The sequence below is a fragment of the Sprattus sprattus genome, assembly GCF_963457725.1.
Source record: "Sprattus sprattus genome assembly, chromosome: 1".
NCBI classification, from domain to species: Eukaryota; Metazoa; Chordata; class Actinopteri; order Clupeiformes; family Clupeidae; genus Sprattus; species Sprattus sprattus.
Genome location: NC_137920.1, coordinates 35,143,303 through 35,203,046, shown reverse-complemented (window position 1 = coordinate 35,203,046; position 59,744 = coordinate 35,143,303). Strand labels below are relative to the sequence as shown.

At 43.6% G+C, this 59,744-nt stretch overlaps 5 protein-coding genes across 5 annotated transcripts; all 5 read left to right on the top strand.

Moving 5' to 3' along the window:
• Nucleotides 1-3,007: 3,007 nt before the first annotated feature.
• LOC308374938 (heat shock 70 kDa protein-like) lies at nucleotides 3,008-4,951 on the top strand (the record flags this gene model as incomplete). The annotated part of the gene is made up of 1 exon (XM_080850930.1): nucleotides 3,008-4,951. One exon carries the CDS (start codon nucleotides 3,008-3,010, stop codon nucleotides 4,949-4,951), a length of 1,944 nt encoding a protein of 647 aa, XP_080707056.1.
• Nucleotides 4,952-8,807: 3,856 nt separating this feature from the next.
• On the top strand, nucleotides 8,808-10,751 carry LOC308373646 (heat shock 70 kDa protein-like; the record flags this gene model as incomplete). The annotated part of the gene is made up of 1 exon (XM_080849230.1): nucleotides 8,808-10,751. The coding sequence occupies one exon, from the start codon at nucleotides 8,808-8,810 to the stop codon at nucleotides 10,749-10,751; it is 1,944 nt and encodes a 647-aa protein (XP_080705356.1).
• Nucleotides 10,752-14,606: 3,855 nt separating this feature from the next.
• LOC308382889 (heat shock 70 kDa protein-like) lies at nucleotides 14,607-16,550 on the top strand (the record flags this gene model as incomplete). The annotated part of the gene is made up of 1 exon (XM_080860419.1): nucleotides 14,607-16,550. The coding sequence occupies one exon, from the start codon at nucleotides 14,607-14,609 to the stop codon at nucleotides 16,548-16,550; it is 1,944 nt and encodes a 647-aa protein (XP_080716545.1).
• A 3,855-nt stretch (nucleotides 16,551-20,405) lies between these two features.
• On the top strand, nucleotides 20,406-22,349 carry LOC308373156 (heat shock 70 kDa protein-like; the record flags this gene model as incomplete). The annotated part of the gene is made up of 1 exon (XM_080848571.1): nucleotides 20,406-22,349. The coding sequence occupies one exon, from the start codon at nucleotides 20,406-20,408 to the stop codon at nucleotides 22,347-22,349; it is 1,944 nt and encodes a 647-aa protein (XP_080704697.1).
• Nucleotides 22,350-22,962: 613 nt separating this feature from the next.
• On the top strand, nucleotides 22,963-32,060 carry dnaja3b (DnaJ heat shock protein family (Hsp40) member A3b; the record flags this gene model as incomplete). Its single annotated transcript, XM_080832031.1, has 12 exons — nucleotides 22,963-23,164; nucleotides 23,990-24,126; nucleotides 24,439-24,522; nucleotides 24,896-25,093; nucleotides 25,624-25,776; nucleotides 26,128-26,275; nucleotides 26,572-26,636; nucleotides 27,896-28,024; nucleotides 28,605-28,720; nucleotides 30,025-30,116; nucleotides 30,877-30,992; nucleotides 31,409-32,060. 11 exons carry the CDS (start codon nucleotides 22,963-22,965, stop codon nucleotides 30,981-30,983), a joined length of 1,431 nt encoding a protein of 476 aa, XP_080688157.1. The 3' UTR covers nucleotides 30,984-30,992; nucleotides 31,409-32,060.
• Between the last annotated feature and the right edge of the window lie 27,684 nt (nucleotides 32,061-59,744).

The following is a 59,744-nucleotide window of genomic DNA, read 5'->3' as shown; positions in this document are numbered from 1 at the left end:
TGGTAAGTTAACACATTAGTCAAGGTGGCCGTATAATAATGTTGCTACTCAGACTTTTATTCATAAACTTGTTAACATTAAATGGCCATATTTTAACTTTTGGGCAGCGGGGAGAAGCCAGTGGCAACCACATGAACCAAAAAGAAAATCAAACTAATATGGGCAGTAATATATGTGTTTCAGTGATCGCATATTGGCGCAGTGAGGTTTTTTCTGCACGGTTAGCTGTGAGTTTATGTGTGTGTTTGCCTGTGCAGGCTGATGACAAATTTAACCTCTCGGCAGAGATCACACCAAACATCACGAAGAGCCATAAAACGGGCGCAATCAGTCTGACACCCAGATCAATAGGGGCTGCCCAACAGGCCTCAGAGTTGCACTCATTCCACATAAAGGCATGTACTACACATGAATACATTCTCACAGAGAGGGTCTAGTAAAGAGGCATACAAACAAAAGCCGTTGGCTCAATACAAAGTCTTCTGATTTATAAATCCTGGCTTTCCCCTCACTATTTCACATCAAGCTTTGTAGTGATTCAAAGTGGAAAGTAAGACTATGATATTACATCTAAGATTAGGCTGCTGTCACGTCATAGGGAAATTATTACCCTATTCTTTGACTTTCATTAAAAAAATATTCGTCAGATTTATGGTACAGATTTTTTACATCCGCTGTAGCTCAGTTTAGAGGTTTTTCATAAAATTAAATCTCTTTGGCCTATCCGACAATGGAGGGCGATGTGTGTTCACTTTAGTGAAGCTTATCCAATACAACCGGTGAAAGCATGTTTTCACCTGGACTCCTGTCAGAATACTGACTTCTAACAAATGTGTACGATGTCATGTTAATGTAGCTGACTTAACACATATGTTTTGGTCATGCCATACACTTGCAGGATACTGGTCAACTATATTTGATGTATTGTCTGAAGTTCTTGGGACGACTTTAGAACCATGCCCTATGATTGCCATATTTGGTGTACCAGATGAAGAAACACACTTCACACGAAAACAACTCAACATCATAGCATTTGTATCTTTACTGGCTCGTAGGCTAATTTTACTTCTTTGGAAATCAAACCTCCCACCCACTGCAGCACAATGGCTTAAAGACGTAATGATGTTTTTACATTTAGAGAAGATAAAATTTACAATAAGAGGTTCTAACAAATTCCTCTCAGTGTGGGGCTCTCTATTGACATATTTTAGTAACCTCCAAGCCCTACCGGGGTAGTATGTGGACATCCTGGTTGACTCCAGAGGAGTGACTGCCCCCCTCTATATTCAAGTAACTTTAGATAGAGCCTAAACATCTGGCTATAGTTTCCACTATGGTGTTTCATGATACAGTTTTGAGAGCGTGCCATCCTTCACGGAAATCGTATGTGTGTATTCCTGTTGCAATTCCGAATATACTTTTCCTTTACAATTGTCTGTATTGTTACATTTTATTTTCTTATTTAGTCCAGTCGGGGTGGGATGGGGTGGGCTGGGAGGGGGGGTGTTTTATGTGTAAGAAAAAGAAAAAACTCATGTAACTGTACTGATGTGTATCTGTTTATAATCTATATTTCTCAATAAAAAGAGGTTTAAAAAAAAAAAAGAATACTGACTTCTGGTTACAGAGCCATCCGTATAAGAACGGGAAATATTTCAGAATATCTAACCATAATGAATGACTGAGAACTTTATGAGCTCAAGACATGGGTCATGGAGTCTACAATCAACCCTTACAAAGTCTGAGAATGAAAAGAATGAAAACAAAATGTCTGGGCAACACACTAAAGATAGGTGTAGCCCACTTGGCCTAAATAAGAGCAGATAGAAACAATAAAAGATAGCCCTTCCTATTTTCGGTTGTCCTCAAAAACTTGACATATATCTTCCCACCTTATAGCATACAGAACAAAAGAAACAGCGAATACAACTGACAAGAGTCCAGTGAAGACATACTACACTAAGATCCTGAGCGACATCTTTTTTTGAAGGATCATTACTTGGTAAACGAGAAATAGTAATATTTGAAAAATGGCATGTTTTCAGTTGTCCTCGTAGTTTTTTTTGTGTGGTAAAGCAAAAACCTAAAACTCTACCAACTACTAGGTCTACCCTACACTTAGCCTAAACTAAAATGATTCCGAGGACGTAACGAAGTTTCATAAATGGTCCGTTGCTACTATTCAAAACGTTTAGCCTAAACTTCTGATTTGTTTAATTTCAACACGATCTATTTGGGCATGTTGTGTCACTTGAACGCATTCAAGAATGTGGTAAAGAATGTTCTCACAACTTCTGGAAGTCTCAGCTGGTGTATGAGTGGGTTTTCCTATCGGTACTACATATTGTAATCTTATTGGTCAGTGCAGACTGAGCCAAGATTGTATTGGTTGGAGTTGGCTGAGCGTTCCAGAAACTGCTGGAGTGCGCTGCGCTGAGGTATATAGAGGAACTGCTGGGAAATGTCCACTCAGAGTCGAAAGTGAACAAGAAGGCAGCGGCTAATTCAGAGCTGAAGAAGGAGAGGAGAGATAATTACAAGCAAATTTGACATCAAGACGCCAGACAAGATCAAATCAACACCTGTGAGTAAAGATTATACTACTTTATAGTTTTTTTTACTGCAGGCTTACGAGTGGATGGTTTTGTAGTCTTGGCCTATTTATAGCGGTGATTTGTGTATAAAATATTACTTGTCTAATTAAGAATAATAAAAAAAATGCTATATGGGCTACAACATTGAACATTACCTCCAGTATTTGTAGGTTAATAGCCAACATAAAATAACTTGAATTGTATGTAGGCTTATAAATTACTGATGCCGTAATACAGAAAACCCATTTATGGAGGGCAACAGTTTATGACCAGTGTATTGTATTTTTAACTAATATATCTGGACAATTTCTAGGCAGGGGGACAAATACTGTTGATAGTATATCAGTAATATCAATGCAAATATCAATACAAACTCTGATTTTGCATTTGTTTGTGTGTATTCAGAAATCAGAATGTCATCAGCAAAAGGTATTTCCATCGGTATTGACCTGGGTACCACTTACTCCTGCGTTGGGGTGTTCCAGCATGGAAAGGTGGAGATCATTGCCAACGACCAGGGCAACAGAACCACCCCGAGTTATGTGGCCTTCACAGACACAGAAAGGCTGATTGGTGATGCTGCAAAAAATCAGGTGGCCATGAACCCCAACAACACCGTCTTTGATGCCAAGCGTCTGATTGGACGAAAGTTTGATGATTCCGTTGTTCAGTCTGACATGGAGCACTGGCCCTTCACAGTCATCAGTGATGGAGGAAAGCCCAAAGTTCAAGTGGAGTACAAAGGTGAGAACAAAACATTTAACCCAGAAGAAATCTCCTCCATGGTCCTGGTGAAGATGAAGGAGATTGCTGAGGCCTACCTGGGACAGAAAGTAACCAATGCAGTCATCACCGTTCCTGCCTACTTCAATGACTCCCAGCGCCAGGCCACCAAGGATGCTGGGGTGATCGCTGGACTGAATGTGCTGAGGATCATCAACGAGCCCACGGCAGCAGCCATTGCTTATGGACTGGACAAAGGCACGACCGGTGAGCGTAATGTCCTCATCTTTGACCTAGGTGGTGGTACTTTTGATGTTTCTATCCTAACCATTGAAGATGGCATCTTTGAGGTCAAAGCCACTGCTGGAGACACTCACCTGGGTGGGGAAGACTTTGATAATCGCATGGTGAATCACTTTGTGGAGGAGTTCAAGAGGAAATTTAAGAAAGACATTAGCCAGAACAAGAGGGCACTGAGGAGGCTGCGCACAGCATGTGAGAGGGCCAAGAGGACACTGTCCTCCAGCACCCAGGCCAGCATTGAAATCGACTCTCTTTATGAGGGCATTGATTTCTACACCTCCATCACCAGAGCTCGCTTTGAGGAGATGAACTCTGACCTCTTCAGGGGAACCCTTGAGCCTGTGGAGAAAGCCCTAAGAGATGCCAAGTTCGACAAGGCACAGATCCATGACATCGTCTTGGTGGGAGGTTCCACCAGAATCCCTAAAATCCAGAAACAGCTGCAGGACTTCTTTAATGGAAGGGACCTGAACAAGGGCATCAACCCTGACGAGGCAGTGGCCTATGGTGCTGCAGTTCAGGCTGCCATTCTCATGGGTGACAAGTCTGACAACGTCCAGGACCTACTGCTGCTGGATGTGGCCCCCCTGTCTCTGGGCATTGAGACGGCTGGAGGTGTCATGACAGCCCTCATCAAGCGCAACACCACCATCCCCACCAAACAGACCCAGACATTCACCACCTACTCAGACAACCAGCCTGGGGTCCTGATCCAGGTCTATGAGGGAGAAAGAGCCATGACCAAGGACAACAACCTGTTGGGCAAGTTTGAGCTGACAGGGATCCCACCGGCCCCACGCAGTGTCCCTCAGATTGAGGTGACCTTTGACATTGATGCCAATGGAATCCTCAATGTGTCAGCTGTAGACAAAAGCACTGGCAAAGAGAACAAAATAACCATCACAAATGACAAAGGCAGGTTGAGCAAGGAGGATATTGAGAAAATGGTACAGGATGCAGAGAAGTACAGAGCAGAAGATGACACTCAGAGAGAGAAGATTGCTGCCAAGAACTCCCTGGAGTCCTACGCATTCAACATGAAGAGCAGTGTTGAGGATGAGAACATGAAGGGCAAAATCAGTGAGGACGACAAGAAGACAGTTGTTGAGAAGTGCAACCAGGCCATCTCCTGGCTGGAGAGCAACCAGCTGGCCGACAAAGACGAGTATGAGCACCAGCTAAAGGACCTGGAGAAGGTGTGCAACCCCATCATCTCCAAACTGTACCAGGGAGGAATGCCCGGAGGAATGCCAGCAGGAGGCTGTGGTGCCCAGGCACGCAGCGGCGCAGGTGCCAGTTCACAGGGGCCCACCATTGAGGAGGTGGACTAAAGTGGAATCTGGAATACACATGTCGAAATGCACATGAGATTCATTACAGAGACAGTCGTTCAACTGTTAAATATGGTATATTGCTTTTGATACAGTGTTCATATTTGTACATTTTGTTAAATGAATGTTAAAGTAATATTTGTATATGTTGTACATTTCTGACCTCTTTTTCATCAATTCTTCATCTGTATGATTTTTGTCTGTTTGCACTTTACATATTAATAAAATGTCCAAACAAAAATTTATTATTATCTTGACTTTTGAATAACATGATTTTTAGCACATGATCAGGAATACTGTGGTACATTCTTCAATACAATTGTGAGGACATTTTAGCGATGTGTATTATAAATGAAAAGATTCCTTACCAGTGTTAAATGTGCAGAGTTTAAGATAAGAAGGAGTGTGCAGTGGGGTAAGGAAGCGCCCTCAGCCGGCATGCGGAGAGTTCCTCAGCCATTAAGTGGACAGCTCCCTCAGTCGTCATGGGGATTGTTCCCCTAAGACTCTTCACACTCCATCACTATGCCCAGACTTGATACATATTTAAACAAAGAGTGCGCATAATGTAATTCATATCAATAGTGTAAATCATTTTGTAGTAGTATAGGAGTTTTAAAAGCTTGTTATCATTAATATCCTGGTTATACTGATTGTTTATATTCTATCCACAATGGTAATTATAGTGATTGTTAATAGTTGACACACAGATTGTTGGGTTTTCATTCACATATTTTTGACCACATTACATTTAAAAATATATATTTTATCATGTGGGTAGCCTGATTATAAGGGGTAGTTTGGTGAAGCAGCAATATGTAAAATTGCTCAATAATTATATTACTGTATGGTAAGTTAACACATTAGTCAAGGTGGCCGTATAATAATGTTGCTACTCAGACTTTTATTCATAAACTTGTTAACATTAAATGGCCATATTTTAACTTTTGGGCAGCGGGGAGAAGCCAGTGGCAACCACATGAACCAAAAAGAAAATCAAACTAATATGGGCAGTAATATATGTGTTTCAGTGATCGCATATTGGCGCAGTGAGGTTTTTTCTGCACGGTTAGCTGTGAGTTTATGTGTGTGTTTGCCTGTGCAGGCTGATGACAAATTTAACCTCTCGGCAGAGATCACACCAAACATCACGAAGAGCCATAAAACGGGCGCAATCAGTCTGACACCCAGATCAATAGGGGCTGCCCAACAGGCCTCAGAGTTGCACTCATTCCACATAAAGGCATGTACTACACATGAATACATTCTCACAGAGAGGGTCTAGTAAAGAGGCATACAAACAAAAGCCGTTGGCTCAATACAAAGTCTTCTGATTTATAAATCCTGGCTTTCCCCTCACTATTTCACATCAAGCTTTGTAGTGATTCAAAGTGGAAAGTAAGACTATGATATTACATCTAAGATTAGGCTGCTGTCACGTCATAGGGAAATTATTACCCTATTCTTTGACTTTCATTAAAAAAATATTCGTCAGATTTATGGTACAGATTTTTTACATCCGCTGTAGCTCAGTTTAGAGGTTTTTCATAAAATTAAATCTCTTTGGCCTATCCGACAATGGAGGGCGATGTGTGTTCACTTTAGTGAAGCTTATCCAATACAACCGGTGAAAGCATGTTTTCACCTGGACTCCTGTCAGAATACTGACTTCTAACAAATGTGTACGATGTCATGTTAATGTAGCTGACTTAACACATATGTTTTGGTCATGCCATACACTTGCAGGATACTGGTCAACTATATTTGATGTATTGTCTGAAGTTCTTGGGACGACTTTAGAACCATGCCCTATGATTGCCATATTTGGTGTACCAGATGAAGAAACACACTTCACACGAAAACAACTCAACATCATAGCATTTGTATCTTTACTGGCTCGTAGGCTAATTTTACTTCTTTGGAAATCAAACCTCCCACCCACTGCAGCACAATGGCTTAAAGACGTAATGATGTTTTTACATTTAGAGAAGATAAAATTTACAATAAGAGGTTCTAACAAATTCCTCTCAGTGTGGGGCTCTCTATTGACATATTTTAGTAACCTCCAAGCCCTACCGGGGTAGTATGTGGACATCCTGGTTGACTCCAGAGGAGTGACTGCCCCCCTCTATATTCAAGTAACTTTAGATAGAGCCTAAACATCTGGCTATAGTTTCCACTATGGTGTTTCATGATACAGTTTTGAGAGCGTGCCATCCTTCACGGAAATCGTATGTGTGTATTCCTGTTGCAATTCCGAATATACTTTTCCTTTACAATTGTCTGTATTGTTACATTTTATTTTCTTATTTAGTCCAGTCGGGGTGGGATGGGGTGGGCTGGGAGGGGGGTGTTTTATGTGTAAGAAAAAGAAAAAACTCATGTAACTGTACTGATGTGTATCTGTTTATAATCTATATTTCTCAATAAAAAGAGGTTTAAAAAAAAAAAAAGAATACTGACTTCTGGTTACAGAGCCATCCGTATAAGAACGGGAAATATTTCAGAATATCTAACCATAATGAATGACTGAGAACTTTATGAGCTCAAGACATGGGTCATGGAGTCTACAATCAACCCTTACAAAGTCTGAGAATGAAAAGAATGAAAACAAAATGTCTGGGCAACACACTAAAGATAGGTGTAGCCCACTTGGCCTAAATAAGAGCAGATAGAAACAATAAAAGATAGCCCTTCCTATTTTCGGTTGTCCTCAAAAACTTGACATATATCTTCCCACCTTATAGCATACAGAACAAAAGAAACAGCGAATACAACTGACAAGAGTCCAGTGAAGACATACTACACTAAGATCCTGAGCGACATCTTTTTTTGAAGGATCATTACTTGGTAAACGAGAAATAGTAATATTTGAAAAATGGCATGTTTTCAGTTGTCCTCGTAGTTTTTTTTGTGTGGTAAAGCAAAAACCTAAAACTCTACCAACTACTAGGTCTACCCTACACTTAGCCTAAACTAAAATGATTCCGAGGACGTAACGAAGTTTCATAAATGGTCCGTTGCTACTATTCAAAACGTTTAGCCTAAACTTCTGATTTGTTTAATTTCAACACGATCTATTTGGGCATGTTGTGTCACTTGAACGCATTCAAGAATGTGGTAAAGAATGTTCTCACAACTTCTGGAAGTCTCAGCTGGTGTATGAGTGGGTTTTCCTATCGGTACTACATATTGTAATCTTATTGGTCAGTGCAGACTGAGCCAAGATTTTATTGGTTGGAGTTGGCTGAGCGTTCCAGAAACTGCTGGAGTGCGCTGCGCTGAGGTATATAGAGGAACTGCTGGGAAATGTCCACTCAGAGTCGAAAGTGAACAAGAAGGCAGCGGCTAATTCAGAGCTGAAGAAGGAGAGGAGAGATAATTACAAGCAAATTTGACATCAAGACGCCAGACAAGATCAAATCAACACCTGTGAGTAAAGATTATACTACTTTATAGTTTTTTTTTACTGCAGGCTTACGAGTGGATGGTTTTGTAGTCTTGGCCTATTTATAGCGGTGATTTGTGTATAAAATATTACTTGTCTAATTAAGAATAATAAAAAAAATGCTATATGGGCTACAACATTGAACATTACCTCCAGTATTTGTAGGTTAATAGCCAACATAAAATAACTTGAATTGTATGTAGGCTTATAAATTACTGATGCCGTAATACAGAAAACCCATTTATGGAGGGCAACAGTTTATGACCAGTGTATTGTATTTTTAACTAATATATCTGGACAATTTCTAGGCAGGGGGACAAATACTGTTGATAGTATATCAGTAATATCAATGCAAATATCAATACAAACTCTGATTTTGCATTTGTTTGTGTGTATTCAGAAATCAGAATGTCATCAGCAAAAGGTATTTCCATCGGTATTGACCTGGGTACCACTTACTCCTGCGTTGGGGTGTTCCAGCATGGAAAGGTGGAGATCATTGCCAACGACCAGGGCAACAGAACCACCCCGAGTTATGTGGCCTTCACAGACACAGAAAGGCTGATTGGTGATGCTGCAAAAAATCAGGTGGCCATGAACCCCAACAACACCGTCTTTGATGCCAAGCGTCTGATTGGACGAAAGTTTGATGATTCCGTTGTTCAGTCTGACATGGAGCACTGGCCCTTCACAGTCATCAGTGATGGAGGAAAGCCCAAAGTTCAAGTGGAGTACAAAGGTGAGAACAAAACATTTAACCCAGAAGAAATCTCCTCCATGGTCCTGGTGAAGATGAAGGAGATTGCTGAGGCCTACCTGGGACAGAAAGTAACCAATGCAGTCATCACCGTTCCTGCCTACTTCAATGACTCCCAGCGCCAGGCCACCAAGGATGCTGGGGTGATCGCTGGACTGAATGTGCTGAGGATCATCAACGAGCCCACGGCAGCAGCCATTGCTTATGGACTGGACAAAGGCACGACCGGTGAGCGTAATGTCCTCATCTTTGACCTAGGTGGTGGTACTTTTGATGTTTCTATCCTAACCATTGAAGATGGCATCTTTGAGGTCAAAGCCACTGCTGGAGACACTCACCTGGGTGGGGAAGACTTTGATAATCGCATGGTGAATCACTTTGTGGAGGAGTTCAAGAGGAAATTTAAGAAAGACATTAGCCAGAACAAGAGGGCACTGAGGAGGCTGCGCACAGCATGTGAGAGGGCCAAGAGGACACTGTCCTCCAGCACCCAGGCCAGCATTGAAATCGACTCTCTTTATGAGGGCATTGATTTCTACACCTCCATCACCAGAGCTCGCTTTGAGGAGATGAACTCTGACCTCTTCAGGGGAACCCTTGAGCCTGTGGAGAAAGCCCTAAGAGATGCCAAGTTCGACAAGGCACAGATCCATGACATCGTCTTGGTGGGAGGTTCCACCAGAATCCCTAAAATCCAGAAACAGCTGCAGGACTTCTTTAATGGAAGGGACCTGAACAAGGGCATCAACCCTGACGAGGCAGTGGCCTATGGTGCTGCAGTTCAGGCTGCCATTCTCATGGGTGACAAGTCTGACAACGTCCAGGACCTACTGCTGCTGGATGTGGCCCCCCTGTCTCTGGGCATTGAGACGGCTGGAGGTGTCATGACAGCCCTCATCAAGCGCAACACCACCATCCCCACCAAACAGACCCAGACATTCACCACCTACTCAGACAACCAGCCCGGGGTCCTGATCCAGGTCTATGAGGGAGAAAGAGCCATGACCAAGGACAACAACCTGTTGGGCAAGTTTGAGCTGACAGGGATCCCACCGGCCCCACGCAGTGTCCCTCAGATTGAGGTGACCTTTGACATTGATGCCAATGGAATCCTCAATGTGTCAGCTGTAGACAAAAGCACTGGCAAAGAGAACAAAATAACCATCACAAATGACAAAGGCAGGTTGAGCAAGGAGGATATTGAGAAAATGGTACAGGATGCAGAGAAGTACAGAGCAGAAGATGACACTCAGAGAGAGAAGATTGCTGCCAAGAACTCCCTGGAGTCCTACGCATTCAACATGAAGAGCAGTGTTGAGGATGAGAACATGAAGGGCAAAATCAGTGAGGACGACAAGAAGACAGTTGTTGAGAAGTGCAACCAGGCCATCTCCTGGCTGGAGAGCAACCAGCTGGCCGACAAAGACGAGTATGAGCACCAGCTAAAGGACCTGGAGAAGGTGTGCAACCCCATCATCTCCAAACTGTACCAGGGAGGAATGCCCGGAGGAATGCCAGCAGGAGGCTGTGGTGCCCAGGCACGCAGCGGCGCAGGTGCCAGTTCACAGGGGCCCACCATTGAGGAGGTGGACTAAAGTGGAATCTGGAATACACATGTCGAAATGCACATGAGATTCATTACAGAGACAGTCGTTCAACTGTTAAAAATGGTATATTGCTTTTGATACAGTGTTCATATTTGTACATTTTGTTAAATGAATGTTAAAGTAATATTTGTATATGTTGTACATTTCTGACCTCTTTTTCATCAATTCTTCATCTGTATGATTTTTGTCTGTTTGCACTTTACATATTAATAAAATGTCCAAACAAAAATGTATTATTATCTTGACTTTTGAATAACATGATTTTTAGCACATGATCAGGAATACTGTGGTACATTCTTCAATACAATTGTGAGGACATTTTAGCGATGTGTATTATAAATGAAAAGATTCCTTACCAGTGTTAAATGTGCAGAGTTTAAGATAAGAAGGAGTGTGCAGTGGGGTAAGGAAGCGCCCTCAGCCGGCATGCGGAGAGTTCCTCAGCCATTAAGTGGACAGCTCCCTCAGTCGTCATGGGGATTGTTCCCCTAAGACTCTTCACACTCCATCACTATGCCCAGACTTGATACATATTTAAACAAAGAGTGCGCATAATGTAATTCATATCAATAGTGTAAATCATTTTGTAGTAGTATAGGAGTTTTAAAAGCTTGTTATCATTAATATCCTGGTTATACTGATTGTTTATATTCTATCCACAATGGTAATTATAGTGATTGTTAATAGTTGACACACAGATTGTTGGGTTTTCATTCACATATTTTTGACCACATTACATTTAAAAATATATATTTTATCATGTGGGTAGCCTGATTATAAGGGGTAGTTTGGTGAAGCAGCAATATGTAAAATTGCTCAATAATTATATTACTGTATGGTAAGTTAACACATTAGTCAAGGTGGCCGTATAATAATGTTGCTACTCAGACTTTTATTCATAAACTTGTTAACATTAAATGGCCATATTTTAACTTTTGGGCAGCGGGGAGAAGCCAGTGGCAACCACATGAACCAAAAAGAAAATCAAACTAATATGGGCAGTAATATATGTGTTTCAGTGATCGCATATTGGCGCAGTGAGGTTTTTTCTGCACGGTTAGCTGTGAGTTTATGTGTGTGTTTGCCTGTGCAGGCTGATGACAAATTTAACCTCTCGGCAGAGATCACACCAAACATCACGAAGAGCCATAAAACGGGCGCAATCAGTCTGACACCCAGATCAATAGGGGCTGCCCAACAGGCCTCAGAGTTGCACTCATTCCACATAAAGGCATGTACTACACATGAATACATTCTCACAGAGAGGGTCTAGTAAAGAGGCATACAAACAAAAGCCGTTGGCTCAATACAAAGTCTTCTGATTTATAAATCCTGGCTTTCCCCTCACTATTTCACATCAAGCTTTGTAGTGATTCAAAGTGGAAAGTAAGACTATGATATTACATCTAAGATTAGGCTGCTGTCACGTCATAGGGAAATTATTACCCTATTCTTTGACTTTCATTAAAAAAATATTCGTCAGATTTATGGTACAGATTTTTTACATCCGCTGTAGCTCAGTTTAGAGGTTTTTCATAAAATTAAATCTCTTTGGCCTATCCGACAATGGAGGGCGATGTGTGTTCACTTTAGTGAAGCTTATCCAATACAACCGGTGAAAGCATGTTTTCACCTGGACTCCTGTCAGAATACTGACTTCTAACAAATGTGTACGATGTCATGTTAATGTAGCTGACTTAACACATATGTTTTGGTCATGCCATACACTTGCAGGATACTGGTCAACTATATTTGATGTATTGTCTGAAGTTCTTGGGACGACTTTAGAACCATGCCCTATGATTGCCATATTTGGTGTACCAGATGAAGAAACACACTTCACACGAAAACAACTCAACATCATAGCATTTGTATCTTTACTGGCTCGTAGGCTAATTTTACTTCTTTGGAAATCAAACCTCCCACCCACTGCAGCACAATGGCTTAAAGACGTAATGATGTTTTTACATTTAGAGAAGATAAAATTTACAATAAGAGGTTCTAACAAATTCCTCTCAGTGTGGGGCTCTCTATTGACATATTTTAGTAACCTCCAAGCCCTACCGGGGTAGTATGTGGACATCCTGGTTGACTCCAGAGGAGTGACTGCCCCCCTCTATATTCAAGTAACTTTAGATAGAGCCTAAACATCTGGCTATAGTTTCCACTATGGTGTTTCATGATACAGTTTTGAGAGCGTGCCATCCTTCACGGAAATCGTATGTGTGTATTCCTGTTGCAATTCCGAATATACTTTTCCTTTACAATTGTCTGTATTGTTACATTTTATTTTCTTATTTAGTCCAGTCGGGGTGGGATGGGGTGGGCTGGGAGGGGGGGTGTTTTATGTGTAAGAAAAAGAAAAAACTCATGTAACTGTACTGATGTGTATCTGTTTATAATCTATATTTCTCAATAAAAAGAGGTTTAAAAAAAAAAAAGAATACTGACTTCTGGTTACAGAGCCATCCGTATAAGAACGGGAAATATTTCAGAATATCTAACCATAATGAATGACTGAGAACTTTATGAGCTCAAGACATGGGTCATGGAGTCTACAATCAACCCTTACAAAGTCTGAGAATGAAAAGAATGAAAACAAAATGTCTGGGCAACACACTAAAGATAGGTGTAGCCCACTTGGCCTAAATAAGAGCAGATAGAAACAATAAAAGATAGCCCTTCCTATTTTCGGTTGTCCTCAAAAACTTGACATATATCTTCCCACCTTATAGCATACAGAACAAAAGAAACAGCGAATACAACTGACAAGAGTCCAGTGAAGACATACTACACTAAGATCCTGAGCGACATCTTTTTTTGAAGGATCATTACTTGGTAAACGAGAAATAGTAATATTTGAAAAATGGCATGTTTTCAGTTGTCCTCGTAGTTTTTTTTGTGTGGTAAAGCAAAAACCTAAAACTCTACCAACTACTAGGTCTACCCTACACTTAGCCTAAACTAAAATGATTCCGAGGACGTAACGAAGTTTCATAAATGGTCCGTTGCTACTATTCAAAACGTTTAGCCTAAACTTCTGATTTGTTTAATTTCAACACGATCTATTTGGGCATGTTGTGTCACTTGAACGCATTCAAGAATGTGGTAAAGAATGTTCTCACAACTTCTGGAAGTCTCAGCTGGTGTATGAGTGGGTTTTCCTATCGGTACTACATATTGTAATCTTATTGGTCAGTGCAGACTGAGCCAAGATTGTATTGGTTGGAGTTGGCTGAGCGTTCCAGAAACTGCTGGAGTGCGCTGCGCTGAGGTATATAGAGGAACTGCTGGGAAATGTCCACTCAGAGTCGAAAGTGAACAAGAAGGCAGCGGCTAATTCAGAGCTGAAGAAGGAGAGGAGAGATAATTACAAGCAAATTTGACATCAAGACGCCAGACAAGATCAAATCAACACCTGTGAGTAAAGATTATACTACTTTATAGTTTTTTTTACTGCAGGCTTACGAGTGGATGGTTTTGTAGTCTTGGCCTATTTATAGCGGTGATTTGTGTATAAAATATTACTTGTCTAATTAAGAATAATAAAAAAAATGCTATATGGGCTACAACATTGAACATTACCTCCAGTATTTGTAGGTTAATAGCCAACATAAAATAACTTGAATTGTATGTAGGCTTATAAATTACTGATGCCGTAATACAGAAAACCCATTTATGGAGGGCAACAGTTTATGACCAGTGTATTGTATTTTTAACTAATATATCTGGACAATTTCTAGGCAGGGGGACAAATACTGTTGATAGTATATCAGTAATATCAATGCAAATATCAATACAAACTCTGATTTTGCATTTGTTTGTGTGTATTCAGAAATCAGAATGTCATCAGCAAAAGGTATTTCCATCGGTATTGACCTGGGTACCACTTACTCCTGCGTTGGGGTGTTCCAGCATGGAAAGGTGGAGATCATTGCCAACGACCAGGGCAACAGAACCACCCCGAGTTATGTGGCCTTCACAGACACAGAAAGGCTGATTGGTGATGCTGCAAAAAATCAGGTGGCCATGAACCCCAACAACACCGTCTTTGATGCCAAGCGTCTGATTGGACGAAAGTTTGATGATTCCGTTGTTCAGTCTGACATGGAGCACTGGCCCTTCACAGTCATCAGTGATGGAGGAAAGCCCAAAGTTCAAGTGGAGTACAAAGGTGAGAACAAAACATTTAACCCAGAAGAAATCTCCTCCATGGTCCTGGTGAAGATGAAGGAGATTGCTGAGGCCTACCTGGGACAGAAAGTAACCAATGCAGTCATCACCGTTCCTGCCTACTTCAATGACTCCCAGCGCCAGGCCACCAAGGACGCTGGGGTGATCGCTGGACTGAATGTGCTGAGGATCATCAACGAGCCCACGGCAGCAGCCATTGCTTATGGACTGGACAAAGGCACGACCGGTGAGCGTAATGTCCTCATCTTTGACCTAGGTGGTGGTACTTTTGATGTTTCTATCCTAACCATTGAAGATGGCATCTTTGAGGTCAAAGCCACTGCTGGAGACACTCACCTGGGTGGGGAAGACTTTGATAATCGCATGGTGAATCACTTTGTGGAGGAGTTCAAGAGGAAATTTAAGAAAGACATTAGCCAGAACAAGAGGGCACTGAGGAGGCTGCGCACAGCATGTGAGAGGGCCAAGAGGACACTGTCCACCAGCACCCAGGCCAGCATTGAAATCGACTCTCTTTATGAGGGCATTGATTTCTACACCTCCATCACCAGAGCTCGCTTTGAGGAGATGAACTCTGACCTCTTCAGGGGAACCCTTGAGCCTGTGGAGAAAGCCCTAAGAGATGCCAAGTTCGACAAGGCACAGATCCATGACATCGTCTTGGTGGGAGGTTCCACCAGAATCCCTAAAATCCAGAAACAGCTGCAGGACTTCTTTAATGGAAGGGACCTGAACAAGGGCATCAACCCTGACGAGGCAGTGGCCTATGGTGCTGCAGTTCAGGCTGCCATTCTCATGGGTGACAAGTCTGACAACGTCCAGGACCTACTGCTGCTGGATGTTGCCCCCCTGTCTCTGGGCATTGAGACGGCTGGAGGTGTCATGACAGCCCTCATCAAGCGCAACACCACCATCCCCACCAAACAGACCCAGACATTCACCACCTACTCAGACAACCAGCCCGGGGTCCTGATCCAGGTCTATGAGGGAGAAAGAGCCATGACCAAGGACAACAACCTGTTGGGCAAGTTTGAGCTGACAGGGATCCCACCGGCCCCACGCAGTGTCCCTCAGATTGAGGTGACCTTTGACATTGATGCCAATGGAATCCTCAATGTGTCAGCTGTAGACAAAAGCACTGGCAAAGAGAACAAAATAACCATCACAAATGACAAAGGCAGGTTGAGCAAGGAGGATATTGAGAAAATGGTACAGGATGCAGAGAAGTACAGAGCAGAAGATGACACTCAGAGAGAGAAGATTGCTGCCAAGAACTCCCTGGAGTCCTACGCATTCAACATGAAGAGCAGCGTTGAGGATGAGAACATGAAGGGCAAAATCAGTGAGGACGACAAGAAGACAGTTGTTGAGAAGTGCAACCAGGCCATCTCCTGGCTGGAGAGCAACCAGCTGGCCGACAAAGACGAGTATGAGCACCAGCTAAAGGACCTGGAGAAGGTGTGCAACCCCATCATCTCCAAACTGTACCAGGGAGGAATGCCCGGAGGAATGCCAGCAGGAGGCTGTGGTGCCCAGGCACGCAGCGGCGCAGGTGCCAGTTCACAGGGGCCCACCATTGAGGAGGTGGACTAAAGTGGAATCTGGAATACACATGTCGAAATGCACATGAGATTCATTACAGAGACAGTCGTTCAACTGTTAAAAATGGTATATTGCTTTTGATACAGTGTTCATATTTGTACATTTTGTTAAATGAATGTTAAAGTAATATTTGTATATGTTGTACATTTCTGACCTCTTTTTCATCAATTCTTCATCTGTATGATTTTTGTCTGTTTGCACTTTACATATTAATAAAATGTCCAAACAAAAATTTATTATTATCTTGACTTTTGAATAACATGATTTTTAGCACATGATCAGGAATACTGTGGTACATTCTTCAATACAATTGTGAGGACATTTTAGCGATGTGTATTATAAATGAAAAGATTCCTTACCAGTGTTAAATGTGCAGAGTTTAAGATAAGAAGGAGTGTGCAGTGGGGTAAGGAAGCGCCCTCAGCCGGCATGCGGAGAGTTCCTCAGCCATTAAGTGGACAGCTCCCTCAGTCGTCATGGGGATTGTTCCCCTAAGACTCTTCACACTCCATCACTATGCCCAGACTTGATACATATTTAAACAAAGAGTGCGCATAATGTAATTCATATCAATAGTGTAAATCATTTTGTAGTAGTATAGGAGTTTTAAAAGCTTGTTATCATTAATATCCTGGTTATACTGATTGTTTATATTCTATCCACAATGGTAATTATAGTGATTGTTAATAGTTGACACACAGATTGTTGGGTTTTCATTCACATATTTTTGACCACATTACATTTAAAAATATATATTTTATCATGTGGGTAGCCTGATTATAAGGGGTAGTTTGGTGAAGCAGCAATATGTAAAATTGCTCAATAATTATATTACTGTATGGTAAGTTAACACATTAGTCAAGGTGGCCGTATAATAATGTTGCTACTCAGACTTTTATTCATAAACTTGTTAACATTAAATGGCCATATTTTAACTTTTGGGCAGCGGGGAGAAGCCAGTGGCAACCACATGAACCAAAAAGAAAATCAAACTAATATGGGCAGTAATATATGTGTTTCAGTGATCGCATATTGGCGCAGTGAGGTTTTTTCTGCACGGTTAGCTGTGAGTTTATGTGTGTGTTTGCCTGTGCAGGCTGATGACAAATTTAACCTCTCGGCAGAGATCACACCAAACATCACGAAGAGCCATAAAACGGGCGCAATCAGTCTGACACCCAGATCAATAGGGGCTGCCCAACAGGCCTCAGAGTTGCACTCATTCCACATAAAGGCATGTACTACACATGAATACATTCTCACAGAGAGGGTCTAGTAAAGAGGCATACAAACAAAAGCCGTTGGCTCAATACAAAGTCTTCTGATTTATAAATCCTGGCTTTCCCCTCACTATTTCACATCAAGCTTTGTAGTGATTCAAAGTGGAAAGTAAGACTATGATATTACATCTAAGATTAGGCTGCTGTCACGTCATAGGGAAATTATTACCCTATTCTTTGACTTTCATTAAAAAAATATTCGTCAGATTTATGGTACAGATTTTTTACATCCGCTGTAGCTCAGTTTAGAGGTTTTTCATAAAATTAAATCTCTTTGGCCTATCCGACAATGGAGGGCGATGTGTGTTCACTTTAGTGAAGCTTATCCAATACAACCGGTGAAAGCATGTTTTCACCTGGACTCCTGTCAGAATACTGACTTCTAACAAATGTGTACGATGTCATGTTAATGTAGCTGACTTAACACATATGTTTTGGTCATGCCATACACTTGCAGGATACTGGTCAACTATATTTGATGTATTGTCTGAAGTTCTTGGGACGACTTTAGAACCATGCCCTATGATTGCCATATTTGGTGTACCAGATGAAGAAACACACTTCACACGAAAACAACTCAACATCATAGCATTTGTATCTTTACTGGCTCGTAGGCTAATTTTACTTCTTTGGAAATCAAACCTCCCACCCACTGCAGCACAATGGCTTAAAGACGTAATGATGTTTTTACATTTAGAGAAGATAAAATTTACAATAAGAGGTTCTAACAAATTCCTCTCAGTGTGGGGCTCTCTATTGACATATTTTAGTAACCTCCAAGCCCTACCGGGGTAGTATGTGGACATCCTGGTTGACTCCAGAGGAGTGACTGCCCCCCTCTATATTCAAGTAACTTTAGATAGAGCCTAAACATCTGGCTATAGTTTCCACTATGGTGTTTCATGATACAGTTTTGAGAGCGTGCCATCCTTCACGGAAATCGTATGTGTGTATTCCTGTTGCAATTCCGAATATACTTTTCCTTTACAATTGTCTGTATTGTTACATTTTATTTTCTTATTTAGTCCAGTCGGGGTGGGATGGGGTGGGCTGGGAGGGGGGGTGTTTTATGTGTAAGAAAAAGAAAAAACTCATGTAACTGTACTGATGTGTATCTGTTTATAATCTATATTTCTCAATAAAAAGAGGTTTAAAAAAAAAAAAGAATACTGACTTCTGGTTACAGAGCCATCCGTATAAGAACGGGAAATATTTCAGAATATCTAACCATAATGAATGACTGAGAACTTTATGAGCTCAAGACATGGGTCATGGAGTCTACAATCAACCCTTACAAAGTCTGAGAATGAAAAGAATGAAAACAAAATGTCTGGGCAACACACTAAAGATAGGTGTAGCCCACTTGGCCTAAATAAGAGCAGATAGAAACAATAAAAGATAGCCCTTCCTATTTTCGGTTGTCCTCAAAAACTTGACATATATCTTCCCACCTTATAGCATACAGAACAAAAGAAACAGCGAATACAACTGACAAGAGTCCAGTGAAGACATACTACACTAAGATCCTGAGCGACATCTTTTTTTGAAGGATCATTACTTGGTAAACGAGAAATAGTAATATTTGAAAAATGGCATGTTTTCAGTTGTCCTCGTAGTTTTTTTTGTGTGGTAAAGCAAAAACCTAAAACTCTACCAACTACTAGGTCTACCCTACACTTAGCCTAAACTAAAATGATTCCGAGGACGTAACGAAGTTTCATAAATGGTCCGTTGCTACTATTCAAAACGTTTAGCCTAAACTTCTGATTTGTTTAATTTCAACACGATCTATTTGGGCATGTTGTGTCACTTGAACGCATTCAAGAATGTGGTAAAGAATGTTCTCACAACTTCTGGAAGTCTCAGCTGGTGTATGAGTGGGTTTTCCTATCGGTACTACATATTGTAATCTTATTGGTCAGTGCAGACTGAGCCAAGATTGTATTGGTTGGAGTTGGCTGAGCGTTCCAGAAACTGCTGGAGTGCGCTGCGCTGAGGTATATAGAGGAACTGCTGGGAAATGTCCACTCAGAGTCGAAAGTGAACAAGAAGGCAGCGGCTAATTCAGAGCTGAAGAAGGAGAGGAGAGATAATTACAAGCAAATTTGACATCAAGACGCCAGACAAGATCAAATCAACACCTGTGAGTAAAGATTATACTACTTTATAGTTTTTTTTACTGCAGGCTTACGAGTGGATGGTTTTGTAGTCTTGGCCTATTTATAGCGGTGATTTGTGTATAAAATATTACTTGTCTAATTAAGAATAATAAAAAAAATGCTATATGGGCTACAACATTGAACATTACCTCCAGTATTTGTAGGTTAATAGCCAACATAAAATAACTTGAATTGTATGTAGGCTTATAAATTACTGATGCCGTAATACAGAAAACCCATTTATGGAGGGCAACAGTTTATGACCAGTGTATTGTATTTTTAACTAATATATCTGGACAATTTCTAGGCAGGGGGACAAATACTGTTGATAGTATATCAGTAATATCAATGCAAATATCAATACAAACTCTGATTTTGCATTTGTTTGTGTGTATTCAGAAATCAGAATGTCATCAGCAAAAGGTATTTCCATCGGTATTGACCTGGGTACCACTTACTCCTGCGTTGGGGTGTTCCAGCATGGAAAGGTGGAGATCATTGCCAACGACCAGGGCAACAGAACCACCCCGAGTTATGTGGCCTTCACAGACACAGAAAGGCTGATTGGTGATGCTGCAAAAAATCAGGTGGCCATGAACCCCAACAACACCGTCTTTGATGCCAAGCGTCTGATTGGACGAAAGTTTGATGATTCCGTTGTTCAGTCTGACATGGAGCACTGGCCCTTCACAGTCATCAGTGATGGAGGAAAGCCCAAAGTTCAAGTGGAGTACAAAGGTGAGAACAAAACATTTAACCCAGAAGAAATCTCCTCCATGGTCCTGGTGAAGATGAAGGAGATTGCTGAGGCCTACCTGGGACAGAAAGTAACCAATGCAGTCATCACCGTTCCTGCCTACTTCAATGACTCCCAGCGCCAGGCCACCAAGGATGCTGGGGTGATCGCTGGACTGAATGTGCTGAGGATCATCAACGAGCCCACGGCAGCAGCCATTGCTTATGGACTGGACAAAGGCACGACCGGTGAGCGTAATGTCCTCATCTTTGACCTAGGTGGTGGTACTTTTGATGTTTCTATCCTAACCATTGAAGATGGCATCTTTGAGGTCAAAGCCACTGCTGGAGACACTCACCTGGGTGGGGAAGACTTTGATAATCGCATGGTGAATCACTTTGTGGAGGAGTTCAAGAGGAAATTTAAGAAAGACATTAGCCAGAACAAGAGGGCACTGAGGAGGCTGCGCACAGCATGTGAGAGGGCCAAGAGGACACTGTCCTCCAGCACCCAGGCCAGCATTGAAATCGACTCTCTTTATGAGGGCATTGATTTCTACACCTCCATCACCAGAGCTCGCTTTGAGGAGATGAACTCTGACCTCTTCAGGGGAACCCTTGAGCCTGTGGAGAAAGCCCTAAGAGATGCCAAGTTCGACAAGGCACAGATCCATGACATCGTCTTGGTGGGAGGTTCCACCAGAATCCCTAAAATCCAGAAACAGCTGCAGGACTTCTTTAATGGAAGGGACCTGAACAAGGGCATCAACCCTGACGAGGCAGTGGCCTATGGTGCTGCAGTTCAGGCTGCCATTCTCATGGGTGACAAGTCTGACAACGTCCAGGACCTACTGCTGCTGGATGTGGCCCCCCTGTCTCTGGGCATTGAGACGGCTGGAGGTGTCATGACAGCCCTCATCAAGCGCAACACCACCATCCCCACCAAACAGACCCAGACATTCACCACCTACTCAGACAACCAGCCCGGGGTCCTGATCCAGGTCTATGAGGGAGAAAGAGCCATGACCAAGGACAACAACCTGTTGGGCAAGTTTGAGCTGACAGGGATCCCACCGGCCCCACGCAGTGTCCCTCAGATTGAGGTGACCTTTGACATTGATGCCAATGGAATCCTCAATGTGTCAGCTGTAGACAAAAGCACTGGCAAAGAGAACAAAATAACCATCACAAATGACAAAGGCAGGTTGAGCAAGGAGGATATTGAGAAAATGGTACAGGATGCAGAGAAGTACAGAGCAGAAGATGACACTCAGAGAGAGAAGATTGCTGCCAAGAACTCCCTGGAGTCCTACGCATTCAACATGAAGAGCAGCGTTGAGGATGAGAACATGAAGGGCAAAATCAGTGAGGACGACAAGAAGACAGTTGTTGAGAAGTGCAACCAGGCCATCTCCTGGCTGGAGAGCAACCAGCTGGCCGACAAAGACGAGTATGAGCACCAGCTAAAGGACCTGGAGAAGGTGTGCAACCCCATCATCTCCAAACTGTACCAGGGAGGAATGCCCGGAGGAATGCCAGCAGGAGGCTGTGGTGCCCAGGCACGCAGCGGCGCAGGTGCCAGTTCACAGGGGCCCACCATTGAGGAGGTGGACTAGAGTATGTGACTGGTCAAAATGCACATAAGTAAATTTTTCTTTGTAAATGATACACATTTTTGTACTACTATATACTGTGACCTGGTTATATATTGATGCAGTGCCTGTAACTTTTGTCTTAATTTCTTTAAATGGAAATAAATGCCAGTGCATGCATTCATGTTCACATTGAACATGATAATAAACATTTACAAAATGAAAACTCAGGAATCTTTCATCCTTATTGTATACCAATTTCAATGCAACATAAACATACAATTATAAATCAAATCTACAGGTTATACAATAGGAACCATGAAGGGGGGTTTTGTGGATACTGATTATAAAAATATAAACTAGGATACTTTGGTATCAAGATAGTTTTTTAACCTGGCTTAATGATCATGAAGTTGTCATATAGCTAAACACATTAAAATCATTATATGGTAGAACTGATCATATTTGATAGTGTGTATACTTCTGATACCTAATGTTAATGTATATGTAACACTTTTATACAGTGATATTGTTTTCTTCATTTCTGAGAGTAACCTAACACATAGTTGCCCTAAACCAGATCCAGCTAGCGTCTCTGACATGCGCAGTACACTTCCCCGGTGCCCAAGCCGTAAAGATGGCGGCGTCCACAGCTAATCGTGCGGCACGCTTAATATCAGTTGCTTTAACTCCAGGACCTTTTAAAGTATCTTGTTTTGTCAGCACTTTTTGCTGCGATGTACGGGTCCTGTCATCTAAGGGAATGCGTCATTATTCAGCTGTTGGACACGAGAGATGTTGGAAAGCGGCAAGCAGCCTGACATTGAGGAGGTTGTCATGTAAGCAATTTGGCTATTAGTTGCTATGCTAGCAAGTTAGTTAATGCTGAAGTGCTGAGAGCTCAGTATGATTTGCAACCAAGGAAACGTTTTCTATTTATTCGCTAGGCAGAAAAAAAATGTTTAAATGGTCGCTTTGCGATTATTTTAGATCGTCTGAGTAGGTGTCAGTTAACGTTAGCAATCCATCATTTATCTAAGGTGATGCAACAGACTGTAACCTAGACAAGGGCACCATAGTTGAACAAACTGCCTAGCCTGCCCCATAAGTACATGAGATCTGTGTCATTCATTGAACGCAACCAGCCTTGTAATTACGAAGCACTGGAAAGTCTATATTTGATGATGCAGGTGAACTCTTTTGTGATGCAATATACAGCTTCCTTTGTGATTTAGCAAGCTCGCAAACGGGTAGTAGAGAACAGGGAGCCTTCACACTTAGCCTAACTCTGGTAAAGACATATGGGCTTATATGAGGACGGATGTGACAGAATTTTCTACGTTTTGAGAAGTCTTATGTTAATTAATTTGCCATACTGTGACAGTCGTGCATGTCATGTCCGTTTTACAGTTGAAATCCTATTGTAAGTTAGTAAGAGATTCTAACGTGCCAACATCCTGAGAACTGTGCATTGTGTTGTTTTTTGTACACAATGAAACTTCAGTGTTGCATTCTTGTGAGTGTTATCCAAAAGATGCTATTCCCTTGTAGTTTGTCAACTGATAATTTGACAGGATTAAAATCAATGGAAAGCCTTAATTTGTCCTATTCGGGTGTCATACATAGTTGTGGAACTTAGCCTAGCTCTTTTTCATTGGTTGTAGGGTCAAAGACCAGGCATGTTTTGAGTGCCCAGTCCTTCCACACTAGTGCCATCTGCCAGAACAAGGAAGATTTTTACCAAGTGTTGGGTGTTGCTCGCAATTCTTCGCAGAAGGAAATTAAGAAGGCGTATTACCAGGTGAGGTCATATTTCTTTCTTAAAGTTGCAGGCTCTAGAGTCTTACATCATAACTGTGGTTTATGGTCGTGTTACAAATTAATGATTTTGAGGCTTCATTATTTCTTTGCCAGGAGACTAAGAACAGGAAGTAAAAGTTACAGACATTATAACTTTTGGTGATGAACATGTAATCTGAATCCTCGGTAATTTATATCACAATGTGAGAAAGAAGTATTTGGACTTGTTTTAGACAGAATGGAGTATTCAGAGAAGTATTCAGACTTTTCTACTGGACTTGTGTTAATAAATGACTGCGTTTCTGTCCCTCAGATGGCAAAGAAGTACCACCCAGACACCAACCCAGATGATCCTCAGGCGAAAGAGAAGTTTGCTAAATTAGCAGAGGCCTACGAGGTAAACGTTCCTGCGGTGTAGAAATGGCTGAAGCTCAAATCATTACACACCGCAGCCATAGCAAATCCCTTACCATGGAAAAACGGAAGAGTTGCAATGAAATGCAGGCAAAATTAAGCTACTTAGTTCATTACCTGAATGGACTTTTAAAATCATCAAGTGTTCTTATTTGCTATAGATCAGGGGTGAATGTTGCTCAATGACTCAACGGACATTCTGAGCAGATTCTGAGCTTTTTAGTTTTCTTGTCGACAAGCTCAACTGCTATACATTTTTATTATATAATAATTATAAGCTTTATATAGATTGCACCCTTCCAAACATGCGCTGTACATTTTTATGTCATGTGGCACTTTCTAACTTCTCTCCCCAGGTGTTGAGTGACGAGCTGAAGAGGGTGCAGTACGACACGTACGGGTCGGCTGAGGGCCCGAGCCAGAGCAGAAGAGAACAGCAGTACAGAGCAGGTTCCAACGTGGACCCTGAGCAATTGTTCCGCAAGATCTTTGGCGATTTCTCCGGAGCCCAGGGATTTGGAGATTTCAGCTCCGTATTCGAGCAACCTCCAGAGGTCGGTCCTGTGTCCACTGACGTTTCACTAGAACTATAGGCCCCGGCAGAGGGAGGGGAGACTAGATCTTTGTTTTCCCCAGTTTGAGTACAGTCTGAAATCTAGTGCATATCATGATTAGTAACACAGAGAGAACAACCATATTCATGCAGTTATAAGAAAGTATAACTGTGTCAACATATTGATTGTTAAATGTGTATAAGATAACAGGCTGCAGGCTTCAGCTGTTACCTACTGAACTACAGGAAGAGTTGCAGAAGGTTGATGGGCTCATTGCTGATGACAGCACTTCTTGTAGTTCAGTGCAGATTCATTTGCCTTTTTTTAATTGGGCACACACACGACCAAAGTGATTGGCACTATAGGTAAGGTATAGTTTTAATCTCTGGGTGCTTCCCGGGAATGGAGTTGAACACCCTACTGTACCAGTTGAGCTACTGGGACATAATTTCTGACCGTTTGTTAGTACGGTGAGTGATGGTTCATGTTGCTGGAAAAACTTCAAGTCCCTCTTTGTTTTTGTTCTCCAGTTTGTGATGGAGCTGACGTTCACTCAGGCCGCCAAGGGTGTCAACAAGGAGATCACGGTCAACGTTGAGGACGACTGCCCGCGGTGTGACGGCAAAGGAAGTGAGCCTGGCACCAAAGTCCAGCACTGCCACTACTGCAATGGCACCGGCATGGTGAGGAAACACTTTTCATTTAAGGGGCCTTCCATTTTTGCATCTAATCATTGCCTTCGAATTGATGAACATATGACTAGTCCATCAGTAATAATCATTCAGGTGTTCAAGTCCATCAGTAATGATCATTCAGGTAATTGATATTAGGTGCGCCACACATGGGTTATTGGACATGATTTGTTATTATATGTGTATGAAAGCTTAATCATCATATTTGACCAGCTGTATAGTTAGAACCTGCCACACGCAGCTAAATGTTGCTCCCTGTTCGGTGCAGTTATGTTGCTAATGTTTGAAAATAGTTTTTGAAAGAAGGTTTGCTTATAATGTACCCTCTGCTGCCCTCTACAGGAGACCGTGAACACGGGTCCCTTCATGATGCGCACCACCTGCCGTCGCTGTGGAGGCCGCGGCTCCATCATCATCACACCCTGTGTCCTGTGCCGGAGCAAGGGCCAGACTATACAGAAGCACACAGTCATGGTGCCTGTACCGGCAGGTGAGGCGCCGCTGGTCTGTAGAAAACGGTGGAGATAATGGTGGAGAAGCATAGAATAACTCAAATGTACTTCAGCTCAACTTCTCAGTCTGTTGGGCTTCCATGCTGAAGTGATTTGTGCATTCAAACAGCAGAGTTTAGAGAAATACCATTACCTGGAGTTATTTGGTAAAAAGCTAGAAAAACGTTAATTTAGCCGAATCTATATATATAAAGTAAATGCGTAATGCCGTAGTTAGTCAGACGTACTCTTCCTTCAACAGCTGTCTGACGCATGTCTGTAATGGCTGTTTCAGGTGTGGATGACGGGCAGTCTGTACGGATGCCTATTGGGAAGAAGGAGATGTTCATCACGTTTAGAGTGAGTCTGTCTTCATGGTTAATACTGGTGTCTCCTACTCAGTACCTTGGCATTGAGTCATGCAAAGTTTATCAGCTAAAAAAAAAAAGACTCTTCTATTTTAAAGGTTCTTTTTTAAGAAAGGTTTTATTCCTTGTTTCTGTTAAACGTTTATTTCCACTTAGGATTAGGCATGCGCTGAAATAGTTATGGCAGACAGTTTTAAGTATTGTTTTGACATAACAATGAAATAAGCTGCTGATGCACATGGTCCTGCTCCTCAGGCCTCCTGTCTGTCCCCATGCTGTCATGAGCGCTGATGCTGCACCCAAACATAGGGGAAAGGCTCTTCCCTGTTTATGTTGGGGTTGCGTTTCTGATTAGTGGACTTCTACTGTACTAAATTTAAGCCTAATTTGTAATGTCATTTTCATTTTTTTTTTTATAATTCTGAGAAGGCGATGTCTCTTGCCACTTTATAGTCTTTAACAAAGAAGGCAGTGAGTAGTTTTATAAAGCACTTGGAGCAGAGGCTATTGTCTTGCTAATGGAACTACTTTGGAAAAAGTACACGTAATTAGATTAGCCTCCTTTCTCTGAAATTCTCATCTGCTTGGTTGTCATTGATTTACTATTTTGTGTGCTGACCCAGCTATTTATAAGCCGTTAATAGGGGGAAAATCTTTATGTGCTGTAAGACACTGGGGGAATCATACCTCTTAACATCTTACGAGCTGGGGTTCCTCGATTACCCCCAAACCAGCTTCACACCTTTTGCATCCTTTGCACAAGCAGAAGCTGTCTGATTGTGTTGTGTATTACAATTTCCTTCACACTAGCTTCCTCCCTCCCAACGCTCACCAGCCTTCAGCTTTACTCTCTGTTGTACTTTCAGACTCATTGTAAAGGCAGAACTACACTACTGGACATGGTCATCGCGGGTCAAGGAGTCATTAGCTTCGAATAGCGGTTCTATTCCATTTTGGACCTTGAAAACATTGTTATCCCAGCAGTACTATCTTTGCCATTGCAATGCCCTTACTTTGATGGATTGTAGACATTGTAGAGATAATGTCTGTCAAAGCTGACTTGACTAGAGTTGAAGTTGGAGAGCCACTATCAACAATAAGACTACTGCCAGAATGTTCAGTGGAGGTCTTAAGCTATTACCTGTCGCCTGATGCATGCTTGGCCGGCAAGGTGGAATGGATTAGTATCTGTGGAAATGAGTCTTGACACAATGACACAACTTTCTCTCCCTCTCCCTCACACACACACAGGTCCAGAAGAGTCCTCTGTTCAGACGTGAAGGCCCCAACATCCACTCGGACGTGCACATCTCCGTGGCCCAGGCCATCCTCGGGGGCTCGGCCAAAGCACAGGGGCTGCACGACCCCATCAGCATAGAGGTGGGACTGTTACTCTACTTTCACTTCATACCCTGATCATGGAGCGACATAACCAAAAACCAAGAAGAAGTTTAATTTTAAGGCCAACTGCACAGCAGTCCTAGCTTTGGTATCCTATCTAATGGGGGCGTAGTACAATTTTACATATACTGCAAAAGTATCATTTAGTATGAATAAAGACTGTTTAAGAAATGAGTGCTTTGAGAAGAGGTTCTGGAGCGACTTGACCAAGCAGAAGTTTTATTTCAGGGCAGATCGCAAATCTGTCCTAGCTTTAGAATCCTATCTGATGGGGGATATACGTTTTACATATACTACAAAAGTGTAACTTAGTATGTATAAAGACTGCTGAAATCAGTGCTTTATGAAAAGGTTCTGCTTAGACTACCTTAAACAATGATCTAGCCATGCTAGTACAATAATCCTCTCTTGCAGGCACGTTAAAAGACATTGTGGAAATGTATAGCTCCATACTGAGCTTCCTTGTTAGTCTGTTAAGAGAACTTGAAGCAATTTTAGGGTGTGAGCGCAAATACTATAATGCGGAGTAAAGTAATTTGTGTCCATTTTAAACCATCAGATTCCTCCTGGGATGCAGCCGGACCAGCGCGTCAGACTGCAGGGCAAGGGCATCAAGCGAGTGAACAGCTACGGCTTTGGTGACCACTACGTCCACATCAAGATCAAAATCCCAAAGTAAGAGAGATGCTGACCCCATACTTACCCTACAACAGAGACGTATTATTGGGGATTTGTATATATTCATTCATTGTTGATTAGGAATGGAAAGAATCAGATGCATTCATCTTAAACCAGTCCACTTGAATTACCAGGGGTAAACCAGTCTTATCTGTAACCTGTATCATGTGAACTGCAGACTGTCCCAGGAGCTTCTATTACCTCTTCAAAGCTAGTTCTACATAATATTGGCCAACAAATCATTTTTAGCTAATAATACATAAACATAAGATTCTACTATTTAGACCTTCTTTTTCTTACTGAGACGTGGTTCAGCAGTGCTAGTGTCCTCAATGGGAGAACATCAGAAAATGTCTCTTAAATTGATTAACAGGAACATCAACATCACCTGCACTCTTTTTGCCATGGTTGACAAGCCTACAAATGCCCCAAAGCAGATACCCCCCATAACTACTTTCCACCGATAAATTAAATGAACTTGTTTGCTAAAAATTAATTTTAAATGAATTTTCTTGCTTTTCACCACAAAGTCAAACGATGAAACTTTGCCATCTTTAAGACCACCTAGGGATAATTTGACGACTATGCCACAATTTAATTCAACTGACCACAATACTCTAGAGGAATCAGTTTGGCATCTTTATCCAGGACCAAGAAAACAGCAGATTACACTGTCAGAATAAATTTAAAGGGGCTGCTACTAGTCCATCAATCACTGAATGGTTTGAGCCCAGAATACATCTGAAATATCAGCTCAGGACCATATCAGGTCAGCTAGTGGAGGCCAGACTCCAAACTAAACAAGGTGAAGCAGCATTTAGGTCAGCTTGTAGAGCCCAGAGTCCAAACTAAACAAGGTGAAGCAGCATTTAGCTGTCATGCAACTGGAACAAACTGATGCAAGATCTTACATGTGCCCCAAATGTAGCAATTTATTAATCCAGGATACAACATTTCTCTTTACACTTGCCTATGATTGAGCTCTGAAAATTGCAATGTTATTCATACTGCACTTTACTTTTAACTTAATTATATTACTTATATTTTAAATATGAACAGTGCACAGTCTTTTAATAATGAATACCTTATAATTACTACTGTTTTATTACTACTTTATGTACTGTACATTAAATTTTTATCTTTTATTGTTTTGCACTCTTTTTGTCCTGTCCTTTGAGCATTCCTTTTGCTGTTATTTATGCAAAGCACACACGTGAATTGCCTCTGTGAAATGTGCTATATAAAAAAAAATACCCTTCTTTTTCCTCTCTCTCTCTCTCTCTCTCCTCCGTCTTGTGAAGAAAACTGAGTCGGAGGCAGAGGTCCCTCCTCTTGGAGTATGCTGAGGAGGATGTGGATGTGCAGGGCACCGTCACTGGTGTCAACCCAGCAGGTAGAGACTACACCAGACTGCAGCACGCTCACACCAACACAGACATGTATGCCAGGATGAACACACAACTACACCAGACTGCAGCACACTCACACCAACACAGACATGTATGCTGATTCCCCCCCAAATAGAAATAACTCCCTCCACTCCGATGAGCTCAGGAAACAGGTCACTCCAAAATGTTTGATTGCAGTGCCAAAATATTTCATTATAATTGTCGTAATATGTGGCGAAGCTCACATCTGCTTTTACTTAAAGTGTTGAATGCACATCAGCTTTTACCTCATGCAAAATGAGCTACAGTCTTTGAAAAAAATCGGAATGGTTCAGAAGATGTTGCTTTGAAGCTGATAGGGGCAAGAAGAACCTTTCAGGGAGATCTAAAACAGATGAGACAAATTCTTGCTTTCCCTCTCCCTTGTAGTGTTGAGCTTTCCCTCTCCCTTGGAGTGTTGAGCTTTCCCTCTCCCTTGGAGTGTTGAGCTTTCCCTCTCCCTTGGAGTGTTGAGCTTTCCCTCTCCCTTGGAGTGTTGAGCTTTCCCTCTCCCTTGGAGTGTTGAGCTTTCCCTCTCCCTTGGAGTGTTGAGCTTTCCCTCTCCCTTGGAGTGTTGAGCTTTCCCTCTCCCTTGGAGTGTTGAGCTTTCCCTCTCCCTTGGAGTGTTGAGCTTTCCCTCTGCCTTGGAGTGTTGAGCTTCCCCTCTCCCTTGGAGTGTTGAGCTTGTGGTGACAGATGGCGTGACTAGTCTTGTTTGTACCCCAGCCAGGGCAAAGAGTAGCGAGTCTTCAGGAGACCAGCAGAGCAAGAAAGAAGAGGGAAAAAAGGAGGAAGAAGGCTTCTTCTCCAAGCTGAAGAACATGTTCAGCTGACTGCCACAGGTGAGACTCCTGTTTAATGAGGCAGTGGGGAGTTTAAATCAAAACGGGTGGGTCAATATAAACATGTATACATTAAATATACAATGAAGGGGAAAATATGTTAAATAGTAATATATTTATAATATATATAATAGTAGATAGTTAAGGTCTTGTGGTTCATGTACTCATACTAGGCATCTTAAAGACATTGAATGAGTAGAGCGTAAGCTATATTTGAGTAGAACATTAAATAGAAGGGAATTCAACTAAACAGTACATCTCAAAATGGAATGGGTTAAGTAAAATGACATCTACAACTTAATTAAGTTATTACGACTTAACTAACTAACATCAGCACTGAAAGAGCACTCACAGCACTCTTCATCGTTAGATGTGGATGGCAGTGCTTTTTGTAACTGTTCCATTCCTCTCTCTAGGCAAGAGACCTGCAGGTACCAAACATGGATAATCGAGAGGAGGGGCTGGTAGAGCTCCCTCCCATCTCTCTCAGCCCTCCCTCGCCCCCAGCAGTCGTGGTGGGCACACGCGTAAAAGGGTGACGATTCCAGATGGGCAGCCCCAGCAGGTGGACGGGTGCCCAGCCCACACTGCAACGTTTACAGTGCCCCTATCAGAGCCGAGACACACCGGTGAAGAGGATCCAGAAAGAACGAAGGGGAGAGATCAGAAGGATTGGAAGGAGGTGGAGGGCGTAAGGTCTGTTGAAGGTGGATGTTGTGGCTGGAGTGGTCTGGAGTGTCTAGGTGCAGTACTGTCCCGTATGTCTTTGGAAGCATTCAATTTACACTGTGGGACTGAAAGGTGTTTGAATAAATGGCAAAAATCTAGGCATAATTGTGTGGTGTTTTAATATATTCTGTATAATGTGTACATATTTAATATATTTTGCGTGACAATGTAATTTTTTTTTCTTGGACAAATCACACCATTTAATAAAAATCCTCTTTATAAAAAAGATAATTTTGCCTAAACTTAACTTAATATAGTTTATTAAACTATGGATGACTAAAATGTCTTTAAACCATCAAAAATTGCATAAAGCAGGTGAACCACTGTTTGGCATCTCTGAACTCGGCAAAGTGTTGCATGTCAAAGCAGTAGCCACTAGGTGGTGCTAATGGATTGTATACTGTCTCACGGTATTTCAGGCTCAAACCTTACTGGTTAGTTTAGCTTCATAGCTACAGAGGAAAACAATAGCATGCTATGTTTTATATTCAGCCATTAAAACAATGTGTTTTGGAATAAAAGATTGGAATTTGCCTGTATGACCTTGGCAGATGGTCTTCCTGGGAGGTCCCCAGTTTATTTCATGTTGGATTAAACCACAATATGGGAGCATTTAGGGAGTTAAGAGAATGATTAATTACAGATTATGAGAACAAAGAAGAAGAGGCAGAAAATAGTCCATAAAAATATTTATGTATCCTGCAGCCAGAGAACTCTGCTTGTTTCTCTCTCTCTCTCTCTCTCTGGTGCTCTTTGTCTATCTATCAGCCTGCTCCTTATCGTCTCCATGGTAACCATCAAAACAGCATCCCAGCTGTGCCTGACTGTTCGGAATGTAGTCTTTCTATGCCTTTGCCATTTGCCATTCAGCAGTGTAAATACTATGTTGAACAGCAGGCCCTCGCCCTCTTTCAAACCTCAAACATCCACTTGTGGCACAGACAGCGTCTCTTCCTTGCCCAGATGAGGTAGATTTAGTGCCGGCAATGAAGATAGCGATTGTGAAGAGTTGCGTCAGGTTCTTGGCACCCTGGCATGTAAGCTAGCGGATGTGGTCGCTATGCACGTCTCCGTTTTGGTAATGCCTGAGCACTGATATTGAAACCTGATTATCTATGTCAGAGTAGCTTGAGTAGTAGAGCTGGACATCACCCATACGTTTGGGCGGACCTCTGCTCTTTCTTCTAGCCTCTGCCATGTCTGGCCGTCTTAGCGATGTGCACATGCAGATGAGACATGCAAACGTCCTCATAACGCCTGAGCGGTGTCATGTCAAGTGCGGGTTGTGTCTGTGACAAGGAGCTGAGTTGACTACAACTGAAGAATGTTGTCCTGTAGTTTCAACTAGTAGCCTAGAGCATGTTGCTAGCAACACAAAGGTAATGGGTGATACACACTGGGGAGAATGGACTTTATATCTGTAGCTGCACTCTATATTAGATAAACTTGTAAATGTGAATGTGAACACAAACTACTGAGTGACAGTGACACTGTTTAAGGTTATGGTGCTCTTTATAACTATTGAGTGGACATTATTTGGCCCCTCAGTTTTTGCCTTGATAATGCCTCAATAGTGGTTGTCTGTGTAAAACTTCTCCGAAGATTAGTGCAAAGTAGACCTTTGAGTGTCTTGCTTTATGTAAGTGTCCAAAGCTAATAACTGGACAATGGCGAGCCCCCAGGGTGAAAACCTTTGCCCTCTCACTCCATCGTTGTGCTGTTCATATCCCTTCTTTCTCTTTCTATCACTGCGAAGCCGCGCCTCAAGCACACACAGGCACATCACTCCAGCTGTCAACCACTAGGATCAGTTCACCACAGATCCTCTCGAGCAGCTGACAAGCCAACCTCAAGTGCCTCATAACCCTTTAGATGTGTAAGTATGGCAGATTGTTTTCTCCCAAATGATGAATAAGGCTTTTGAAGAGGGGGCAAGAACACAGAGCTACTTTTTTTCTCTTTTTTCTCCTTTTCTAAATAATACAGCCAGTCAAAAGCCCGTTTCCAAAACATCGGCATCATCTCCAAAACAGAGCGGGGGCTGGTGTCAGCGGAGACATGGGGAGCCGCTGCTCTCTGCTTTCAAGAAGCCGACGGATGCTGATAGATGGAGATAAGGCACGGTAGCTTTGCCCCAGGGCCAGCCGCCACCTGTGAGCGGGAGAAAAGAAAGAGAAAGAAGGGGGAGCAGAGGGAGGGAGAGAGAAAAGGAAAGATAGGGGAAAGCCAGAAGTACTGAGAGGGAATGAGGTGGGGAGCAACACAGTGAGGTTAGAGAGGAAAAGAGATGAAAGGGAGAGAGACGATGAAGAGAGAGAAAGGAAGGAGGAGGAGTGCAGGGAAAGAAAAGAAAGAGGGAAGGCCAGAAGTGTTCCGAGAGAATCAGGTGGGGAGAGACGCACTGGCCAGAGGAGGGGAGAGAGGAAAAGAGATGAAAGGAAGAGAGAGAGGGGGGGGGGGGGGGGGGATAAAGCCTGCATCTTGAGCCCTTCTGAAAATTTCATATGCTCAGAGTGAGGTGTTCATTTCCCCTGTGAAGCGTGCGCAGTGGACGGGGCGTAATGCGGCACACCGCAGAGGCAATACTGCTGATCCTGGGGCAATAAAATACTGTATGGTGCTGAGCGGAGAGCTGTTTCCCTGCACTTATGGCACCTCATCCAGGAAGTGACCCCGGTAAACACTGCTGACACCAGACATAACCAGACAGTGGCAGATGCTCTCACGCTCGTCCTCGTCACTGTCTCCTCCCTTCTGACCCCTGAGAGGCCTGAGAACTCGGGAACAGACACTTGACTGTCTGTCCAGAGGCCATTCCCACAAACACGCTCAGTAAAGTCACAACAACCAGATGAGAGGAACAGGCTCGTCTCTCTCTCTCTTTCTCTTTCTCTCTCTCTCTCTCTCTCTCTCTCTGTCTCTCTCTCTCTCTTTCTTTTTCTCTATCACTCTCTGACACACACACACAAGCACACACAAACACACACACACTACTCCACTGTGTCCCTTGTCTCTATGTATCAATCACACACACTAATAAAGCCCTGAAACTGTGTTATGTGCTTTGCTGCAGCTGTGTGTCGTTCCCAAGGCATTGGAACAGTGGCGACGAATTCCTCCCAGGAATCGAAACTTAACTTTTTTCATGCTGGCATTAGTTTTCATTTTCTTTACCGTCATAGTCTTATCCACACATTGTCAGTTTTTGATTAATGTCTTAATGCGTAGCTACATCGTTTCATAAGGTTACTCCCAATACCTAATCAACCCCTTGGAGTAGATTATCCAGTCCGATACATGGAAGAAACATGTACATAGAATAATTTTGCTATGGGTGATTGAGCTGTAGCAGTTAACATCCAAAAGCGAATTTCTTCCCATAGAAAGACTGGTTTTCAAAATGAGTTTGAACTCACTATTGAAAATGAAAATAATCCAATTTTGCATGGGAGCACAGCCATACAGCTGTCTGCAATCAACTCCACTGATATAGTTCCCAAGAAGCACAAATACTGAGAATTTGTAAAAACATGCCTCTAATATGCCTAGAGTTGCTTTGCATATTAAGCCCTGCCAAATGACTGTGTGAATGTGTGGCCTCTAGGGCTCAAAGTGTCTTGTCTGCAGTAAATGATTACCTCAGTGACATCTGGACTGAGGTGGAGAAACGGGGGAGAGAGAGAGAGAGATAGAAAGATATAAAGAGGGAGAGGATGGAGGCAAACTGACATGTGGCTTGGTACCAGTTCCATTCCACCACTGCCCTGCCTCAGTTCTCCATGGTGAGACCCCAGACCTGAGGCAGCCCACAGCACCAGGGGACACACTGCACCAGGGGACCACACAGCACCAGGGGACACACTGCACCAGGGGACCACACTGCACCAGGGGACCACACTGCACCAGGGGACCACACTGCACCAGGGGCCCACAGCACCAGGGGACCACACTGCACCGTCTCAGCCCCCAGCACCAGAGGACCACACTGCACCGTCTCAGCCCACAGCACCAGGGGACCACACTGCACCGTCTCAGCCCACAGCACCAGGGGACCACACTGCACCATCTCAGCCCCCAGCACCATGGGACCACACTGCACCATCTCAGCCCCCAGCACCAGAGGACCACACTGCACCATCTCAGCCCCCAGCACCAGAGGACCACACTGCACCATCTCAGCCCCCAGCACCAGAGGACCACACTGCACCATCTCAGCCCCCAGCACCAAAGGACCACACTGCACCGTCTCAGCCCCCAGCACCAGAGGACCACACTGCACCGTCTCAGCCCCCAGCACCAGAGGACCACACTGCACCGTCTCAGCCCAAAGCACCAGGGGACCACACTGCACCGTCTCAGCCCCCAGCACCAGAGGACCACACTGCACCGTCTCAGGCCCACCTTCTGAATGACTTCACCGGAGCCTGCCGGAGAATGGAGACCTTTGTGGGATGATTGTGTCATACAATCAACAGTAATGGCGAGGTTTTGCTTCTCCTTTTATGCCATGCTGAAGCGGAGCGGTATTGGAGGCGGTTTGTGTCATAGATCAGGATAATGAACAGACCCGTGGTCCACCACCCAACGCCTCCCCCTCATCTACCCAGGTCTGCTTCACTAGCATGGGCCACTGCAGACCAGCAGCCGGTTGCACCAGTCGAACGTAAGGTGGATCGTAAGTTAGGGCGTAAAGTTCTCCTTAACCCTATGTTCGACGTAGCTAGTTTCAAACTAAAGGTGTTCTAAATTTGGGTTGCACCACCGTAACTTAAGTCTTAACTTAACTAGTAGTTCGTAAAGTGTACCAGTGTCGCATTTAATGACGTTAAGACAATTTCAAGCCAATCATTATTACAGATAACAATGTAAACAGGAAGTACCGGCGAGTTTCTTTACACGACATGTGTTGAGTTAAGACGCGTTTAGCACCCGAAATGAGAGGGCAAAACAGTTCAACCGTCATTTATTCTCTAAATTGACATGACTGCCTGGCCACCCTACGGTATATGCGTGAGGTTAAGCTATTTGATGGCGGATTTTTATAATAAATTGCAGCTTATTGCTGCTTTGTATGTATTCGTTGTGTGTCGTGAGTTTTTGTCAGAGTTAGCCATTGTTCACACACATTATGGTTTGTAGTAGCTGGGGTGGAATTGTTTTTTATCCCTCGAGGAGGTAAGTTGAGTTGTTCAGCAAATATTTTCACGTGAAGAATGTTTTAACCGAATTAACACTGCTACAGATCGAACCACTCTACAGACGGTAGACTTGTGGACATGGACTGAGTCACCAGGTTCTGAAAAGAACCAGTGGCAAAATATCTCAGAGCCAAACACACTTGCATCTATGGACTTAGAGCCCAATTTCGGTTTGTGTTGTGTCGCAGGTCGTTGGCAAGAAGATTGGTTATTCTTACCAATTCGGCTCGGCGAAACCGAAATCGTGTATATAAATCAACATCGTCGTACTCGTTAAATGGATCTACACGGTCACGGACAATCCGTTCGCGACGCAACCCGCGTTGAAACTCCTCTTCCCATTGCTCGAAACGAATAGCCATCTTTTGTTTTTATTTTTTAACGTATTTAGCGGTCTTTAATACAGACTCTTAATCGCATGACATGGAACTTACACCAACTATTTGGGAGGTGTAAAATCTAAGTTAGGACTTAGCGTTACGTTGGAACTATCTGCTTGGTGCAACTGCCATTTTTTTAGTAGAGTGTAAAGTCGAACGTAGGGGCAATCTACGTCCATCGTAGCTTAAGTTAGAACTTACGTTCGACTGGTGCAACCGGCTGCAGACCAGACCATAGACCATACAGCCTCAGCTATAATGAGAGGCTTTTTAGTGGGACTCCTGAGATGATGAGAAACCGCCAACAAATTACCCTCTGCTCACCATTCCCACCCACACATGCAGGGTGTAAGTGAGAGAGAGAGAGTGTGTGTGTGTGTGTGTGTGTGTGTGTGTGTGTGTGTGTGTGTGTCTGTCTGTCTTCTGTCTGGACGTGTGAGCGTAGATGTTTGTGTGTATCTGCGGGTACACAGTGAACCCACATGAATAAAGTGACCAAAAACATAATTTTGCCTCCGTAAGCACATCCAAAACAAAACTGCCAGTTGTTCAAAGTCCAGCGGGTGGATGGAAACTTTACTAAATTATGCCTTTTAAAAGAGAAAATCACTGTGCTGTGCTTTGGCTGGTAAAGGTTTTTGCCGTCATCATGGCTTCAAGTGAATCCTGTGCAGAGATATCCACAACAGCACTATAAATCCCGCTAGCGACTTCTGCTGTCAACTGTTATTTTACTCTCACACTACTGGTCTCCCGGGTAGAAACAGTTGCTGTTTTTCCATAAGAATGGCGTCGCTTTGCTTAGCTTAGCCCATCGACCAAACACAGCTAAGATTTACATTTCCATGCATCAGGGTCGTAAGATTTAAGAAATGAATATAGTTATCTAAGGGGTAAACCCGCTGAGGTGCTGAGGCCGACATACTGTATAACAATATTTGATTAAGCGGAGACAAAGAACACAAAAAAAAGCGTAACGTTGGTTTTCTCCATAAAATACTCCTACGTGTATTAAGGCATGTAGGCCTGTAACATTAGCCTACAATGGTAACATTTGGTTTAGTCTTAAATGAAACCAGCCTGTTGAGTTTTGAGGTAAGTATGCGAGGTTCAATAAGTATGCAAGGTTTGAAGTTCAATATGCGATTATTAATGAGCCTACAAAATTCCATTTAGATTGGCCATTCACACAAGCATTTATTAGCTGATGAATTTAGATTGGCCACAGGTAGCCATTTTGTTGAGTAAGCCAAATGCAAATAGAAGCACATCGATCTTCTTAAGCCGTTCTTGAGTTATGGAAATCTGTCGGTTGCGGGCCCCCCTGGACCAAATTCCTAAAATGTGGTTTGCATCCAAGAAATTAACGTTGAACTTTTACATCACAAGATATTGACCACCGAATGGGTGGATCTTTGCACTGAATGTTATTCACTAGGGCCCTTTTTCAGGTTAGAGCAACAGCCCCTCAAAATCTCTGCACGCCCCTGGAGGGGAACTCATCCATGTCAGGGCTCACTGCACCACTCTGCTCTACTCCAGACTCACTGTCTGTGATGGGAGGAATACTTTACTCATCAAACAAACAGGAGCGGCAGTTTACCTGTTCAAGCAAACAAAGATTTACCAGTTTTGTTTTGACTAGTTTGATGAATATTTGTCCTCATATAGTGTTGCTGTTGGTGCACAAGAACTTCCGATTTGCTCACTGGCACTGAGAATCCTGAATTTCAACACCAACAACAATGTTTTAAGAACGCAAACATCAACGAATTACAATTTCCATTAAATAGAAAATCCGATTTGGATTGATTTGGTAATGACAGTAAAGTCTCTTTAAGAAACAGATAAATGAGAAGTAAATATAATTACAGAAAAAACAGTAACAGGGACAAGCTTGTGGAAAAAGCAGTTGGGGGTGTGTGTGTGCTTGGGGGGGTATTTTGAGCCCGCTAGCCAGCCAGGGAAAACAGTGCCCTGCAAATCAACAAATGTGACCAGAGCACAGAGCTGAGGGGGTCAATGATTTCCCATCCTCTCCCGTTTGCAACAAAGTGGGGCAACAAAGAGTTATCAGATGGGAGCACCTCTCGCGGGAAGTCCCATATCTTTTCCCATCAGACCATGACACAATGGGGCTGTCCTCAAGACCAAAAGGCCCAGGTAAAAGCCTGGGGCTTATCGTCCCAAAACTCTGTGACAGGTACATCCACCCTGTCTGACCTTCCTCCCTTCTGTTTGAAATGCCTTATATGTTAGAGCCTGAGGGGTTGATGTGTGCGGGGTGGGTATGGAGGAGCTGTTGGTTGTTATCCAGGCCCTCTAGCTATGGGTCAGTTAGTCTCGTTTGTCTGGATGATGCAGGATGACCTGTGAGTGTTGCTAGATCAATCAGGACCACCAGAGGTTTGTGCCTTTGGGTGGGTGGGGTTGGGATCTCTTTGGATAGTCATGGGAAGGGGGAAAGCGGAAGGGGGGGTTGGACCAAGTTCCACTCAGCAGAGGTCACTTTTTAAAAGCTGTGGGTCTGACTCTGGGCCCTAGTGTCTCTGAATGGACTGAAAGCAGGCGAGGGAAGACAGCAAAAGAGGGGCGGGGTGTTGGTGTTGGAGGTGGTGGGAAGGGGGGGGGGGGGGGGGTGAATGGGCTTTTGGATGGCCAAGAACAACAGACATTTCTGGGCAGTGAGTGGTTCCAGAGAGTGCTGTTTTGTCCGTGCGAATCGAGACTCGCATACCTGATTTTGTGTTTATCTTGTTGGGGTCTTTGTCACGGTCTGAACGCTTCCCAGTTCACTTCCTCTCCGGCACTTGAAGGATCCCCCCCTGCACCCCCTCGCTCCTCACGCTTGGCACCGGAACGTGACGCCTGTCACAATAACGCACCGTTGTCAAAACAAGAGGGGAACCTGTTCGGGGTTGAGGAATGGGAGACGGTTGGCGCAAGCTCAAAGTCCATCCATCACAACCCGCCGTGGTGCCTTTAAAGTGCAGCATAGACTATCCCTTTGTTCTAACATGGAGGAACTGAACCAACGACCTACTTGAATGAACCAGACAGAAAACTGAAGGGAATATTTGTTATACAATATCGACCCGTCCTACGGAACCTCCTTAATTCCATTGAGTTGGAACTAGACTATACACACTTATAGTTATGCAGAGGTCTCAGTATTAGTCATAAAAGATACCGGAAATTATTTGTTTTCCGAGGTGCACTCGATATAGGTCGATATAGGTCATGTATGGCTCAGCTGCAACATTACTCACATTAGTTCCCCCGAACTTTCATTCCGTTCCTGCTCGTTTGTGTCTGGCCTGAAATGCTTTTTCCTTGTCAGCAGGTGGCTGAGACTGAGGCTGCTGCGTGAGATAAAAGGTTGGTCGGGAAGCAGAGAGAGGAAGAAGAGGAGAAAGGAGGAAGAAGGATGTTAAGGGTGCTGACACGGCGTGGGCTCGCTCCCAGGCACACATCTGGTCAGAGATTAGGTTGCCGCACGGCAGTTCGCATGAGAGTGTGTGTGTGTGTGCGCGTTTGTGTGTGAGTGTGTGAGCGTGTGTGTGCATATGTGTGTGTGTGTGTGTGTGTGTGTGTGTGTGTGTGTGTGTGTGTGTGTGTGTGTGTGTGTGTGTGTGTGCGCGCGCGTTTGTGTGTGTGTGTATGTGTGCGTGTGTGTGTGTGTGCGTTTGTGTGTGTGTGCTTGTAGTTGCTTTACTGCAACCTCCACCCCACCCTAGCCCTCTGACCCATCCTCAGATACCAAACTGGAAATCCCATCAAATCCCTCCATAAATTGTCTTGTCTCCCCACGTGTATCTCCTCTCCTGCTCTGCCCTCATGTGTGCTCCCCTGCTCCGCTCCCCTCCACCTCTCCTTTGATGAGCTGGGTGGCTCGCATGTGCCCTACCATTGTGGGATTTTTTTCAGTTTGTCAGTTTGCCATTTGGGAGCAAAGGTGCAACCCTGTAATAGCTCTTAGAAATGAATGCAAGTGAATGAGGGCTTGACAGGGCTTGCTATTGGTTGACTCCTATGATACAAATTGGCAGCATTTCCTTGCGGAGAGAAATGACTGAAGTTGATGGATGGGATTTTCCTACAGATGGACCCAATGAGAGGCACTGACAGAAGTGCACACCCAGGACCATCCTTTTTCATTAGGTCCAAGAGCAGGGCCTGTACATTGGGTTTTGGTTTATGCCAACCATCTCTTGTGACAAATGTTTCTTGCTGTGGCACAGTGGCCAATCATGGCTTTACCACATTCAGCCAGAGGAGGAAACAGTGAAATGAAGCCCTGTGAAAAATGCCACCAGTGAAATTACTACTGGAAAAACACAATCAAGGAGGTTATATTTATATATGGTGTTACATGGTGTCTGTTTAGTGTTGGAGAGATTATGCTTACCTGTGAGGGAGCTTTTGGGTATGGTGAGCTGTCACAGTGCAGGTCTGCGCTACCAGATAAAAAAATCTATTGATGATTTATGCTTCTCTCGCTCGAAGTCATCTCCACATGAACATATTCATCCCAAACCCCTCCACCACCTCCTCTTCAACCACCACCTCCTCCTCCTCCTCTCTTTCTCCTCCCTCCCAAAATGTCACCATCCGGCCATGGAATTTTGCAAGCTTCGGCACCTTCGGCTCCAGTTCCCCGGTGCCGGCAGCTCCAAGTCCTCTTTTTCTCGGGAGGGAGCACACACGGGAGCTTCTTCACCCCGCAGGGCACGAGGAGACTTTATTACTGTTCCTCAGATGTCCACAACCACCCCCTCCGTCCCCACACCCATCTAATCCCCCGAGGCTTTGCGAGAGATGAAAGCCACTTTGCTCGCCACCACTTTGATACGCTGAGCTCACAGATCAAAATTGGGGGTTCGACGAGGGGGGGGAGAGAGAGAGGAGAGAACAAAGGGCATAGAATATTGTGGCTTTGCCAACATGAAAACAAAGATAAGTTGGTGAGATCTCAGGGTTTTTCGCTCTCTCAAAAGCCTGCGCATGTGGCGCAGAGGATCTGTGCGCGGACCGTCATCACGTGTGTCTCACGAGCAGGCATGCGGGACTGGCGGCCGGACTCAAAAAGGGAGTTCAATGGAGAGAGTTCAGAGAGATCAGAAAAAGAAATCATATTCTTCTGGAGGCTTGCATAACTTTTGCAGCACTTGATCCTCTGCCAGAGCTATGATACAGCAAAGCTCTCACCCTTTCTCTCTCTCCCTGTCTAGCTCTCTCTCCCTCTCTGTCTCTCTCTCTCTGTCTCTCTCTGTCTCTCTCTCTCTCCCTCTCTAGCTCTCTCTCCCTCTCTGTCTCTCTCGCTCTGCCTCTCTCTCTCTCTCCCTCTCTCTCTCTCTCTCTCTCTCTCTCTCTCTGTCTCTCTCTACCCTTCCTTCTGAGTGTGCAGTATGGCACGGCTACACACAGAGTTACTCTGTGCTGGAATTCACCTGTTACCTTCAGGTGGAAAACAACAAACTGAGGAGAGACGACGAGGCCAGGCCAGGGAGCCTGTCATTTCTCCCACTTGTTTTTGTTTTTCATGTCTGACATTCTCTGGCACTGAAGCCGTGCTGCTGTGCCAGAGGAGTTGCTTGATTTCCGGCAAGGAGTTGGGGGTGGGTGGGCAGGGGGTGGTTGAGAAAGGAGGGAGACAAGACTCGAGGAGATATGGAGCTCTGGCTCTCTAAGCTCTCTTTTCTCCCTCCCTCCCTGTGGAGGGATCCTGGGAAGGTAGACCAATAGACGGAAAAATGGAGACAGAGGGAGAGAAATATGTGTGCATATAGAGAGAGAGAAAGAAGAGAGAGAGAGATAGTGAAGGGAACAAACACAGACAAACAGAGCGACTCACAGACAGTGAGAGGGAGAGAGAAACCAGAGAGGGTCAGAGAAGGCAGGTAGTAGGGTTGCTTTGACCCCTGATAGAGAATGAAAAAAAAAGAAAAAAGAGATGGTGTATAAACCGCCCGAACCCACCCCCCCACCCCTGCCGTGTTCCTTCGGAGCGGTCAACAATGCCCGGGTCAAAGTTCGTGGGTGGAATGTCAGCGGAGCAGCGCTGGTTTGGGAAGGCGGTGAACAGACGGAGCATCCCTCTAAATCACGTCCCCTCCTCTTTATTTCCAGCCTCTGTTTCCCTCCCTTTTTAATGGACTCCACGGACTCCATTCAACCTGTATGATATATTCAGGTCAGGGAGAAGAACAGCTCTCTTATTGGATCCGACAGCCTCAAGCTGCAGAAAGGCATTTTGAAATTCAGGCCCCTTCTGCTAAAAGAAAACAAAAAAACACGTTTGACACGATAAATAACAGCCCCACTCGTTCGCTTTGAAAAGGTACATTGAAAAAAAAATGTTTATGTTCATTTGAAGGACTGTCTTGGTTGTATAAGTGTCTCTAATCCCCTTGTCAGATATTCAGGGTTAGGGTTTCAGGGTTCAGTCACAGTTACTGCAATGTCACTATATGACAACTTTAAACCTAATTTCATAACAAAGATATGAAAATATCTCGGTATTGCATGATGGGAAAAAGGGAAAGATTTTTCAGGAAAAAACTAAAATGGGCACTGCAGATATTTTGAGCAAAAAAACAGATTTAGACCATGAGAAACACCATTGCAAACGCAACTAAAAAGTCCATCTCTTATCTAGGGACACGGTCATGCTTTCCATTTAGATGTTGTGCGCTGACCTTGCCCAAGCTCCCAAAGGATATGGGGCTCTGTGCCTTCTTCTCTGTTTTCGTTTCCCATAATTCCTCTTGAACAGTAACAAACCCTACCTTAAATGCATGTCAGTCCAAGCAGAAAGTGTCTGAGCGAGGGGAGAGGTACAGGGGATTATGTTATATCTCGGTACGCGTGCTTGCACGTGCATATCTGACAGAGTTCGTGTGAAATGGACCCCGTGGATGAGTGTGTGCAGTCAGAAGTGCATTGTGACCTGGAGCGTGAATAAAACTTCTGAGCCTATAGTCTCAACCTCCAATTCGTCTGCTTTCATGAAGGCGTACACCAGCTTTTAATTAGAACTGTATATTTCTCAAACGGTTTGATTGACATTTAGCTAGCAGGCTCCGTTCTCAACATTTTTTTCTAATATGTTACCAAAAGTAGAACAATACGCTTTCAAACCAAGCGTGGGGGAGGGGGGGGATGGAGGTGGGGGATTGCACAGAAACGATCAGCCATGATTTAATCCTCATGTTTGCCTCAGTCTCAACCATTGTAATCTAACATATTTCTCCAGTTATCTCCATAAGTAACGGCTCCCTGGGATTCAGTTGAAGTGGAGTATGAAAGTGTGGCAACACGTCTCTAAATCATAGCTGGTGCCCCCATTTACCGGGGGGTTTGGCTGAGAGGTATTCAGGACGCTGCCCTAGATGGACCCCATGAACCCGCTCACAATACCACGGCGTGCTAACAAGGGAGATGAGGAGGTACTCATAGCTCAGTACTGTGTGTGTGTGTGTGTGTGTGTGTTCGGTGTGTGTGTGTGTGTTCGGTGTGTGTGTGTGTGTGTGTGTGTGTGTGTGTGTGAGACTTTAACTGCAACAGCATCTCATTCACAATCCAGCCATCCCTGAAAACAGGACCACCTAAACCACCTTAACATAACTGACTTCCGCTTGGTGACACCTCTGTGTAAATGAAACCCAGAGAGAGAGAGAGACACCTCTGTGTAAAATGAACCCTTGTGTCTCACGCTCTTCTCACTTATTTTACAGTTCTCATCCGCCCACATATTAATTCCTTCCCCACTCTAACTCACTCAGGAGGTTTGGGCCTATTCTTTAACCATCTCCAATCTGCTCATTGTAAGGGGCTTAACCTCTCGCTCTATGGCACTATAACTCACCCGAGTAGTAAAGAGCCTCTACCCTGGGCTCCCCAGCCTCCCCAGCACCCTCCATCACACCTTCTCTCTATAGGCGCCGCTCCTTTCACACCCATCACCTAAAGCAGCCGGTCTATCAGTCTTGTTTACCACACAAAAACATGAGAGAGCTCGTATAATGATAGCGAGTGATGTGAGTGAAACCCACCTTATAAATGATTTGTGAGTGTATGTGTGTGAAAGAGTTTGTCTGTGTGAATGCGTGTGAGAGAGGAAGGGAAGCTGAGTGGATGTCAGTGTGTATGTGTGTTTTTATGTGTGTGTAAGAGAGAGCAAGATTGTGTTTATGTATGTGTGTGTAAGAGAGAGAGCGAGTTGGTGCTTATGTGTGTGTGAGAGATAACCACTGATACGATTACACTCTCTAAGTGTGTGTGTGTCTGTGTGTGTGTGTGTCTGTGTGTGTGTGCTTGTATGTGTGTGTGTGTGTGTGTGGGAATGTGAGAGACAGAGAGAGAAAGTTTGTGTTTGAGTGTGTGTGTGTGTGTGTGTGTGTGTGTGTATTGTGTGTGTTTGCCTCTCATCAAATACCAAAGTGAGGCTTTATAGCTCTAGCAACAAACAGGTGATTCACTCTCTAAGAGGCAAAGTGCGCACTTTGGTTGAACTGTCCAGCCTTCATTCACACAACCCATTTGTCTTCCCCTTGATATCTGGTCTCGCTGCCCTTTTGTCCGGTCCATAACTCTCCGCTCATCCTTTGCAGTGACAGCACAGTAGCTGCTCAATGTCCTCCACCAACATCTGGAACGTGATTCTTCATCTCTACCATATACTTCAACTTCCATATTACTCGCCCACAGTGCCAAACATCCTTTTAAAATAAATCTCTTAACCGTTCTGCTGCTAATCCACAAATGAATGGTTTTGCTGCTTGGAGAGCCAGTTCTGTTTGGGCTTTTATTCTTCCCTTCATGCAGAATCTGGGTCTTTAAATTACAATGCATGGTCATCTGACAGCACGTTTAATCTGCATGGTGGGGTGGTGTGTGTGTGTGTGTGTGTGGGACTGTGTGTGTGTGTGGGACTGTGTGTGTGTGTGTGTGTGTGTGTGGGACTGTGTGTGTTGGTGTGTGTGTGTGTGTGTGTGTGTGTGTGTGTGGGACTGTGTGTGTGTCTGTGTGTGTGTGTGTGTGTGTGTGTGTGTGTTCGCTGGTGCTCGAGGCAATTTGATGTGGTCAGTGGCCGGAGCCTGGCGTCACACTGACTCCTAATGGCTTTGAGGTTAATGAAAATACTCTGCGGGGGATTACGGCCCAAGCGTGGACACAATGGAGGGGAGAGAGGCTGGAGGTCCCCTGCTCTGCGGCAGGCAGGCACGTTACCGCCCTTAATCCCATAAACGAGCCACGCAAAAGAGGGCAGGGGGAGAGCTAAGGCCATAAGAAGAGTGGGCTATCACGCAGATGTGTGTTAGAGAAGGGATATAGACACACATACATACACACACACACACACACACACACACACACACACACAGAGTAATCGTATCAATGGTTACGTATACACATCTGTGCTTAATGTCTCCCACACCGTTGCACAGACAAATTCTTTATGCAGGGTCACACACATACACACACTCTCTCTCTCTCTCCTAGACAAATGTAATCACTGTAATATGTAGTAGTGGCAGCATATACACATCTGTGATTAATGTCTACCAAATGCTTGCACTCACTCTCTCTTGACCTCTTTCTCCGTCTGTCTCTTGCACTCTCTCACACACATCCACCCTTGCTTAGACAAACTCTTTACACAGGCGCAGACCCAAGCACTCAAACAGACACACACACTCTCTCTCACTCACTCACTTTTTCCTAGCCATCCATCCATCCATCCCTCAATGACAATGGCAGCCACGCTCAGAGCTCGCCGCTCGTCCTGACTGAGCTTGCATGTGAAAGGACCCGTCAGTCTGTCTGTCTGCTCGCTGACAGGCCTCTCTTCTCCCCACGCTCCTCTGTGTGTTTTACCACCAGCCCAAAAACAAACACCCCGGCTCTCCAACTCCGAGGCCCCAGACAATGGCTGCTTGGAGGGAGAGAGTGATTGGTGGCGGCAGCAGGGGTGGTGGTAGTTGTGGGGGGGTTTGAAGGTTTTGTCTTTCGGGGTAATAGGTTTGGGATGATAGAATAAAGGTAGGGTTTTGGGGTGGGGTGGAAGGGGGGTAACAGAATTGAGCGAAAGGGGTAGGGGGCGGTGGGGGTTATGCTCTTAGTAGGACCCCCGGAGGGCTCATTTGATACCAATCAAGAGGCTCTTCCAAAAGCTCCTCTAAGTCCTGGACCCTGCCCCCCTCCTCATCACCGTCCATATGTTCCCCCAAGCAACTCTCTCCCGTCCTTTCAAAACGGCCATTCCACATCAGGCCCTCAGCGACAGGTATGTAGGTGGTTGACAAATGACGTTGTAGTTAACTAATAAAAAAAAAATGTGCCTACGCTGTGATTATCTTTGAACATTTATTAGATGTAGTTAGAGCTCCATCATAGCAATTTGTCCCCTCTGGGAACACGGTGCTCTGTGTGGTCACCAGTGATGGCGCCACCCACACGTTACTCTGTGCCATTCTCAGACCTGCCAGAACGGATTAGACAAGGCCACCAGTGACTTTGGTGAATACGCCTTCTTAAACCAGAAGAATACTTGGAAGGAGTTCAAGCAGAAGTCTAAGGATTGATCAAGTAATGATAGTAAGTAATTTAATATTGACCTGCACAATTCTGTTCAAAATGTAACATCTCTCTGACACGTTTTGCGTCTTTACACTACAGTCTTCAGTTTATATCAATCATTGAGGTATTCTGAGGTTGTCCTATTTACAGGAAATATCTTGCAATTTCCTAACGTCCAAAAGCGGCCAACCTCTGTCCTTTTCATCTTTCCCCCCCGCAACCCCGGTTAATGTCAGCCTCCATCCTGTTCAATATCAAAGGGCATTAATGGGAAATGCAGTTGCCAAAACAGGGGGAGAGTAAAAAAAAAAAAAAAACCTGACTCAGTTGTTTATTCCGCGGCCCTGCCCTCAGGTTGGCGTGTGGCGTGGTGTGGTGATGTAAGACAGCACTCTACCTGCACTCCTCCAGGCGGCCCAAGATAAGCCGGGATAGGCAGGCGACAGGAAACACAGAGATTGAAGGAGGGGGGGTGCCCAGTGGTTTTGATATGCCATTTCAAAACTATACTTATTGCCTCCTACTTCACGGTTGCATAAGGAGGAAGCAGCTGGAATGTGATAAAATGGCGAATGAGATGTGTCAGTCGTGTCAGTCCGTTCTTGTTGTTTACTTACAGTCATGATAAAGTGTATTTGTTTTGGTCGCACTTGTGACACAGCAGGTTAGCAATCTTTTAGCAAAAAATGTCTGAAATGTAATGAAGTACTGGTGTTTCACTTATACCTGCCTTTACATGTTCTACCTATGTGTATTGTGTGTATTGTGTTTATTGTGATTCATGTATGTATGTTTGAGAGTTAACTGTAAGCTACTGGATGACCTTAATTTCCCCACGGGATCAATAAAGTATCCATCTATCTATCTATCTATCTACAGTATATACTCTGTAGGGGCATCAGATATGAAGGCAGATACATGGAGTTGTAAGGAAAAGTAACCATAATATCAGGTCAGTTTTCAGATTTGTTTAATTTTGTTCAATCTTGGCCCTTAAACGGGAAGTATGAGAAGTGCCTTTGTGTTGCTTTGGTTAAACACATTTCAAATGGCCTTTAATACGTCGAGTTAAAGAACATGGTGATATTGGCCCCTCTCTCTGTGTAAACACAAAGAGCCAAAGTCCACATACAAATTAAGAAACATTTTAGGAAAAAAAGCTTACGAACGCCAGTTTGGCTACCAGTTTGGAAAAGTCTCACAAACCCATCTTCTTTTTTTCCCGGCTTCTGCCTCGAAAACACAAAGAGAAAGTGTTTGGGCCAGTACCGAGTCCACTGCTGCTCAAATACCCAGAATAGGACCACTCAGGACCAATCAGCATGAGTCAAATAAACGAAACATACCCCTCAGTCCTCTCTCTTTATTCAGCTGCGATCAGGGTTCTCTCAGGACTTTACCATTAGAAAGGCAAACATGGAAATTAGGCAAACAATTACACTTGATTATGCCTGATTATTAGTGATAAATGTATAAGTCTTGTTTATGAGTCACACAATGCCTCTTTAACACTGTGACTCATCCCCCTCTGTCTTTGGTAGCGTGACTCATCAAAGCCTTTATCTGATAGTGGAGGAACGGGAGACTCTCCTGGAAGCTCGTAAAACATCATTTGATTCTTAATATGGATAAAAACCTGAGCTTAAACAGCGAAGGAGTCCCTCTAATGGAGTCGGTGGTGAAGGAAGCACAGTGTAAGCATGAAAGCACATGTGTTCTCTTACGTATTACTGAAGTTTACAGGCTTGTGAAAGGACTTCAGACACTAAATATGAAAATCTTTTTGTTGTGTTTAGTACTTCAGAAAGCTGAGTCAGATTTTTATAGGAAGTCATATTTCATAGGAAGTGTTATCCAAGCTGTTAAAGAAGACATGTATTAATTTATTTCTTTTTTATCTCCATTCCTCCCTTGCAAATCTGCCTGTTCTCAGCCCTCTCCTTATTCCTGGTATCTGATATGATCCATCTTGTCCACACTCAAAACAGGAAGAATTAAGGTAGCACATCTTACTATAAACTCGGGGGGGGAATTCAGAAAGAAAGTTCCTATTATGTAACAGTTTAACTTCATTTACAGGAGTTCCATATTCAGCATTATCACCATGACCACAATCATGGAGTGGTCTACTGGTGGACAACACAATAGTCTGGTACCCAACATGGTCAAGCTTCGATTTCACTTCCAAAACCCCAAACTCGCTTGTCGTCCAGAAACACAGCCACCACGTTGTCATCCACGTGCAAGGAGCCTCTCGTGAAGGAACCGAGAAAAGCCGCAGGAAGGTAATATTGCTGACATGACGCTTTTTAAAAGGGAAGAACTGGCCATTTTTACACAATTCCAAACGCACAGTGGTGCCATTGTACTACTTCGAGAGAGAAAAAAAATCACTCTCAATTAAATTACAAGGTTTATGTACCGCGGCAAGTTTGTGTGTGCAGCGAGGCTGGCCAAGGTATGAACAACAGGCCCTGGGCCACACCACTCTTTAGAGTAACCACAGCTTGCCTAACCGTCTGTGGCGAGTCGTCTGGGGAGACTGGCATACGCTGAGAGTGGCACGTTATGTAATGCCTCCCTGAGAACCAATATGAAGTCATTTAGAAGCCCTCTTCCCCCTCAGAAACCACATGAAACAAACATTTGTTTTGTTCTTTGTGCGTCTCCCAAGCGCAAATCCGAGTGACATTTGACTGGTGGAGCAGAAATGGTAATGGTTTGTGGCCGCGGGCAGACTGCTGGGCAATCACCATCAAAGTTAACGCAAACCAAATGACTTGTCAGACTTAGGAATTTGGAAGTGTGATTAGAGGAACTGTTTGGGTTTAACTTGATAAGTATAGTCAACAGTCTGTGGTCTTTGGCCCTCCGCTTCCCAACGCTACGAGTCTCATTTAATACAGGCTCTCAAAGCACATACATTTAGAAAGAGGCTTTTTTCAGATATTGTTATCACATATAAAGTTTGTATTAGTAATGAAATTAACACTTTGTTTAGAATTTAGCCATGTTAAATAAGGTAAAGACAAACTTACATCGCATTTATTATTCCTGTGTTACTATGACCAATCCCCCTTTTTGGGAAATGATGTCCAAATAGATCAGTTTTGTTTTGAATTCGGTCACTTATGGTACCATTTCTTTTCACAGCTTTACACATGGTTAAATGATGGTGTTATTAAAAGGCTCTACTTCTTTTAATGTTAATATTTGTCCAGTACCCTTGCCAAGTGTGCCTAAGTGTATTCTCTTAAAAAGCATCTCTTCATCCACCACCCTTGGGAACTGCAGGGGTGATAATTCAACAAGTGGGAGCTTTTCTTGCATTCGGCCTTGTTGACTGCAGGTCAGAGATGTTCCTAAAGAACTAATCCCCCAGGTCTTATCAGCACACATTCTTGTTCAAGTAAACACACTAGTGCATTATTGGATATAACAGCACATTACTCGCCACTGGAGTGAGAAAGACATAAATAATTTATTAGTGGCAATAACTGGTGTTGAGGATGTCGTAATGTGTTTTGTTACTTGATTCACATCCAAAAGAAGATTCAGTTGTGATAGAAAATGAGGGTTACAAAAATAAGAAGCTATAGAAGTTTCTCAAAGAAAAAAAAAAATATATATATATATATATATTTGTCAAAACTTTGTTAGAGGTCCAAGAAAGGGATTCAGCAACAATGCTGGTCCTTAACACATCTTCATCAGATAACAACTGCAACGTGTAGGAATATCTTTTATTTCAGACAATTAGATAAGCTCCGCATTTGTCCTCTCTCTCTTCAGTCAGTCACTTTCTCAGAACAGATCTGTCACCCAGCCTCCCCTTATAGTGAACAACCTTCAAACTGTCTTTACGATCTCATAGTGAACAACCTTCAAACTGTCTTTACGATCTCATAGTGAACAACCTTCAAACTGTCTTAACGATCCTCACTTGCATTTGCTTTTGCGATTAAAAAAATAAGTCCACTTTCAGCGCATTGCTCCATGTCCACAGGAAACAGTTCTGTTGTAATGAGGGCATTGCATTTCAGTCTTTCTCGGCATAGTCCAGGTCCATCAATATATCCTTTCCAATCAGTGGTGGCACAGTGTGAGTGATGCAGAGACCACACCTGTCCGTATTCAGGTCCGTTAGCATTGTTCATATTGTTAGATGCAGCCATCATGGCAGAGTCTTTGTCACCATCAAAGCGATGGTGGCAGTTCTTGACATCCACGTCCACAACAAAAAGTGGCCTCCACTGTTTCACCACACATCTTTTGAGAGACAGAGAGAGAGAGAGAGTCAATTTTTATTACAAACACACTTTTGGTCAACTGCTTTCACAAACAGATTTTGGACTCTTGCTTCAAATCACACCACCATACTCAATCATCCACACACCTGATTTCAGACTGATCAGTAATGCATTGTGTCCAAATCACAGCTTTGGTCAAAAGTTGATTGAATATATCTTGATTAAATTATATTTTTGGGCAATTACAGTTGTCAAATTGCAAATTGTTTTTAATTGGTTGATCATTAGTTGACGCACAGGTTCACTGACTGCCATTAAGTCCCCACCTTAGTTTTATAACTTACTGTCACTTGATTAGAGCGTCTGAAAAAATGTGATAAGCACTTTTGCTGAACTTTTCTGTTTTTCCTTCACTGTTCCGTTTTCTACCTCTCCCTTTGCTGCGTCTTTCGAGTGGAACCGCGGTAGGGGGTGGAGGAGAGGCTTTGAAAACAAAACAGGAATAAATATCTGTTGCTATGAGGAAGTTATTTTGTAGATCATACAAAAAGGACACCACTTCCTAACTGAAACATCCTGGAGAAGGCTTGAAATACCAAATGAGTTTAGAATTACACAATCAAATCCGTAGTGATACCCATTTGTGATTGTCCATCTTAAAATCTCAAAGTAGTTCCTTGCTGCTCACTCATAGACTCATAGAGATAAGAGTTCCTCATGGATAAAAAAGGCATGTGCTTAATGCTCCCAATGTTGTTTTATTACTGTGTCTTTCTAAAAGTCATGAATGTGAAGAATAAAGTCTAAAGACTCTCAGAAATCTTATATCGAAACAATCCTCTTATGGACACAGACTGAGATACGCTTTAAGACTCTTACAGCGCCTTCTTCTCCTGGGATCATTTAGTGTTTCTTTGCCAGCAAAGAGTAGATGGCATTCTTTCCTGTAATGGTTCTTCAGAGGCCCATTTCCATAAAAACCTCTTTTATGGCAAACAAACCTCTCTAGTGAGGGATTCTTCATAGCATAATTAAGATGTCAGATATTCAGAGGCTGTGCGCTCTGAAGAAATGCTTTCCATAGAAGCAAGGGTGAAACCCCTTTGAGAGCTCACTCGATGTTATTGAAGCAAGGGTTAAACCACTTTAAGAGCTCACTCCATGTAAATTAAGCAGGGAACCTTTTTGACTGTATGATGGTCGGGCTCAGTGCCAGTGCTCACCTGAGTCTGAGTAGGCGTGGTGGCGGGAGGTGCACACGCACTCCAGGTGGTCCTCCAGCTTCACCTGCACCTCCCGCAGCTTGGGCCTCCGCACCCGACGCACATACTCCACCTTAGCCACCTGCAGAGATGAGAGAGGGACACAGAGTGTGAGGGCAAGTGCGCACACACATGCAAAAAACACCAAAACCCACATTCAAGGGCATCAGAGCATACAGCTGTGCAGGCTACATACATGCCTTTGCACGACTTGAAGTGTCCCCAACATGTGAGGACAATATGCTTTGATGCCGACACATATTTTCATTACAACGGAATTTCTCATATCTTTGTTCCTCCATTTTTATATCTTACATACATATTATTAAAGGGTAATTGTACCCCCAGCTCTGAGCCTAACTCTGCCCTCTGCATCATTTGGGAAAGTGCTAGAAAGTGGGCAAGGGGCTGAGAGAGGGGGGGGGGGGGGTGAACTCCTGTGAATGGTGAGTCCCAGTCAGCAAATGAAAATGAGTCTCACACTCACAGACCGGGGGATGGCGTATTCCAACCTGTCGAATCTACGCAACCATTGGCCTTGGATGATTTTTAACAGAATATGGCAGATTGAGCCATACTCAACCCATAACATGCGATGGTAATGACAAAAATGGTAATTTTGTCAATATTAACACCAACATTGGTGTATATCATCACAGCAGACATATCATTTATTTTACACCATAGCGTACAGTAGCTCTTTAAAACAAACACAAACATTTTAACCAAACACCATGACTCTGAATGCAGATATATTCAACGAAGAGAGCAATTTCTGCAAAGTGGTATAGGTGATTTTGATCCCAGCACACTGAAAGGGAGGGTAGGAGACAGGAATAGAATGGCCCCTTGAAAAGCTATTAGCCAAGTCGAAGAATGGAGCAATATTATCCATAGATTCTTGACTTTTTTGAATTTTTATTCAGCACCATTTAAACTGAATAGAACTGAACCACTGATAAAAAAGTGATCCCATAACAGCACTAGAAAGTTTATGCATTTTAGCAACAGACAAACAAAAATAATCGTACTAGAGAAATTGATTACATGTGAGTCTTTCAGTACATCAACATCAGTAATGCCTTTCTAAATGTCTATGGTTCTGAAAATAAATCATCTACTCCAGGAGAAGTGAAAGTGTTGCCGTGGACTTCTCAGCAGTAAATCTTCCGTTGCTAAGAGCATCATGGAATGCCTGCGGAACGCGGAGGTTAAGAATGTGGCTGTCTTTGTGTTGGGCCATTCAAATTACACGCTACAGGAATACTGTATGAGGATACTTCCCACATCACGATACTAGAGAGCAGGAACTGATTTCAGTAACTGACCTTATAAAGTCTGTTTTATAGTGGTTCTGTAGATTATTATGATGGAAAATGTGTGAATGAACCTATGATGCCCCATATAGAAAGTATGGCATCTTTTTCAATTATTGACTACAAATCTCTGTGAACTGGTAAACACTTGGAATAATGAGAGATCTATGTGCCTTCTGTTTGTTGACCTAACTGGTACTATTTTGATTGAACAAGGCCTGGTAAGTGTGTGTGTGTGTGTGTGTGTGTGTGTGTGTGTGTGTGTGTGTGTGTGTGTGTGTGTGTGTGTGTGTGTGTGTGTGTGTGTGTGTGTGTGTGTGTGTGTGTGTGTGTGTGTGTGTATTATTATTATACTTCACAGAAGAGCACTGCCTCGCTGAAGCCTGACAATGCTAGTATATGCACCTGTGTGTGTTCACTCGTGTTTGTATCTTTGTGTGTACATGTCAGTGTGTTTGTGTGTTAGTCACCTTCACGATGCAGTGCTGCTTGTGTGTATGTGTGTGTGTGTGAGTGAGTGTTTGTTAGTTACCTTCACTATGCGGTGCTGCTTGCGTGAGGCCAGGCAGCGCATGTTGCTGGTGGTGTGTGGTAGTGTGTGTGTGTGTGTGTGTGTGTGTGTGTGTGTGTGTGTGTGTGTGTTAGTTACCTTGACGATGCGGTGCTGCTTGCGTGAGGCCAGGCAGCGCATGTTGCTGGTGTTGCAGCAGCCCGTGCAGCGCTTCACCTCCACGCACGGCGGCCAGATCAGGAAGTTGGCGGCACTTGCGTCCACCTGGCTGCGAGGGATCTCGTAGATGACCGTCCGCGTCCTGCAAGTCGCTGGCACTGCCTCCTCTGAGAGACACAAAGGGTAAGAAAACACTGAGTGAAAACGGCAAGTTAAAATCACCAAGTGAGAACACTGAGTGAAAACGCCAAGTGAAAACACAGAGTTAAATCACACCAAGTGAAAACACAGTGCTGAGTGAATGGCCTCATTAAGACAGATCTCTCTGGGCTCGTTAAAAACAGAAAAGCACTTCATATAATGTTTTCCACACGGAGAATCAACTACTGGCAAATTACTGTTTTGTAATCTGCAGAACTGGCACAGAACCTTGTTCACATTAGCATTTAGCTAAAAAGAAAGTTTTTTTTTGGGGGGGGGGGTCTTGGAAAAAAAGTCCTGAAAAGAGTGTGTCTGAACTGAAAAAAAGCTCAAACAAAAACAGATCCTCGGGTACATCTTCATATCAGTATTCTGACGCATTTGAAATTGCACCATTATAAGATGCCTATGGGGAGACAAGCCTAGACAGCATTGCACCCTTCACATTTAAGTGCGTATGACTTTGCAGCGGCAAATTATTCTCATGCTCTGTAACATGATGCAGCCACCAATGGCAATAAGTTTTCTCTGGTGAAGAAGGGGAGAAATGTCTCCTTGGTGTTGAAGGGGGTCAGGGGACTCAGGGTCATTACTAATGTACAGGAGGACAGCGCAACACTTTACATTTTGGCCTTTGGATAAGGGGGACTACTAAACTTGGCACTACATTGTAGACAAATACATGGACTCTCTCTCTCGCTCTCTCTCCTTCTCTCTCTCTCCCCCTGTCCTAACACACACACACACACACACACACACACACACACTCACACAAACACGCAAACACAGAGAGAGTGTTCCAGGGAACATTAAGCTGATGTCAGTCTGACAGATTATGTTACTAATGGAGTGCTGCCCCAAGCAACTCCGTCAGAGAGGAGAGCACAAAAGAGACGAGGCCAGCACATTTACGGCTATAAATACACAACAGAGCGAGAGAGGGGGACAAGGAGACAACTTTCCCTGACCAATGGCCGGAGAATATGAATGACTCAAACTCTCACCCATCATTTTGTTATTTTCCCCTCATAACAATGTTGAAAGAGGAATGCCCTATGTGTCCATGTGAGTTCTAGTGCGGAGGTTGAAAGGTTGGGAAGGCGAACGGAGGGATCAGCATTCGCTGTGAGTAATTAATGAATTACAAGGCTGCAGTGTGACATCTCTACGGCCGCGTCCATGCATGAGCTCTCGTCACATTGTTTTTGGAACTCCGTGAACCACGATTCAAGGCGAGAACGTTTTATCACATTCAAGCCTTAATGGTAAAGGGAAATGTATTCTCTGACCCCATTTCACAATCTTTATCCCCAGTACTGCCCCTGTTGAAACACTGGTGAGTTGAAACGCTGGTGAGTTGAAACACTGGTTAGTTGAAACACTGGTGAGTTGAAACACTGGTGAGTTGAAACACTGGTGAGTTGAAACACTGGTGAGTTGTGCTGTCTTTGCCCGTGCCACTCCATACAGACGTGGGCCAACGTTCATTCAGTACCAGCCAGGTTACGGCCAAAACTACACTATAAAGGTAGAATAGTTAGTGTTGCCTCATTCTGATGCTTTCAGTAGCAATTGAATTGCTACTGACCATTTGGTAGGACACATGCTGCAGACAGAAGAGAGACGCTGAGGGTCTCAGCGGTGTCCTCTGCTCCCGATACATACTAACTAGCCCTTGCTGAGAGCATCAGGTCGTTGGGTTTCTTCGACAGGTTTCAGAGATAAAAAACATTGTCATTTTCTGAGGAGCTTTACAGCTCCACAAATCTAGATGCATCTTACTTCTAGTTGCATCTTACCCCCACCCCCCCCCCCCAAATATCGTACATAGTTTCATCTGATTCCTGACTAAACTTTGTCTGTGCTTTTCACAAACATTTTTTCAAACATCCAACGCCAAGGCCTACAGTTCTCAACTGAATATCATAATCAATGATCATGATCAGTCCTTGATCATGCAAAATTCCAACACAACACAAACCTACTCAGTGCACAAGTCTCCATGGCAACTGCCTCTGGCTCAGGTTTTTCGCCTGGCTCTGGTAAATCTACTGCGTGGGAGCAGGCAGTCGACTGCATGGAGCAACAGGTGACTGATGTGTTAATGAAGCAAGTAAGGACACTCATGCTCCAACAGGCCGCAGCTCAGGGAATAATATGTATGGAATCCTCCTCCGCATGTATATATCACACATTGGTGTCCTCAGTTAACACTTGGCTCACTACTTAGCTACACAGCTACTTGATGAAACAAGGTTTAGAGTGACTATAAGTCAGTGATGGAATCATTCTCGCCGATCAGCAACTAACTGACTTCTAAAGCGGAACCTTACAGTCGATTAAAATGCAGACACTCAGAAACTCATTAACTCAAATCAGAAACTATTACACCCAAATGGCTTATCCATTTATCCCTAAAGACGAACATACATGTTCTACCTGAGACTCTCTTAGAGCACAGCAGTGATGTAATTTTTGTTAATGCACAATCTTGTGTGTCGTATTGCTTTTATACAACAGTAAAACAGCAAACTGAACTCCATTTCAAGAGATATGTTTCTATATGACAAATTAACTGAGTCAACAAAAAGGCCAACGTCAGATAGGTGATGTCAGCAGTGTGATGTAAATACAGACTTAATAGGTTACAAATACATGTTGTCCTGACGACAGGAACAGTATGGTTGGTTGGAACAGCAGTTACATTCAGTGAAAGAGACTGCGTGGATAAAGCACAAGTATGAAATTATATTAACAGATAATAACAGATAAAAACAGATAATATATTCTTTCAAACATCTGAATGCTCTCCTTTTTTTAAGTGAGAAAACTTCTTCATTGGCCTGCAGAGCTAGCTAGTGAAGTCCGCTTTACTATTCACCTTACTTTCTTGACAGAGAAGGTTGTAGGCAGGAAAAGGTTGTGTGTGGATCTCTGAAGGGGATATTACATACCGACACTTCGCTTGCGTCTAGACAGCGTCTGGTGGCTCTTCAGGTCGCCGCCATGGTAACCATGGTACGAGTCCTTGTGGTATCTGTTCTTCGTCTCCCGAACAACCTCATTCTCTACATTTAAAAAAGAAAGAGTTGCCTTAAGTTCCATTCTCATCTAATTCCTCATTTGTTGGGGTTGGCTGGCAGACAAGTATACTGAGTCGATACATGCCATCTGGCCCAGTGTGTAGCTGCCAGTTGGTGTTTCGTCTCATAGGTCCCTTACTTCTGTAACAAAGACGAGGCTTGAGCTAAGGGAAACCATTTAAGATGCTGAGTGAGTGCGTGACAATGCTATATGTCAGCAGCTTCACCAAGCACATGCTGTCTTCCCCATCCCCCGACACTCTCCCACGAGTCTATAGCCATACACCTGACAGCTTCTAGTCACTAAACATGGAGCTTGGGGCCATTTTATGTCATTACAACTCACTAAAAATAACTCTTGTATGTTCAAAACAATGACAATAAAGAGCTATTGGTTACTCACTAAGTGCAATAAGCAAAACAAAGCCTTTAAAGAAAAAAAACCCTGAGGGGATTTTCAAACAATGCAGATGAATGGGAGACAGTGCATGAGCGAGACACTCAGATTATCTGGGACAGAGTCTATCACATTCTTACCTTCCTACTGAACTCAGTTTATTTAAGAGGGAGTTTAGCTTGTAAATTCTTGCAGAAGCCACTTTTTTTCCTCACACTATTTGGACTTTGCAGGACTACATTTAATTCCTCCAATTTAGTTAGGTGTGGTGGATCTAGTGAATGTGACTTTTTTTTTAAAGCTTCTCACTACTCTTTGCACAACCCCACACAAAGCACAAGGCACCATGGGGAAGATGTCACAGTCTGGTTCACTTTTAGAGACTGGGTGAGCATGGCCATGAGAGCGTGTGGGGGCGTTGTGTGGAACCTTCCGGTAACAGGCCCTGAAATGTTCGAGGAGTGGTGGCTTTCTTTTCAGCTTTAAGCAGCGTGTCCTCATGCTTGGTAGGACAGCTTTGGCTCCTTTTTAAAGAGCTTGTTAGGCTGCATGTATGTATGTGTGTGTGTGTGTGTGTGGGGGGGGGGGGGGGGGGTGTATGCACATGCATGTCTGAGTTAGTCTGTATATGTGTGCATGCGTAGGAGCATGTGTGTATACAAATGTGTGTATGTGTATGCATTTG